At 41.3% G+C, this 72089-nt stretch overlaps 1 pseudogene; it reads right to left on the minus strand.

The window, feature by feature from the left end:
- Nucleotides 1–37998: 37998 nt before the first annotated feature.
- Nucleotides 37999–38934, minus strand: LOC134337401 (sin3 histone deacetylase corepressor complex component SDS3-like; annotated as a pseudogene).
- Nucleotides 38935–72089: the final 33155 nt, after the last annotated feature.

Genomic DNA, 72089 nt, shown 5'->3' on the forward strand with positions numbered 1-72089 from the left:
GTCAAAGCACAAAGACCTGACTCCAGCCAGCATAGCTCTCCAGATTATTAAGGCACGCAAGCCTCCAAACAGGGCTGTGGTCCTCTTGGAGGAATTAACTCTGAAATAATGTGAAAACATACTTGGAACTGCAGATTTTGCCAGCTTTCTGGTTTGTGTCAATAGATTCACTGACCAGAGATCAAGACCAGAATTCTACAACTTTTGATAGATAAACTTGTCACCAGTTGTGTGACATTATTGGAAATAAGCTGCATAAGGTAAGATTGAAAACTTTGAATATTTTATTTAATTCTATTTGTTGATGAATGAACCATGGTATTTTGTAGTGGAATAAATGGACTTTGTGTGCTCTGCCTCAACTGTCACTGAATATATTTATGACAGAATCTGTTGGATTGGGCTGCAGAATTGTTAGTTTTCTTAGTTAGCTTACTAATGCTTCTTTGTATTTTTATATAATCACCTATATTCGTACGTGATTGTTCAGTGAGTTTTTCAGTGGTTACAGTTGCCTCTGTATTTTTCTGGAAACTTCTTGGTTTCAGTGGTGGGTGTCACATTAGTTGAATCTGGCTATTTGATTGGTTAATGGAATTTACTGTTAACTGCACTCATCTACAAGGAGACCATGCCACCTTTGTTCCTCTCACTTCTTCTGTCTCTTCATTCTCTCCCCCCATCTTCTTAGCTCTTGTAACAGTTAATAAAACATCATAAGCAACAAGTTTTGTGCCTCTTTCCTAACTTCTGAAAAACCTTTCAATCACAAAAGTATCAGAACCCAACAGATATATATGGATTTTTAGTGTATGGTACAGACACTCATACTGCACAGTTTAACCTCAAATTCAGTCAATCTGAGCCAATGGTGATGAAAGAAAAGTTTTTTTTAAACACAACACATAATGGAGTGGAGGGGGGAGAAGACATAGAAACATAGAAAATAGGTGCAGGGGTAGGCCATTCGGCCCTTTGAGCCTGCACCGCCATTCAGTATGATCATGGCTGATCATCCAACTCAGAACCCTGTACCTGCCTTCTCTCCATACCCCCTGATCCCTTTAGCCACAAGGGTCATATCTAACTCCCTCTTAAATATAGCCATTGAACTGGCCTCAACTGTTTCCTGTGGCAGAGAATTCCACAGATTCACCACTCTCTGTGTGAAGAAGTTTTTCCTCATCTCGGTCCTAAAAGGCTTCCCCTCTATCCTCAAACTGTGACCCCTCGTTCTGGACTTCCCCAACATCGGGAACAATCTTCCTGCATCTAGCCTGTCCAATCCCTTTAGAATTTTATGTGTTTTAATAAGATCCCCCCCTCAATCTTCTAAATTCCAGCGAGTATAAGCCTAGTCGATCCAGTCTTTCATCATATGAAAGTCCTGCCATCCCAGGAATCAATCTGGTGAACCTTCTTTGTACTCCCTCCATGGCAAGAATGTCTTTCCTCAGATTAGGGGACCAAAACTACACACAATACTCCAGGTGTGGTCTCACCAAGGCCTTGCACAACTGCAGTAGTATCTCCCTGCCCCTGTACTTGAATCCTCTTGCTATGAATGCCAGAATACCATTCGCCTTTTTCACCGCCTGCTGTACCTGCATGCCCACTTTCAATGACTGGTGTACAATGACACCCAGGTCTCGTTGCACCTCCCCTTTTCCTAATCATGGAGATAATGATGTTTTCAAGAGCTTCTTGTGACAATTCAAGGTGACAGGAGCCATGGATTTGGGAAGTCCTATAGAAGAATCTTCAGAAAAGTACTGCAATGCACCTTGTGAATAGAACACACTGCGGCCACGCTATGCACATTGTGGAAAGGAATGGTTACGGAGATGGGTGAGTTGCCATCAAGCAGCTCCTTTAGACAGTATGGTGTCAGTTTTCTGCTGAATCACCATTTTCCCTAATTCCATCCAAAAATGTATCTGGTATGATATGGCGTGGGTGCCAATATAGGGGGCCATGTTGTCCTGAATACACTCAAGCATTCAATGTAAGTTGGTGCATTTAAGAACAAGTGGACAGCATTTCACCAGCCCTTGAGGTTGTGTGTGGATGGTGGATAGCCAATGAAGAGTCAGAGGTACTACACCGAGCTTTTGATTTGTTCATGGTCCAATCACCTTCTGGTAATTTCAATCAGTACCTGAACTGCCTCCATAAAGGCAGTACCCCTCATCACATGCTTGAGTGTTTAGCAGACATGACCAAAGCATTTGATGACACTAAACAAGCTCTTTTGAATGCAACCCTAATGGCACCCCAGTTCCCCAATACCCTTTTTAGCTAGAGAGTAGTGGATCTAGGGAATTCTTTACCACAGGCAGCTGTGGAGGCTAAATCTTTATATATGTTTAAGACAGAGGCTGATAGACTCTTGATTGGTCAGAGCATAACGGGATATGGGGGGAAGGCAGGAGGTTGGGGCTGAGAGGAAATATTGGATCAACCATGATGAAATGGTGGAACATACTCAATGGGCCAAATGGCCTAATTCTGCTCCTATATCTTATGGTCTTATGGTCACTAGCCATCACTATTGTTGCCTCAGACTATACTGTGCACGAACAGTTGGTTGGAGTCCTGTGGCAACCAGTCACCTTCTTCAACTAGCAGCTCCACACCCACAACCCCTGAAAGGAAGTACCGTACATTTGACCTCAGGTTCTCAGTCTCTATCTGACCATCTGCCATTTTAGTTTTCCACTGTAAAGTCAGCATTTCACAGGTTCGTTGACCACAAACCCCTTGCACATATGAAGGCCAAAGCATTAGACCCTTTGGTCTGCACAGCAGCAACAACAGATTTCAGAATTCATGACCAACATACAGCACACTGAAGGGAAAAATAATGCTGTGGCTGATTGCCTCTCTTGTCTCGCCATTGATGTCATACACATCAGGGCTGACCATGCAGGCACGGCAGCTGACCAAGCTACTAACCCAGAGATCCAGGCTTACAGGACAGCAGTCATGGGCGTTTGGGTGGCATCAAGTTTGGGGGCACAGAAGGTTCTGCCCTGTGCAATGTCTCAACCAGTTGCCCTCACACCAGAGTGCCTGAAAACTGGAGGTGTACTGTTTTTAACTTCATTCACGGCCTCTTGCATCTAGGCGGGAAGGCTTCATAGAAACTGGTGTTTAAAGTTTGTGTAGCATGGCTTTAGGAAGGACATGCGAGACTGAAGTGCAGCCTGTGTTGTGTGTCAGCGGGCATAAATAACCACCAAGTTTGGGCACCATTAGCACCTTTCAAAATCCCTGAGCTATGGTTTGACCTCATCAATAAGGACGTGGAAGCAATATACTGGGTAACACATGCCACATGTTGTTCATAATAGAAACTGTTCTACATAATTTACAAACACCATCATTAAGTTGTTGTCTTCACTTTAAGAGGTGGTATCTGACATAGTGACATCAGTGTATGGCAACTGCTTTTAGTTTGTTCGTAATGGAAGTAAAGGACTGTGCATAAAATGACTCTCATATGTTTTATTCTCAAAATCCTACAACAGAAAGACATTGAGTTTTTTCTCCCCTTCCTGCTGGCAGAAAATACAAAAGCCTGAAAACACGTACCAGCAGGCTCTGTGACAGTTTTTATGCCATAGTTATAATGGTTGAATGGCTCCCCAGTATGATAAAGTGGACTCCTAACCTCACGATCTACCTTGTCGTGATCTTGTACCTGCACTGCACTTTCTCTGTTACTGTAACACTTTATTTTCATTATTTTATTGTTTCACCTTGTTCTACCCCGATGCACTGTTGTAAGGAATTGATTTGCATGGAGAGTATACGGAACAAGTTTTTCACCGTACCTTCATACATGTGACAACAATAAACCAATTTACCAATTTTAAACATTTGTATGTCACAGTTCCAAATACTGTAACAAGCTTTACATTTTTGTACCAAAAACGGCAAGCTCTCACAGTTAGCACTTTTACAATGGGACTCTTAGAGTCACTAAGTCATGTTCTGCTTAACACTCACACAGGCCAACCTGAGACAAAAGCAAAACTCACGAAATTCTGAATGGAAATAACTTTGAAGTTATTAATCACAGAAGTTCAGCCTCCATAGATGAAAAACAAAACTTCCTTCCTCTAACCCCACCATATCAATGGGCCAAAATGTATAACTTTGGTTGGTAGTTCCACAGAGAATGACCTGTAAGTTCCTGTCACAGGTGAGCTAAATTCAGATAAGCATAGTGAAGCACAGATATCAGAGACAGACCGCAATCAGTTGCCAATACATCCCACCTCTACCTCTGCTGATGGACTTACATACAAGAACATACTGATTTACGGGGTCAGATGCACTTTCCATCCAGCCTTTCGGTTTCCATGGATATGATAAACATTCAAGAAGCAGATACAGGACTCTGAAGGCACACACTCACCGCTTCAGGAACAGCGTCTTCTCCTCTGCCATCAGATTTCTGAAAGGACATTGAACATATGAACACTACCTCACTTGTTTTACACTACTTATATATACACACACTTCTTAGATTATGAGAACACTCAGTCCTCTTTTATTGTCATTTAGAAATGCATACATGCATTAAGAAATATGATACAATGTTTCTCCGGAGTGCCATCACAGAAAACAGGACAAACCAAAGACTAACACTGACAGAACCACATAATTATAACATATAGTTACAGCAGTGCAAAGCAATACCATAATTTGATGAAGAACAAACCATGGGTACGGTAAAAAAAAGTCTCAAAGTTCCTGAGTCGATCGACTCCCTTCCCCCATAGCAGGCGGCAAAAGGGAGAAACTCCCTGCCATAAACCTCCAGGCACCGTCAACTTGCCGATGCCTTGGAAGCAGCTGACCACAGCCAACACTGAGTCCATTCGTCCGAAAACTTCGGGCCTCCGACCAGCCCCTCCAATGCAGCCTCCCGAGCGCCATCCTCTGCCGAGCACCTTCGACCTAGCCCCGGCCGCTGAAACAAGCAAAGCCGAGGATTAGGGCCTTCTGCTCTAGAGATTCTTATTGCAACTTTTAATGTTTTCATTATTATATATTGCAATGTACTGCTAAGGCAAAACTACAGGACATGCCAGTGATACTAAACCTGATTCGGCTTCATTAATTTAAATTAGTATTGCAACTCTGGTTATAAAAGTAAGCACAGATGATGATTTTGTTTATTCCCCTTTGCTTTACATTTCTGTCATGACTTTAATTAATTTCAATTAGTTTAATAGACTTCAGAGTAATTTCATTATTGTTAATTAGTTGGGGCACCATAGGAGCAGCACAGCAGCCAGCATAATTCTTCACGGCAAACTTTTCAAGAAGGGAGAGAGGCAGAAGAAAGGAAATTAGTCTGACCTCAGTGGTTGGGAAGATGTTGGAGTCGATTGTTAAGGATGTGGTTTCGGGGTATTTGGAGGCATGTGATAAAATAGGCCATAGTCAGCATGATTTCCTCATGGGAAAATCTTGCCTGACAAATCTGTTGGATTTCTTTGAAGAATTAACAAGCAGGATAGACAAAGGAGAACCAATTAATATTATGTATCTGGATTTTCAGAAGACCGTTAACAAGTTATGAGCCCATGGTATTACAGGAAAGATACTACCAAGATAAAGCCACGGCTGATTAGCAGGAGGCAAAGAGTGGGAATAAAGGGAACTTGTTCTGGTTGGCTGCCAGTGATTACTGGTGTTCCACAGGGGTATGTATTGTGACTGCTTCCTTTTGCATTATATGTCAATGACTTGGATGATGGAATTGATGACTTTGTTGCAAAGTTTGCAGATGATATGAAGATAGATGGAGGGGTAGGTAGTTTTGAGGAAGTAGAGAGGCTACAGAGGACTTAGACAGAGTAGGAGATGGCAAACGAATGGCAGATGGAATACAGTGTTGGCAAGTGTATGATCATGCACTTTGATAGAAGAAATAAAGAGATAGATTACTTCCTAAGTGAAGAGAAAATCAAAACTATGAAGCATAGGGATTTAGGAGTCTTAGTGCAGGATCCCCTAAAGGTCAATTTACAGGTTGTGTCTGTGGTAAGGAAGGCAAATGCGATGTTAGCATTAATTTAAAGAGGACTCGAATATAAAAGAAGGATGTAATGTTGGGGCTTTAAAAAACACTGGTAACTCCTCACTTCGTGAGCTATTTTGGACCCCTTATCTTAGGCAGATTATGCTGAAACTGGAGAGGGTTCAAAGGAAGTTCACGAAAATGATTCCAGGATTGAACATCGTGTCATATGAAGAGTATTTGATGGCTCTGGGCCTGTATTCAATAGCATTCAAAAGAATGAGGTGAGAAAATTGAAAGCTTTCAAATGGTAAAAGGCCTTGATAGAATAGATGTGGAGAGGACGATTCCTATGGTGGGAGAGTCCAGAGGACACAGCCCCAGAATAGAGGGGTGCCCTTTTAGAATGGAGATGAGAAGGAATTTCTTTAGCCAAAGAGTGGTGAATCTGTGGGATTTGTCGCCACAAGCAGATGTGGAGGCCAAGTCTTTATGTATGTTTAAGGGAGATGTTGATTGATTCTTGATTGGTCAGGGCATAAGGGGATATGGATAGAAGGCAGGAGACTGGGGCTGAGAGAAAAATTGGATCAGCCATGATGAAATAGTGGAGCAGACTCGATAGGACAAATGGCCTAATTCTGTCCTTATATCTTATGGTCTTCACAGCGCCAATGATCATGGTGACATATACATACTTTGATAATAAATTTACATTGAACGTTGAAATAAAGTTAATTTAATCTAACCTAAGTTTTTTTTTAAATGACTTAAATTTAATTGACTAGTTCCGAAAAACAACTTTAAAAGCAGTTAAGATGGTGTTTGATATCAGTGAGTTGTCGAAGGGGTGAGTTGATTTGGGATGTCTCAGTGCCATTCACTGAGGCTGGATTTCTGTGTCTGATGTACTCAAGACAAATTCCCTCACCTGAGGTTTGGTCTCCACTTATGCCCTGATCACCCTCATGGCAGTTAAGGACTACCACAGATCTGCAAACGGTTAGGTCAGCCAATGGAAAGGCACAGACACTCTGCTCAGAAAATTGAGTTGGTGGAGAATCAAAACTTGACAGTTAGAAACTCATCTCTCTTCATTTGTACAACCATCCCCTGAAAGACATTTTACTTCAGTGTGGAAACAGTATTCCAGATTAATTCAATGTAAAACAATGATCTGGGGAGAAATACCATATATCAACTGGACATGTGAATTTGCAATAAAATTTTCAATTAAAATCCTGTAATTGGAAAACCTGGGCGTGATTTTCATTCGAATTTTACTGAATATTTCACCTGAGGGAAAGAATTTGAAAAATGTCACTACATTTATTAGTATCATTATTTTCTTTGACCACATTAAAGTTGATCCACCTCTTTCTTGATTTTAACTCCTTGATAGAGTGGACGTGGAGAGGATGTTTTTTAAAGTGCGTGAGACTAGCTAGCCCCAGAGGGGACAGCCTCAGAATAGAAGGAAGTCATTTTAAACAGAGATGAGGAAGAGTTTCTATATCCAGAGGGTGGTGAATCTGTGGAACTCATTGTTACAGATGGCTCTGGAGGCCAAGTCATTGGGTATTTTTGAAGTGGAGGTTGATAGATTCTTGATTTAGTCAGGCATCAAAGGTTAAGAGCGAGAAGGCAGGAAAATGGGGTTAAGAGGAGAAGGGTTGACAGCCATGATGGAATGGCTGAGCAGACTTGATGGGCCGAGTGGCCTAATTCTGCTCCTATATCTTATGGTCATTGGTTACACATGCAAAGATTATGCTGCTGAAAAGAGTCAGCTGTCAGTATTTTGTAAAAGTAAATGCATTTCTGTTCCAGTGTTGATAAGAAAACTGATAGCTAATGGGAACATGAACTTCACTGTAAGTCACTGATAACAGCATTGTCATTATGAGGAAAAAACAGCCTTTATGGATCACACCTCCCACTGAATTTGTTAACATCTAAACCACTGGTCATCACATTTAATGAAACATCTATGTAAACTAACAAGACTTACCTGGAAAAACGTTTTTCTTTGAACTCATTTCAGTTTTAATCTATAAATATAAAGTATTGCAGAAATGTGAAACAAAGTGAAAGCAAAACTGCAGGAAATCCACTTGTCAGATGAGAACACTAGCTCTAAACTTGTGGAACACAGTTTGCAGTGGATATATGCAAAGTCTGGAATGGAGGTTCATGCACTCAAATTGCAAATAGATGTATATCACGAAAAATGTTAAAGCTGTAACCTATGCCCACTGAAAGTCCCATTAAAATGCAAAATTCAAATAAAACGTAAATTGGTCCATTATTCTCAAATGTACTAAGGTGCAGTGAAAAACTTGCAGACCGTTCATACAGATCAATTCAACACATTGAGGTAGTAGTGGGTAAAACAATAACAGAATGCAGAATAAAGTATTGGTTCTGGAGACTAGTACTGGATATTGCACACTGGCTTTCACGTCTTGGTTATGTCATCCTAGGTAATTGGTTTATTATTGTCACATGTACTAACATACCGTGAAAAGCTTTGTTTAAAAGATATCCAGGCAGGTCATTTTAAAAAATGTATTGGTTTATTGATTAATTGAGATAGAGTATGAAGTAGGCTCTTCTAGCCCTTCAAGTCACGCTGTCCAGCAATGCACCTATTTAACCCTAGCCTAATCATGGGACAATTTATAATGATGAATTAACCTACTAACGGTGCACCTTTGGAATGCGGGAGGAAACTGGAACACCCAGAACAAATCCATGCATTCTGCTGGGAGGACGTACAGACTCTTTACAGATGACGTCAGAACTCCAATGCCCCAATCTGTGATCGCATTGAGCTAACCACTATGCTAACATGGTGCCGCAGGGTTACCATTAGGGTTACTGTTACAGGGGAAGGTAGACAAAGAAAGAGATAGATTGAGAGATCAAGGGTTCTTTTGCCGAAATTATTTTGAACACTGGTGCTCCACAAGATTGTGTTTTCAGCCCCCTACTCTACTCCCTGTACACTCATGATTTAGTAGCCAGATTTTGCTCGAACTCCTTCGGAGCGCCTTGGAACGGCGAACTCGTGCAGCATAGCTTGAAGGATATGATTAAATAGGTCCATTTCAGCCTGAAATAGCGCAGGATCACAACTGCTTCCAAGGTCTGTAACAAAGATGTCTTAATGCAATTGAATAATCCATCGCTGCTTAAAACCAACGGAAACAATGCCGATTGTGGCTGTAATTCTTGTTAGGTTCCTAGTAAGAAACATGATTGAATAATCTGTCACTGCTTAAAACCAATGGAAACAATGCCAGTTGTGGCCGTAATTATGACTGCATGTCAGGAATACAGGTGCATTTTTTTAAAAATGGGGCTTTAGACTCCCAATACTGATCTACTAGTTGGCAAACGTACAACCTCTAGTAAATAAAATTGAGGATCTGAGAGCTAGAGTGTTGTATCAGAGGGACATTAGAAACGTGTGTGTCATTCATTTCACAGAGTCCTGGTTGACCTCTTCTGTACCGGACGCAACAATTCAGATTGATGGGTTCACTGTACACTGTCAGGGTAAATCTGTCCAGTCTCTCAAAAGCAGAGGTGGAGGTGTGTGCCTCATGGTCAACTCCACTTGGTGCACAAATGTATCAGCATTGTCCCAATTCTGCTCATTGTTGGTAGAATCTCAGATGGAAATGAAAGGGCATACAGGAGCGAGATATAGCAGTTAGTTGAGTGGTGTCACAGCAACAACCTTCCACTCAATGTCAACTGAGTGCAAAAGAGCTGATCGTGGACTTCAGGAAGGGTAAAACAAGGGAACACAAACCAATCCTCATTGAGGGATCAAAGGGGAAGAGAGCAGGCAATTCCAAGTTCCTGTGTGTCAAGATCTCTGCGGATCTAACCTAGTCCCAACATATCGTTGCAGCTATAAAGAAGGCAAGACAGCAGCTATATTTCATTAGGAGTTTGAAGAGATTTGGTTTGTCAACTAAAACACCTGAACACATCTAGATATACCGTGAAGAACATTCTGACAGGCTGCATCACTCTCTGGTGTGGGAGGGGGCAGGGGGTGCTACTGCACAGGACTGAAAGAAGCTACAGAAAGTAATAAAATTAGTCAGCTCCATCTTGGGTACTAGCCTCAATAGCATCAAAGACACCTTCAAGCAGCGGTGCCTCAGAAAATCAACATCCATTATAAAGGACCCCCATCACCCAGGGCATGCCCTTTTCTCATTGTTACTATCAGGTAGGAGGTACAGAAGCCTAAAGGCACACACTCAGTGATTCAGGAACAGCTCTTTCCCCTCTGGCATACAATTCCTAAATGGAATTGAACCCATGAACACTACCTCACTTTTAAAAAAATATATTACTTCTGTTTTGCCTATTTTTAATCTATTCAATATGCACATATATACTTGGTGTAAATAGGCATCCGTTAGTCTCATGAGACCATGATTTGCGCCTTGGAAGGTTTCCAGGGTGCAGGCCTGGGCAAGGTTGTATGGAATACCGGCAGTTGCCCATGCTGCAAATCTCCCCTCTCCACGCCACCAATGTTGTCCAAAGGAAGGACACTAGGCTTGCACCGGTGTTGTCACAGAGCAATGTGTGGTTAAGTGCCTTGCTCAAAAACACAACACACTGCCTCAGCTGAGGCTCGAACTAGTGACTTTCAGATCACTAGACCAACACCTTAACCAGTTGGCCACGCACCAATTACTTAGTGTAATTTTCTTTATTATCATGTAGTGCATTGTACTGCTGCTAAGTTAACAAATTTCAAAACACAAGTCAGTGATTTCAGAACTCCATCTGCAAGTTTGCAGATGACTCCACTGTAATGGACCGCTTTTCAACAATTGGGTTACAGGAAGGAGATAGAGAGCTTTGCGATATGGTATCATGTCAGCAACTTTTCCCTCAATGATAGCAAAGCAAAAGGGCTGGTCATTGACTTCAGGAAATGGGTGTAGTGTACGTGCTACTGTTTACATCAATGGTATTGAGGTTGAGGACTTCCAAGTTACTAGGTGTGAACATCACCAATAGCCTGCTCTGATCTAAACACGTTGATATCATGACCAAGAAAGCTCACCAACAGTTGTACTTCCTCATGAGGCTAAAGAAATTTGGCATATCCTTATCGGCTCTTACCAATCTTTATTGATGCATCAAAGAAAGCATTCTGTTTGGGTGCATAATGGCTTGGTCTGGCAACTAGTCTGTATGTGACCACAAGAAACGACAGAGTTATGGACACTGCTCAGCACATCACAGCAACCAGCCTCCCCTCTATGGACTCTGTCTATACTTCTCTCTGCCTCAGTAAAGCAGCCAGTGTAACCAAAGACCCCAACCACCCTGGATATTTTCTCCTCTCCCCTCTTCCATCAGGCAGAAGATGCAAAAGTCTGAAAGCAAGTACCACCAGTCTCAAGGACAGCTTCCACCTCACTGTTATCAGGCAGCTCTTAAACTGACCTCTTGTACGACAAGATGACCTTTTGGTCTCACAATCTACCGCATCATGATCTTGCACTTTATCATTTTCCTGCACTGCACTTTTTTGGTAGCTTTTACGCTTTATTGTGCATTGCTATTTTACCTTAGTCTACCTCAATGCACTGTGTAAGGATTTGATCTGCAAAGGTATATGAACAATATACAAGACAAGCTTTTCACTGTATCTGGTACATATGACAATAATAAACAAATAGCAGTACCAAACTTTACTATATAGGAAGTCCTTTCAAGAGTCTGATAAGAGTGCAGTCTGTCCTTGAGCCTAGTGGTACGTGTTTCCAAGCTTTTGTATCATCTGCCCAATTGAAAGGGAAGGATGGGAAATGACCAGGGTGAGAGGATCTTTGATTATGTTAGCTGCTTTCCAAAGACAGAGAGAAGTGTATCACCATATTAAATGGAATAGATTCAGAATTCTTATAACAATTATGAGCTGTCAACAGTAGCAACAGAAATATAACTTACTACAATCTGTACCCTAATGATTTGATATATTCCCATTTAACTAAACATCTAATCCCAATTCATTGAAGGAGATAGAAGAAAATAGTATGAATTGCGCCAGACCTAACTGAAAATCAGATACCACTCTGGAGAATTATCAACATGGATCTGTATGCATGTGAAATAGCTGGAGCTACACCTGTATGAACCACCACCCTTCTCCGTGCCTTCCATGCACCCATTGTTCTATGTAAAAAACCTGTCTCTGACATCCCCCCATACAGCTTAAATTATGTGGTCTTGTATTAACTATTTCTGCTCTGGGGAAAAAAAGAGACTGACCGTCTACTTTATACATCTCATCATCTTGTACTCCTCTGTCAAGTCACCTCTCATCCTCCTTCACTGCAAAGTGAAAAGCCCTAGGTCACTGAACTTTTTCTTATAAGACTGCTTTCTAATCCAGGGAGCACCCTGATCAACATCCTCTGCACCTTTTCTAAAATTCCCACATCATCCTATGATGAGATGACCAGAACTAAGCACAATACTGCAAGACCTGGTCTAACCAGAGCTTTATAGAGCTGCAACATTATCTCACAGTTCTTGACCTCAATCCTCTAAGTAATGAAGGCCAGCAAAATGTACACATTCTAACAACCCTATCAACTTGTGGGCAACTTTGAGGGATCTATAGACAGGATCTCAAGATCCCTCTGTTCCTCCACACTGCCAAGAATCCTGCTATTAACTCTGTATTCTGTCTTCAGTTTTGATCTTCCAAAGTGAACTACTTGATGCTTTGCCAGGTTGAACTACACCTGTCACTTCTCGGCCCAGTGCTGCATCCAATCAATGTCCTGTTGTAATCAACAACAACCTTCTGCACCAGGGGTTTCCAACCATTTTTATGTCATGGACTCTTACCATGGACCCCAGGTTGGGAACCCCTGTTGTACATAACACAAAACATCACATCATCTGCAATGACATGAAGTGTTTTACATCAGAGGAGCTGGAGTCACCATTGCTGCGTTACCTTCAGGAAATGGTTAAAGCATTAAAGAAAACCAAAGACGCAGATCATATTGACAAGAATATACAGTAAAAGCAAGGATGTAATGTTGACACTTTATAAAGCACTGATGAAGCCTCACTTGGAGTATTGCAAGCAGGTTTGGGCCCCTTTTCTTAGAAACGATTTGCTGACACTAGAAAGGGTTCAAAGGAAGTGCACAAAAATGATTTCAGGGATTGAACAGTTTGTCGTATGAAGAGCGTTTGTTGGCTCTCACTAGAATTCAGAAGAATGAGGGTGACCTAATTGAAAGCTATCAAATGATGAAAAGCCTTGATAGAGCGGATGTGGAGAGGATGTTTCCTATGGTGGGAGTGTCTAAAACCAGAGGACAGAGCCTCAGAATAGAGGGGCATCCTTTGAGAGGAGGCATTTCATTAGCCAGAAAGTGGTGAATCTGGAATCCTTTGCCATAAGCAGCTGTGGAGGCCAAGTCTTTATGCCAGTGGTCCCTAATCACCGAGCCACGGACCGGTACCGGGCCGCAAAGCATGTGCTATCAGGCCGCGAGGAAATGATATGATTTGGCGATATGAAACCATATGAGTCAGCTGCACCTTTCCTCATTCCCTGTCACACCAACTGTTGAACTTGACCGCATGCGAGGTCATCAATCGGTACAACCTACAACTACTCGATGAGTAAAAAACAAATATCGCTTGAGAGTTTCTTTGGAAGAGGTGTTAGGGGACATAAAAGGCCTAACGATGATGATAACACAGAGACAGCTGAGGCTGAGACTGCAAAAATAAAGAACATTTCCTTCAACAGAAAATACGACGAGTTGTACATAAAATATGGCTTTATTGCGACCGATGACTCGCACACTCTGTGTGTGATATGTGGAGACAAGCTGTCTAATGAGGCAATGAAGCCCTCAAAACTGCTTTGGCACCTTGAGCCTAAGCACCCTGCACTTAAAGACAAACCCGTTGAGTTTTTTGAGCGGAAAAAAACGTGACCAAGCGGGATAGAAGCAAGTGCTGAGAGCCACCACTTCCACAAATGCTGCTCTGATAGCGTCGTACTTAATGGCTAGCCATATTGTTAAGGCTAAGAAGCCTTTCACTGGTGGTGAAGAATTGATTCTGCCTGCTGCCAAGGACATGTGCCATGAACTGTTGGGAGAAGCTGCAGCTAACAAGATGGCACAGGTTTCTCTTTCAGCTACCACAGTTTCAAGGAGAATCAATGACATAGTGGAGGACATCGAAGCACAGAGGTTACTCCTAAATGCCAGTCTACACACTGTGTCACACACAGGGAAATGCTGGCTAGCTGAAAAATGTCACCTGATCTTAACAGTGTATTGAATGTGTTGTTGAAGTTATCAATCACATCAAAGCAAAAACCCCTAACTCACATCTGTTTAAGCAGCTTTGCGAGGAAATGGATGCAGAGCACAAACGCCTTCTCTTACACACTGAAGTCAGGTGGCTATCAAGGGGGAGAGCCCTGGCCAGGGTTTTTGAGATAAGAGAGCAGCTACAGAGATTTCTTTCAGGAAAAAAGTCACCACTGGCAGCAAACTTCAGTGACGAGGAGTGGATAGCAAAACTCACTTATCTGTGTGACATCTTCAACCTGCTCAATGAACTCAACTTGTCACTTCAGGGGAGAATGACAACTGTCTTCAAGTTGGCAGATAAAGTGTCTGCTTTCAAAGCCAAACTGGAACTGTGGGGTTGGCAAGTGGACAGGGGCATATTTGTCATGTTCCCAACATTAGCTGGAATTTTGGGAGAGACTGAGGCTGCGCCGTCCTTCTCACAGCTGATGCGCAATCACCTATCTTCGCTGTCGACAGAATTCGAGCGTTACTGCCCAACCGCAAATGACCCAAAACGTGCAAAGGAATGGGTCCGTGACTCAGTTGTGAATGTCCCCGGTCATCCATGTCAGCGCAGAAAGAAGATCAACTCCTCGAGCTTGGAAATGACGGTGGGCTGAAAAGTATGTTTGACATAACATCTCTGACGGCATTCTGGATCAAAGTCAAGGCTGAATATCCTGAGATAGCCATGAAAATACTGAAAATGTTGCTTCCATTTCCAACATCATATCTCTGCAAAGCGGGGTTTTCTGCAATGAAAGCTAAATTGCGGAATAGACTGGACATAAGGAACCCCCTTCGAGTATTGCTGTCTCCCATCACCCTTCAATGGGACCATCTTGTTACAGGGAAACAAGCCCAGGGCTCCCACTGATTCAGCGATATTGGTGTGTTGCAATTATTTTATATGTTCATACGAGGAAAATATGCGCTATGTGTTAAAATGTGATGATGCTATTGACTTATAATTGACTTATCACTATATTCATGTGAGGAAAATATGCACTGTCTGTTTAATATTAAATTCGATAGATAAACCCTTTTAGAAATGAAATTGACTTATAGTTGACGTATCACCTATATTCTGGTCGTGATTAACAACCCTACCTCCCCCCACCACCCCCGTCGGCTGGTCCACAACAATATTGACAATATTAAACTGGTCCGCAGTGAAAAAAGGTTGGGGACCTGTGCTTTATGTATATTTAAGGCAGAGGTTAATAGATTCTTGATTGGTCAAGATATGAAGGTATATGGGGAGAAGGCAGGAGACTGGGGCTGAGAGGAAAAATGGATCAGCCATGATGAAATGACGGAACAGACTCGATGGGCCAAATGGCCTAATTCTGCTCCTATATCTTATGGTCTTAACTATACCTGCAGTGTTCAGCTTAGATAGATCTAGTGGTATGCTGGTTAGATCATCAGATCACCTCTTACAATGCTTCAGCTGATCACCTCCTTTGCTACCTCTAACCAACTTTTAAACCGTTTTGCACTTTACCTCCCAGAAGGTCAATACTGAGTCATCTGACTGTGTTAATCAGACTCTGCAGATGAAAAACACCAAATAAAGTTTACTTTAATCACTTTCAATTTGTCATAATGTTATTCTTCCAACAAAAAACACTGTTGCTAAGCCCTACGCAATCAGAATCAGACTCAGGTTTATTATCACTGGCAGATGTTATAAAACTTGTTGTTTTACAACAGTAATACATTACAATATATAATAATAAAAAGCTATAAAGGACAATAAGAAATATATATATAAATAAATTAAGTAGTGCAAAAAGAGCAAAAAAAGTCGTGGTAATGTTCATGGGTTCATTGTCCATTCAGAAATCTGACAGTGGGGGGTAAGAAGTTGTTCCTGAAATGTAGAGTGTGTATTTTCAGGCTTCTGTACCTCCTCCTTTTGTGGTAGCAATGCAAAGACAGTATGAGTAATGATGGTCGTTAATGACAGTGCCACCTTTTGAAGGTGTCCTCGATGCTGGAAGGCTAGTCCCCCTGAGGGAGCTGGCTGAGTTTACAACTTTCTGCAGCTTTTTCTGATTCTGTGCAGTGGCCCCTCCATATAGACAGTGATGCAACCAGTTAGAATGCCCATCACAGTCCATCTGTAGAAATGTGCAAGAATCTTTAGTGACATGCCAATTCTCCTCAGACACCGAATGAAATATAGTCAATGTCATGCTTTCTTTGTAATTGCATCAATATAAATGACTTAGAACTCAAAATTATTTACTATTTTCACATAAAATTAAACACATGAGGTGCTAAAAATAAAATGCATTTGCTATTTAAGTCTCCAAGCATCAAGTACCCAGATGATGAATTGATACACTCCCTGTGAAACTGCAATGTAATTACAATGTGGACCTTATGCATAAAACATGTCACAACAACAGGCATGCCCTGAACCTATACTACTTAAAGGCATATTGAACTCCATCTGCTACTCTCAGTGCTCCACCCAACTCTGCATTCTGTTTTTCAACCCACTGTAACTGCAAAACATTTTACTCTATCCACAGCACCTCTAATCTTCGGGTCATCGGTAAACTTAGTAACCCATCCCTTCACTTCCTCATCCAAATCACAAAGAGCAGGGGTCTCAGAACAGATCCCTGTGTAACACTGCTATCTACTGACCTCCAAGCAAAATATACCCCATCTACTACCACCATCTACCCTTGGTAGGCAGGCTAATTGTAAATCATGCAGCCAAGATTCCATGGTTCCCATGCCTCCTGACTTTCTGAATGAGTCCACTATGGGGAACCTTGTCAATGTCTTACTAGAACCTATATGTACTACATCTACTGCTCTACATTCATCAACTTCCTTTGTCACCTCTTTGTGACTCATAATGTTGACTCTTCAGTTAGTATCTGGCAAGGAAGCTTGAGATCTCTTGGAGGTCACATCAAATCTTCTTTATTCACTGGCATTAGCACTAGCCATTTCCAGTTTAGCAGGCAACGTGAAGATAACATAGTCCTAGAATTTCAACTAGGTAACAAATGAGTGGTTCTATAGTTGCATCTTGAAGCATCAATGGTATTATCTTCTTCATTTACCAATGTCTTCCTCTGCAACTGAAGCCAAAGCCTGCAATAGTTCTGGTGGAATCCAGTAGCAATGCCTCTGGAAATGCTCCCCAGAGAGCTCCCATAGATGGTTGACCATTGTATCCAACAATGACAAGCGACCTGTGCAGGAGAGTTTTTAAAGTGGAAAGGTCATTACACTGGGACAGTTCCACTCCTTTGACCTCATAAGTCTGATATGAATAATTGTCATAAACTGAGGTCTTCCTTGGTTGTAGTGGATGACCATGATATGTTCTGTGCATTGTCATGGCCTTCACTCTCTACAAAACATTGCAGAACTACCTTCCCGGCTGTTGAATCTCACCATTGATCTCATCTGCCCAGTCTGCCGGAGCTGACTTCACATGCTAGAACAGGCACGTCTCTATCTCACCAGGGTATAAGGCCGCTGGCTGCCCTCTCCTGGTTTAGCCCATCTGGCAAAGCAGTGTACCAGGGTGTGGGTGCTGTCGCATGCAAACAGCTGCTTGGAGCCACAGGTGAGAGCAGTGTCCAGTGGGGATAAAAGGTGAGTGAGCTGCCCTGGAAAGAACATAAGCCCCTTCATAAGACATGCTACCTCTCCCTGGACACTGCATACAGTCTATAGTAGTATAACTCATTCAGAATAGGATGGTGTAATCAAGGCAAACATTTTGAATCTCCTGAACATTCACCACTATAACGCATTGACTGATCTGCTCCCTCCGCAGGCTGGAGGGTTACAGATCAGTGGCTAAACCCTGTGGAAACTTCCTTCCCGTTAGATAGGAAAGATAAACTGTTCCACATTTACAACGAGCAATATTTGTCCGATTGTATTTGACCAAGTGCAGGATAGATTCTGAGAGATGCAGTGTCAGTTGATGGTATGATAGCATTAGCGGTTAGTGTAACACTTTACAATGCTAGCAATCCAGGTTCAATTCCCATTGCTGCCCACAAAGAGTTTGTACGTTACCCCTGTGCCCATAAGATATATATAGGAGCAGAATTAGGTCATTTGGCCCATCAAATCTGCTCTGCCATTTCATCATGGCTGATCCAAATTTTCTCTCAGCCCATTTCCTGCCTTCTCCCCATATCCCTTCATGCACTGAACAATCAAGAATCTATCAACCCTTGCCTTAAATATACAAAAAGACTTGGCCTCCGCAGCTGCCTGTGGCAAGCCCTCTGGCTAAAGAAATTCCTTCTCATCTCCATTCTAAAAGGACACCCTTCTATTCTGAGGCTGTGTCTTCCGGTCTTAATCTCTCCCACCACAGAAAATATTCTCTCCACATCCACCCTATCAAGGTCTTTCACCATTTCATAGTTTTCCAATGAGGTCACCTCTCATTCTTCTGAATTCTAGGGAATAGAGGCTCAGAGCCATCAAACGCTCTTCATATGGCAAGCCATTCAATCCTGGAATCATTTTTGTAAACCTCCTTAGAACCCTCTCTAGTTTCAGCACATCCTTTCTAACATAAGAGGCCCACAACTGTTCACAATATTCCAAGTGGTGCCTTACCAGTGCTTTATAAAGTCTGGAATAATTTACATATTACTATTTAATTATTTATGGTTTTATTACTACTTAATTATTTATGGTGCAACTGTAACGAAAACCAATTTCCGTCAGGATCAATAAAGTATGACTATGACTATGACATTACATCCTTGCTTTTATATGGTAGTCCTCTTAAAAGGAATGCTAACATCACATTTGTTTTCCTCACCACAGACTCAACCTGCAAATTAACCTTTAGGGAATCCTGCACAAGGACTCCCAAGAATCTTTGCACCTCAGTTGTTAAGTATTTTCACTCCATGTAGAAAATAGTCAGCCCTTTAATTTCTTCTACCAATGTGCATGACCGTACATTTCCTGACACTGTATTCCATCTGCAACTTCTTTGTCCATTCTCCTAATCAGTCTTAATCCACCTGCAACCTTTCTACTTCCTCAAAACTACCTGCCCCTGCACTATCTTCATAGTGTCTGCAAAATGAGGGAGGGAGGAAAAGATGGCGACACGACGCAGCACGCGCGGCCATTCTAAATGAATATCAATATGTGTAAATAGGGGTGCCATGCATCAATCCGGATTTGATGGGGACTGCCGTGAAAGCGCAGAGGCACATCTGGATTAACTTCTGAAATGCCTGCTTCGCTGCCGCTGCTACTGTGCAATCCAGAATCTCTGGAGACGAAGGCCCCAAATCCTCGACTTTGCGTATCACCTGTTGCCAGGGCCGGGGTCGAAACGCTCAGCAGAGATGGTGCTTGGTGCTCAGTGTCAAATAGATGGTCGGAGGCTCGGAGTTTTTCGGACAGACTCGGAGTCGGACTGTGGTCGGATGCTTCCGGGATGCTGCATCGGCAAGTTGGCGGCGCTGGAGGTTTACTGTCTGCGTGAGATGATGGGACTTTCGAGAGACTCTGAGATTTTTAAAGTGCCATGGTCTGTTCTTATCAAATTACGGTATTGCTTTGCACTGTTGTAACTATATGTTATAATTATGTGGTTTTTGTTAGTTCTTAAGTTGGTTTGTCATGTGTTTTCATGATAGCATTCTGGAAAAACATTTTTATCATTTCTTAATGCATGCATTACTAAATGACAATAAAAGGGGACTACGTGTCCTCATAATCATAATCATAACTTTGCAACAAGGCCATTAATTCCATCGGTCCACGTAAAAAGAATTGGTCCCAATGCAGACCACTGTGGAACACCACTAGTCTCCAGCAGCCCACCAGAACAGGCTGTCTTTATTCCCAGTCTTTGTCTCCTACCAATTAGCCACTGCTTCATCAATGCTAGAATCTTTTCTGTAATACCACGGGCTTTTAGCTTGTTAAGCAACCTCATATCTGGCACCTTGTCATAAGTCTTCTGAAATGCATGTACACAACATCAACCAATTCTCCTTTGTCTATCCTGTTTGTTATTTCTTCAAATAATTCCAACAGATATGTCAGGCAAGATATTCTCTTGAGGAAAACACACTGATTACAGCCTATCTTATCATGTACCTCCAAGTACCCTGAGATCTCATCCTTAATAATCGACTCCAAAATCTTCCTAACCACTGAGGTCAGGCTAACTGGCCTATAGTTTCTTTTCTTCTGTCTCTCTCCTTTCTTGAAGAGTGGAGTGACATTTGCAACTTTCTAGTCTTCTGGAACAATTCCAGAATCTAGCGATTGGTAAAGATCATGGCTAACACCTCCATGATCTCTTCAGACACTGCTTTCAGTACACCATCTGCTCTTGTCTACCTTCAGACCTTTCAGTTTCCTGGGTACCTTCTCTCTAGTTATGGTAACTTCAAACACTTCATAACGACCGACACCTTGGACTTCTACCATGCTACTATTGTCTTCCACAGTGAAGACTGATGTAAAATACTTAATCAGTTCATCCACCACCTCCTTGTTCCCCATTATTACATCACCAGCATTGTTTCCCAGCAGTCCAATATCCAAACTCATTTCTCTTTTACACTTTATGTATCTAAAGAAAATTTTGGTATCCTCTTTAATATTATTGGCTAGCTTACTTTCGTCTTCCATCTTTATCTTCTTAATTACTTTTTTTAGTTGCCTTCTGTTGGTTCTTAAAAGCTTATTAATCCTTCAACTTCCCATTAATCTTTGTTCTATTATATGTATTCCCTTTGGCTTTTATGTTGACTTTGCCTTCTCTTGTTAGCTACAGTGTGTCCTCTTGTCTTTAGAACATTTCTTCCTCTTTGGGATGTATAAATCCTGTGCCTTCTGATTTGCTTCCAGAAATTCCAGCCATTGCTGCTCTGTCATCATCCCTGCCAGTGTTCTTTTCCAATGTATTATGGCCAGCTCCTCTGTAATTCCCGTTACTTCACTATAACACTGACACATCTGACTTTAGCTTCTCCTTCTCAAATCTGTGTGAATTCAATCACATTAAGATCACATTCCCCTAAGGGTCCTTTACCTTAAGCTCTCTAATCAATTCTGGTTCATTGCACAACACCCAATCAAGATTAGCTGGTTCCCTAGTGGGCTCAGCCACAAGCTGCTCTAAAAAAACTATCTTGTAGGCACACTAGGAATTCCTCCTCCTGGAATCCAGCACCAATCTGATTTTCCCATCTACCTGCATATTGAAATTCCCCATGATTCTTGTAACATTGCCCTTTTTGCATGCATTTTCTATTTTCTGCTGTAATATGTAGACCACATCCTTATGACTGTTTGGGGTCTGTATACAACTTCCTTAGCTCTATCCACAATGATTCAACACTGTCCTACCCTAAGTCAGCTCTTTCTAATGATTTGATTTAATTTTTTTACTAAGAGAGCAAACTGCCCATACTGCTTCCTGCCAATGTGTATCCTTGGATATAAGCTCCCAGCTATAATCTTCTTTCAGCCATAATTCAGTGATGCCTACAACATCATACAGGCCAATCTGCAACAATGCTCCAAGTTTATTTACCTTACTTCATGTAGTGAGTGCATTCAAATATAACACCTTCAGTCATGTTTTCACCCTTTCAATTCTGTCTACCTTTTACATTGCAACTCATTCTGTTGACTGCAATTTCACCCGACCAACAGCCTCTCCTCACTACATATTGCTCCTGTTTGTAAACGGGCTACCTCATCTTCAGTACTATCATCCAACTTTCATACGATACCTTGCATGGAAATGTACTAAGCTGAGGACACGAGACGTACAATGCTGAAACTTTTGATATCTAACTTTGTTTGAGGTCTTACCAACATCTGCCTCCACAACCCTTTCACTACTGTTCTGCCACTCTGGTTCCCATCCCTTGTAACTCTAGCTTAAACCCCACCGTGCAGCATCAACAAACCTTCCTGCTAGGATATTAGGCCCCTCCAGTTCAGGTGCAAACCATCTCGTCTGCACAGACTGCATCTTCCGTGACAGAGAGGCCAATGATCTGAAAATCTCAGCAGACCAGGCAGCATCTACAGAAAAAAAGTACAGTCGATGTTTCAGGGCAAAGCCCTTCGGCAGACTGAAGAAAAAAAGCTGAGGAGTAGATTTAAAAGTAGGGGGAGGGGAGAGAGAAACACCAGGTGATAGGTGAAACCTGAAGGGGGAGGGATGAAATAAAGAGCCGGGAAGTTCGTTGGTGAAAGAAACAGAAGGTCATGGAAGAAAGGAAGGGGGGAGGAGCACCAGAGGGACTCACTTGTGAGTCTGTTGGGGTCATATATTGTGTACGGTGCTCTTGGTGTGGCCTCCCGTATATCAGTAAGACCTGACGTAGACTGGGAGACCGCTTTGACGAGCACCTACCCTCTGTCCACCAGAAAAAGTGGGACCTCCCCGTGGCCACCCAATTTAATTCCACTTCCCATTCCCATTTTAATATGTATCCATGGCCTCCTCCGCTATCGTGATGAGGCCACACTTAGGTTGGAGGAACAACGCCTCAGAATATTCTGTTTGGGTAGTCTCCAACCTGATGGCATGAACTTCCGGTAATGCCACCCCACTCTCCTCTTCACCATTTCCCATCCCCTTTTCCCTCTCTCACCTTATCTCCTCGCCCAACCAACGCCTCCCTCTGGTGCTCCTCCCCCCTTTTCTTTCTTCCATGGCCTTCTGTCTCTTTCACCAATCAACTTCCCAGCTCTTAACTTCATCCCTCCCCTTTCAGGTTTCATCTATCACCTTGTGTTTCTCTCTCCCCTCCTCAGCGTTTTTTCTCCAGTCCTGCTGAAGGGTTTCGACCCAAAATGTCGACTGTACATTTTTTATATAGATGTTGCCGGGCCTGCTGAGTTCCTCCATCATTTTATGTGTGTTGCTTGGATTTCCAGATTTTCTCTTGCTTGTGATCCAAAAATCTTATACCAACTCCTTAGCCATGTATTAAACTGTATAATCTTCCTAGTTCTGGCCTCACTAGCACATAGCACAGGTAGCAATCCTGAGATCACAACTCTGGAACTCCTGCCCTTTAACTTAGCACCTAACTCCCTATGCAGAACTTTTCACTCATCCTACCGATGTCATTGGTACCTACATGGACCACAATTTCTAGCTGTTCACTCTCCCACTTAAGAATGCTGAGGACTGGATCTGAGATATCCCGGGTCCTGGCACCCAGGAGGCATCGTACTGTCTGGGAATCTCGTTCTTGCCACAAAACCTCCTGTCCATTCCCCTAACTAACAAATCCCCTATCACCTCTGCATGCCTCTTCTTCCCACTTCCTTTTCTGAGTTGCAGAACCAGACTCTGTACAAGACCTGACTACTGTGAGTTTCCTGTTTGGTCAATCCTCCCAAGTAGTATCCGAAATGGGGGGATGGCCACAGGGGTACTCTGCACTGGCTCCTTAACCTTTTCCTCCTTTATGACTATCACCCAGTCTCATGTGTCCTGCACCTTCAGTGTAACTATCTATCTATCACCCTCAGCCTCTCAAATGATCCAGATTTCATCCAGTTCCAGCTCCAACTCCTGAACACGGATTGTTAGAAGCTGCAGCTGGATGCACTTCTTGCAGTTGTAGTCGTCAGGGACTTTGGGGGTCTCCCTGCCATGGAGGTTTCCTCTACATGATCCAGTTTCCTTCCAAACTCATACAGGTTAGGGTTAGTAAGTTGTGGCTATACTATGTTGGTGTTAGAAGCATGGCGACACATGCGAGCTTCCCCCAGCACACCCTAGGACTATGTCGGGCGTTGACGCAAAGGACACATTTCACAATATGTTTCAATGCTTCAACGTACGTGTGACAAATAAAGCCAATCTAATCTCATCCTTTCCTGCACAGGGTTTGGTGAAGGTTCTCTGCTTCCTCAGTACTCACTTGTTCCTTGTATGGGTTCCAGCCAAAGAAATAGCTGTAGTATGACTTCCTTTACCAAAAAGCTTATGGTGTGGGTTCTTCTACAATTTCATGGCCAGTCAATTTCAATATCCAAATATCTGTCCAAAATAGTCAACACTGGTCACTACCAATAAAAACAAAGCTAATTCTGCACAACAGTTCTGGCCTTACCTTGTTAATGACAAGCACGTTGGTCCTTCCAGCATGGAATAAAGGAATTTGTCATTTTTATACGTGAGGAAAACCTCCACAACACAAACAAACATGAGATCAAAAACTCTTGTTGTTGCAAATATTAATTAATCAAATTCAAAGTCAAATTTATTGAAGTACGTTTGTATATATACAGTACTGTATGTTACCATATACTACCTCGAGATGGATTTTTTGCAGACATTTACAGGTAAGTGAAGAAACACAATAGAATTTATGAAGACTCTAAATAAACAAAGACTGACAAACAACTAATATGCAAAAAAAGGCAAATTCTATAAATAAAAAAATACTGAGAACATGAGCTGGAGAGTTCTTGAAAATGAATCAGTAGGTTGTAAAATCATTTCAGACCTGAGGTGATTAAAGCTATCCACTATGATTCAGGAGCCTGTTGGTTGAAAGATAATAATTGTCCCTGAACCTAAGGTTTCTGTACCTCCAGCCTGATGGTAGCAGTGAGAAGAAAGCACACAGTTACTCTAAAAGCAGCACCCAAACCTGTGACCCTCCCCTCAAATAAGGCCAGGCAGTAGGCACTGTGGTTCTCCTCTACCTGCCAGATTGTTATGATGTGTTCGTTGCTAACACAAATGACGCATTTCACTGCATGTTTCGGTGTACAGGTGATAAATGAATCTGCATCTGAATCTGAACCATCTTGACTTGAAAATGGATCTGTGCTCTGACACCAATGCTGGGTTTAAATCCTGGGGCCCCCTACCAAACAGCAGTGCAGAATTACTTTCACATTCAAAGTAAGTGCATTTATTATCTAAGTACGTGTACCATATACAACCTTCTGATTCACATGATCCTCTGATAGACTGCAGCAGTTCAAGAAAATGGTTCAACAACAGCTTCATAAGAGAAATCTGGGATGACCTATACATAAACTCACTGTCAAGGACTCCATCTCATGTTCTCGTTATTTATTGCTATTTACTTATATTTGCACTTGCACAGTTTGCTGTTTTCTGAATGCTGGTTGAACACCCTAGTTGAGCAGTCTTACTGCTTTCATTTTAGAGGATCTGTTCTGGGTCCTGCATGTAAGTGCCATTATAAAGAAAGTATGGCAATACCTCTACAGGGGGAAATCTGCAGATGCTGGAATTTCAAGCAACACACACAAAAAATGCTGGTGAATGCAGCAGGCCGGGCAGCATCTATAGGAAGAGGTACAGTCGACGTTTTGGGCCAAAACCCTTCGTCAGGACTAACTGAAAGAAGAGATAGTAAGGGATTTGAAAGTGGGAGGGGGGAGGGGGAGGATCCGAAATGATAGGAGAAGACAGGAGGGGGAGGGATGGAGCTAAGAGCTGGAAAGTTGATTGGCAAAAGGGATACAAAGCTGGAGAAGGGAGAGGATCATAGGACGGGAGAAAGAAAGGGGGAGGGGAGCCCAGAGGATGGGCAAGGAGTTATAGTGAGAGGGACAGAGGGAGAAAAAAGAGAAAAAATAATAAATAAATAAATGGATGAATGAATGAATGAATAAAGGATGGGGTACGAAGGGGGAGGTGGGGCATTAACAGAAGTTAGAGAAGTCAATGTTCATGCCATCAGGTTGGAGGCTACCCAGATGGAAAATAAGGTGTTGTTCCTCCAACCTGAGTGTGGCTTCATCTTGACAGTAGAGGAGGCCGTGGATAGACGTATCAGAATAGGAATGGGACATGGAGTTAAAATGTGTGGCCACTGGGAGATCCTGCTTTCTCTGGCAGACAGAGCACAGGTGTTCAGCAAAACGGTCTCCCAGTCTGCGTCGGATCTCGCCAATATATAGAAGGCCGCATCAGGAGCACCGGACGCAGTATATCACCCCAGCCGACTCACAGGTGAAGTGTCGCCTCACCTAGAAGGATTGTCTGGGGCCCTGAATGGTGGTGAGGGAGGAAGTGTAAGGGCATGTGTAGCACTTGTTCCGCTTACAAGGATAAGTGCCGGGAGGGAGATCAGTGGGAAGGGATGGGGGGTATGAATGGACAAGGGAGTCGCCTAGGGAGCGTTCCCTGCAGGAAGCAGAAAGTGGGGGGGATGGAAAGATGTTCTTAGTGGTGGGATCCCGTTGGAGGTGGCAGAAGTTACGGAGAATTATATGTTGGATCCAGAGGCTGGTGGGGTGGTAGGTGAGGACAAGGGGAACCCTATTCCTAGTGGAATGGTGGGAGGACGGGGTGATATACTGCGACACTTCACCTGTGAGTCAACTGGGGTGATATACTGCGTCTGGTGCTCCCGATGTGACCTTCTATAAATTGGCGAGCCCCGACACAGGCTGGGAGACCGTTTCGCTGAACACCTACGCTCTGTCCGCCAGAAAAAGCAGAATCTCCCAGTGGCTACGCATTTTAATTCCACGTCCCATTCCCATTCTGATATGTTTATCTATGGCCTCCTCTACTGTCAAGATGAAGCCACACTCAGGTGGGAGGAACAACACCTTATATTCCGCCTGGGTAGCCTCCAACCTGATGGCATGAACATTGACTTCTCTAACTTCCATTAATGCCCCACCTCCCTGTCGTACCCCAGCCCTTACTTATTTATTTATTCTCTCTCTCTCTCTCTTTTTAATCCCTCCGTCCCTCTCACTATAACTCCTTGCCCATCCTCTGGGCTCCCCTCCCCCTTTCTTTCTCCCTAGGCCTCCCGTCCCATGATCCTCTCCCTTCTCCAGTCTTGTATCCCTTTTGCCAATCAACTTTCCAGCTCTTAGCTCCATCCGTCCTCCTCCTGTCTTCTCCTATCATTTTGGATCTCCCCCTCCCCTCCCACTTTCAAATCTCTTACTACCTCTTCTTTCAGTTAGTCCTGATGAAGGGTCTCGACCCGAAATGTCGACTGTACCTCCTCCCATAGATGCTGCCTGGCCTGCTGCGTTCACCAGCATTTTTTGTGTGTGTTGATGGCAATACCTCTACTTTCTTAGAAGTTAGTGAAGATTCAGCTGACATCTAAAACTTTGACAAACATCTATAGATGTGTGGTTGAGAGTATAGTCACTGAAAGCATCACAGTTTTGTATGGAAATACCAATGCCCCTGAACGGAAATTCCTACAAAGATTACTGGAGTAGCCCATTCCATCTCGGGTAAAGTCCTCCCCACCAACAAAGAGTAGCGTCCATCATTCCCTCATTAGGGACCCTTACCACCCAGGTCATGCTCTCTTCTTGCTGCTGCCATCAGGAATAAGGTACAGAAGCCTCACTCAACTCACTTGCCCCAACACTGAACTGTTCCCACAACCTATGGACTCACTTTCAAGGACTCTTCATCTCATGTTCTCGATATTTATTGCTTTTTTTTTTAAATTTTGTATTTGCACAGTTTGTTGTCTTTTACAGATTGATTGCTTGTTCATCCTGTTGAGTAGAGATTTTCATTGATTCTATTATTATTCTTGGATTTACCAAGTTTGCCCACAAGAAAATAATTCTTAAGAGTTGTATACATACTTCGATAATAAATTTACTTTGAACTTTGAAATCATTCAAGTTCTTTAAAGTCGTAAATCAACCTTAACAGAAGAAACTCTGAAGTTATCAGCCTCTAGTCATGTTTCATTTTTAAATATTACAGTACAAAGATTACAACACAACCACGTGTAGAGAGATGGTGATGCTTTCAAGGTGATACTTCTCAGTTTCTGATGATTGCATTACGTTAACTTGAACAGCATTAAGCTTGTTGTGCGATGTCTCCGTTCTTCAGTGGCAACTCGTAAGGTTTCAATAATAAAAATTTAATGGATAGGTTGCAGCCATGTGAATTTCTTTGTATGTTTGAATGCATTAACTCTGAGCTGTAAGAAACATTTGAGGAAAAATGTTCATGAAATATTTTTTGGACTCACCCCAAAACTCAACTGTCTCTACAACCTATGGACTCTCTTTCAAGGACTCTTCATCTCATGTTGTCGATATTTATCGCTTGTTTGTTTATTTATTTATTATTATTTTGTTTGATTTTTTAGTTTCTTTGTATTTACTGTAAATACCTACAAGAAAATTAATCTAAGAGTTGTATATGATGACACATATGTATTTTGATATAAATTTAGCTTGAAGCTAAACCTGTCGTTTTAGTTCTCAAAAACTATTTTCATTTTTTTCAATTTTGAATAAAGAAATTAACAAAGCATGTTCATTTTTCCGTAGCCCTTTGGGGAGGTTTCTCTATGACCAAAGACTAATGGAATTTTCCATTATTTGCAGATGGAAAAAATGAAAAGAAACTTATCAGTAAATGTATTGCAACTTAACTGATGTTTCTATGAACCAAACAACAATGGAAAATCATATCAAACTCACACAACTGTCTTGAAATCTTCTAAAATTGGTTTTAAAATGATTGCAGTGGAAGGAAGAATTTTTTCTTTATCAATATGTTTTTAATTTATCTGTATACACATTAAAAAAGAAAGAAGATGCACTAATTAGACAAACTTTGAAAGTAAGAGCATCAAATATAAACATAAAAAACTGTGTCAGGGTTGCCAGCTCAGGTGCATACACTTCATTAAGCTTTATTACACATAAGAGGTAAAAGTTTAATCACACAAGCAAACACACTCTAAAATGCACTGGGTACTGCACTTCTGACTTGCCACCTTCCTCTCACCATGATCACACTTGCACAAGCACCAGCTAGAAATCCTATTGGCTCAAGAGACAATATTGAATTACTGTCTGAAACTCGCATTCACAAGCTCTGATCTAGATAATTCCAATGGAGATGTTTAGAGGCAAAGATTCAAAGTGCATTGATTCTCAAAGTATGTATGCAGGATGCAACCCTGAGATTCATCTTTCCACAGTCAGCCACAAAACAAAGAAACACCATGGAATCCATTCAAGAAAACATCACCTAACACCCAATGTGTGAAAAAAGAGCAAATTGTGCAAACAGCAAAATGAGCAAAATACACAGAATATAAAACATTAAACCACATTGAAACAGTCTAAAAATGTTCAGTTTCATCTCAGTTCAGGGCAACTTAGCGCTGTCTTTTGTTGCCTGCAGGCCACAGAGCCAGTCCACCCCAGTCAAAATTGCACAAAGTAGCAATTAAAAAGGAGTAACCAGAACCAAGAAACACATCATAACTTGAACTGTAGAGTCCATTCCACAAACCCATCAATCAAACATTGACCAAGACCCATGACTCTGGCACCATCCTCTGGGAACAGCGAGCAAGACTAAGAGAGAAAGACCATTCACACGCAGGAATCTTCTTCTGGCAGCAGCAAGTGAGAGGGAAGGAGAGATTGGTCAAACACGGGCAGAGGGTGCTGAACACCCACTTGACTTCCGCTCTTGCCCTCGTTGATTTCAATTTTGCTTGACACTTTATTTGGTGAGATCAGCGACAAACAGAGTCTATCATGATTTCCAGGTTTCTTCGCCTTCAGGCTGCACAAAACCTTACCAAAATCTCAGATCACTCAATTGACCCAAAAATACACCATCAAAATGTAAATCATAAGTTCTAATCTTAGTAGAATAATTATACTTGAAAGAAGAATTAAAATAAGTAGTTTCATGAACTGTCTGAAGGACTTTGCTTTGTTTGCTGGCTCCATCTTCTTCAGAGATAAATCTTCAGGAAATAAATGAGATAAATCAGTACAAGAATCTATAGACAGTTGGAAGGTCATAAACCAATTCTGACACAGAGATTCAGAATCAGAATCAGGTTTATTATCACTGACATATTATGGTTTAATTTGTTGTTTTTGTGGCAGCAGTGTAAGACAAAAATTACTATGTTACAATAAAAAATAAAGTAATTAAATACTGCAAGTGGAATAGCGAAATAGTGCTTATAAGTTCATAGATCATTCATAAATCTAATGGCAGAGAGGAAGAAGCTGTTTGCATCTTCAGGCTCCTGTAGCTCCACCCTGATGGTAGTAATGAGAAGAGGGAACGACCTGGATAGTAGGGGTCTTTAATGATGGATACTGTGTCTTCTTCAGGCGCAGCGTTTTGAAGATGTCCTCATGATGTGGTTAGCTGAGTGTACAACCCTCTGCAGTCTCTTTCAGTCCTATGCAGTAGAGCCTCCATACCAGGCATTGATGGTCATAATGCACTCCACATTACATCTGTAGAAACTTGCTAGTCTTTAGTGACATGTCAAATTTCCTTACACTCCCAATGAAGTATAGCATCATGATTGCATCAATATGTTGGGCTTAGGATAGATCCATTGAGATGTTGATGCCCAAGAACTTGAAGTTGCTCACCCTTTCCATTGCTGAACCCTCAGTGAGGACTGGTGTGTGTTCCCACAACAAATGAGAACTTTAAAGGTTCAGGTTGCAGGCAAAGTGCTTGCGACTCTTCAGCAATTGTAAAACGTAGAATGGAGCATTAGAACAATACAGCAGGGCTACAGGCTCTTCAGCCGTAATGTCTGCACCGAGTATAATGTAAGTTAAAAGCAGGATTTCCCAGTGGCCAACCATTTCAATTATAATCCCCATTCTCTTTCCAACATGTAGGTCCGTGGCCTCTTCTGGCACGAAGAGGTCACTCTCACGTTGGAAGAGCAATACCTTATATTCTGTCTAGGTAGCCTCCAACATGATGGTATGAACATCCATTTCTCCAACTTTCTGTAACTGTTTCCACCTCCCCTTTCCCTCTTCTTTATTTCCTCTCTCTGCACCCCCTCCCCCTTACCTCTTCTCCTCACCTGTCTATCACTTCCCCTGGTGCACATCTTCCTTCCCTTTCTCCCAATGCCCACACTCCTCTCCTATCAGACCCCTTCTTCTCCAGCCCTTTACCTTTTCGACCTATCAGTTCCCAACTTCTTGCCTCACCTCCCTCCCCACCCACCTCTACCACCTTCTAGCTTGCACTCCTTCCCCTCCCCCCACCTTCATATTCTGGTATCTTCCCCTTTCCTTTCCAATTCTGATGAAGGGTTTTGGCCCAAAATGTTGGCTACTTATTTCCTTCTATACATACTGTGTGACCTGCAAGTTCCTCCACTGTTTTGTGTGTGTTGCTTGAATTAAACTAATCCTCTTGTGTGTACATAATTCACACCCCTCTATCTCTTGCATATTCATGTATTAACAGCATCTTTCAAGCCATCAAGCCATTATCACCACTAACCTCCAAAAGCAGAAATGACAGAGGTGTAACTTGGCTGGTGGTATACAGCTAATTCTGGAGTCTTCGGTGCCCCGGCCTTTTACTAAAATTTGTACAATATTAAAACAGATAACCAAAAATTTGCAAGCCATACTGGTTGGTTTTTTGATTTGATATGTTACAATTCCAAGTAATTTCGAAAGTTATGAATCACGGATGAAGTCTACAGAAATGCTAATCACATTGTGTTACGCAAAGCTTGGGAATGCAGTACTAATCAGTGTGTCTTATATCACTGTTACATTAAAATCCTAAATTTTCTACTTCATAAAAGATCTGCAATGTAAAATTTACAGCTTCTAAATATGCAAATTATCTTTAGCTCAATTGCGTAATTGGTATCTTTCAGCCACACATATGCAAACTTTGCGGCAAAAATCTATTCAAGAAAGTTAATTTGTACAAATGTTTATCTATTCTTTTAAGCCCACAGAAATTTCGAACCCCTTTTGAGATGACATTTATAATGAATCATTATAAACCTCAAGACAAGGGGGTGTTGATGGGGGAGGGGATGGAGTGAACCACAGATATCTAGGTTGTTTGTCTATATTAACTGTATGACATGTTTACAGGCAGAATAAAATGTACTTCCCCAATAATTTCCCCACGAACAGCAAACCCAGGATCCACTATTCTACATGCTTCCCTACCCATTTTGTCTATTCTACAGTATGGTGTTTCACAATGATATTGTCAATTCAAAAGTTTGATTGATGGTGACAAAATAATGAATGCATAATATAGAACTCAAAATTTTTTGGATTTTTTGAATCACTTCTTAATTAGCGTTCATTAAAATTGAATGTAAAATATATAACAGTACAGCACAGAAAAAGGCCTTTCAACCTATGTGTGCACCAATTTATGATGCCAAGCTAATTTAATCCCATCTGCCTGCATGAGGATCATTTCCCTCTATTCCCTGTATATTCATACGTCTAACAGATTGTTCAAGTTCAAGTTTAATTGACATTCAATCATATACACATGAATACAGCCAAAAGAAACGGTGTTTCCTGAGGGCCAAGGTGCAAAACACAGAACCAACAGTCACATACAGCACATATATTTATGATAGCAGAAAAACATACAGTTAGAAACATAGAAAACCTACAGCACAATACAGGCCCTTCAGCCCACAAAGCTGTGCTGAACATGTTCCTACCTTAGAATAAGTAAAGTAAAGGTATCCGTTAGTCTTGCAAGACCATGGATCCGCGCCTGGAAAGTCTTCACTCTCCAGGGCGCAGGCCTGGGCAAGGTTGTATGGAAGACCAGCAGTTGCCCATGCTGCAAGTCTCCCCTCTCCACGACACTGATGTTGTCCAAGGGAAGGGCATTAGGACCATACAGCTTGGCACCAGTGTCGTCGCAGAGCAATGTGTGATTAAGTGCCTTGCTCAAGGACACAACACGTTGCTCGGCTGGTGCTCGAACTCACGACCTTCAGGTCGCTAGTCCAATGCCTTAACCACTTGGCCACGTACCCACACCTAGAACTACCAGGCTTTACCCCGAGCCCTCTATTTTTCTAAGCTCCATTTAGCCATCCAGGAGTCTCTAAAAAGACCCTATTGTTTCCACCTTCACCACCGCCACTGGCAGTCAATTCCATGCACTCACCACTCTCTGCATAAAAAACTTACCCCTGACATCTCCTCTGTACCTACTTCCAAGCACCTTAAAACTGTGCCCTCTCATGCTAGCCATTCCAGCCCTGAGGAAAAGCCTCTGATCATCCACACATAGAAACATAGAAACATAGAAAATAGGTGCAGTAGTCCATTCGGCCCTTCGAGCCTGCACCGCCAATCAGTATGATTATGGCTGATCATCCAACTCAGAACCCTGTACCAGCCTTCCCCCCATACCCCCTGATCCTTTTAGCTACAAGGGCCATATCTAACTCCCTCTTAAATATAGCCAATGAACTGGCCCCAACTGTTTTCCTGTGGCAGAGAATTCCACAGATTCACCACTGTCTGTGTGAAGAAGTTTTTCCTAATCTCAGTCCTAAAAGGCTTCCCCTTTATGAAGTTATCCACTTTGGTGGCAAAAACAGGAAAACAGATTATTATCTGAATGGTGGCCGATTAGGAAAAGGGGAGGTGCAGCAAGACCTGGGTGTCATTACACACCAGTCATTGAAAGTGAGCATACAGGTACAGCAGGCGGTGAAAAAGGCGAATGGTATGCTGGCATTTATAGCAAGAGGATTCGCGTACAGGAGCAGGGAGGTACTACTGCAGTTGTACAAGGCCTTGGTGAGACCACACCTGGAGTATTGTGTGCAGTTTTGGTCCCCTAATCTGAGGAAGGACATCCTTGTCATAGAGGGAGTACAAAGAAGGTTCACCAGATTGATTCCTGGGATGGCAGGACTTTCATATGATGAAAGACTGGATGAACTAGGCTTATACTCCTTGGAAATTAGAAGATTGAGGGGGGATCTGATTGAAACGTATAAAATCCTAAAGGGATTGGACAGGCTAGATGCAGGAAGATTGTTCCCGATGTTGGGGAAGTCCAGAACGAGGGGTCACAGTTTGAGGATAAAGGGGAAGCCTTTTAGGACCGAGATTAGGAAAAACATCTTCACACAGAGAGTGGTGAATCTGTGGAATTCTCTGCCACAGGAAACAGTTGAGGCCAGTTCATTGGCTATATTTAAGAGGGAGTTAGATATGGCCCTTGTGGCTAAAGGGATCAGAGGGTATGGAGGGAAGGCTGGTGCAGGGTTCTGAGTTGGATGATCAGCCATGATCATACTGAATGGCGGTGCAGGCTCGAAGGGCCGAATGGCGTACTCCTGCGCCTATTTTCTATGTTTCTATGTTATCCTCAAACTGTGACCCCTCGTTCTGGACTTCCCCAACATCGGGAACAATCTTCCTGCATCTAGCCTGTCCAATCCCTTTAGGATTTTATATGTTTCAATAAGATTCCCCCCTCAATCTTCTAAATTCCACGAGTATAAGCCTAGTCGATCCAGTCTTTCATCATATGAAAGTCCTGTCATCCCAGGAATCAATTTGGTGAACCTTCTTTGTACTCCCTCTATGGCAAGGATGTCTTTCCTCAGATTAGGGGACCAAAACTGCACACAATACTCCAGGTGTGGTCTCACCAAGGCCTTGTACAACTGCAGTAGTACCTCCCTGCTCCTGTACTCGAATCCTCTTGCTTTGAATGCCAGCATACCATTCGCCTTTTTCACCGCCTGCTGTACCTGCATGCCCACTTTCAATGACTGGTGTATAATGACACCCAGGTCTCGTTGCACCTCCCCTTTTCCTAATCGGCCACCATTCAGATAATAATCTGTTTTCCTGTTTTTGCCACCAAAGTGGATAACCTCACATTTGTCCACATTAAATTGCATCTGCCATGAATTTGCCCACTCACCTAACCTATCCAAGTCACCCTGCATCCTCTTAGCATCCTCCTCACAGCTAACACTGCCGCCCAGCTTCGTGTCATCCGCAAACTTGGAGATGCTGCATTTAATTCCCTCATCTAAGTCATTAATATATATTGTAAACAACTGGGGTCCCAGCACTGAGCCTTGCGGTACCCCACTAGTCACTGCCTGCCATTCTGAAAAGGTCCCGTTTATTCCCACTCTTTGCTTCCTGTCTGCCAACCAATTCTCTATCCACATCAATACCTTACCCCCAATACCGTGTGCTTTAAGTTTGCACACTAATCTCCTGTGTGAGACCTTGTCAAAATCCTTTTGAAAATCCAAATATACCACATCCACTGGTACTCCCCTATCCACTCTACCAGTTACATCCTCAAAAAATTCTATGCCTCTCACACAATCAATGCCTCTCATTATCTTGTACATCTCTATCAGGTCACCTCTCATTCTCCATCGCTTCAACGAGAAAAGGCCGAGTTCACTCAACCTATTCTCATAAGGCATGCTCCCTAATCCAGGCATTTGTTGTCTGAATTGGGGAGCATGTCTTATACAGTTACATAAAATAATTAATATAAAAAATAATCTAGCCTCAGTCCCTGAGTGGCATGGCCTGTAGATTGATGGTGCATGGATGTTATCCTGGAGCCACATTTCTGCCAGAACAAGACCGTAGTTCCTCAATTTGCACAAGCACAACACAAATGAATGCAATCCAGCTTGTCGTGCTTTGTATCTGCTTTAAGTCATTCCCTAGCAGCATATTCCAGGCATCTGCCACCCTCTGTATATATAAAAACATGTATACCTTAACCTTCTATAAAATTTCCCCTTTCAATTTAAATCTATGTCCTCTATATTCCGTCCTGATGATGCCTTCAATAATGTTATATCAGTCACTTCTCAACCTCCAATGCTCCAGCAATAACAGTCAAAGTCTCTCCTTGCTGCTATACTCTCCAATCTAGACAACATTCTGGTAAATTCCTTCTACCCCCTCTCCAAAACCTCCATATCCCTCCTGCAATGCAACCACCAGAACCACACACAATTCTCCAAATACAGCACAGGTGTAACGTAACTTGCCAACTTTTGTATTCAATACCCTGACCCATGAAGGCAAGTGTTCTTTCCATACTATCCACTTTTGTAGCCACTTTAGGGAGCTTGGTGTTACAGCCATAGACCTCCTGACATTTACTGTATACTTTTCTCATGCATTTAAATCCCGAAGTTGCAACCCTCATTATTATTTATTTTCTTTTTATTTAGAGATACGGCACAGAGAGACTCCTCCAGCCCTTTGAGCCGTGCCGCCCAGCAACACACCAACTTAACCCCAGCCTTATAGTAGGACAATTTACAGTGACCAATTAACCTACTAACCAGTACACTTTCGGACTGTGGAAGGAAACCTGAGCATCTGGAGGAAACCCACATGAATATGGGAAGGAACATCCAAAGTTGCTCACAGAGGACACCAGAATTGAACTCCGACACCCCGAGCTGTAACAGCATCACACTAACCACTACACTACCACGTCTGAATTAAACTCCAACTGTTATTTTTCTGCCGAAATTTCCAACCAATCTGTATCCTGCTGAATCCTTTGACAACTTTCCTCACTATCTATAACTCCACTAATTTTTGTGCCTTCTGTAAATCTATTAATCAGACCCCTATACAGTACAGTGCAAAAGTCTTGGATACATCTATATAGCTAGAGTGCCAAGAGTGCACTGTCCTGTGTATGTCAATCTGGAGTGGAAAGTGAATTTGTAAATTTGGTGGGAGCAAGGGATTTTAGGAATGGCAATAGTGGGAGGAGCACCATGGGAGGAGTGTGGGACAGATGGTAGAGAAGGAGTGCCAGGGGTCGGGGTGGCACAGATGCAGATACACCCAACCCAGAAACACCAGGCAAGGTCATTTGATTCCAAACAAATGGCTTATTAATCATTTCAAGATGTCTCTCTGGTGCTTTCTGTTCCCTCCCCTCTCCACACCCCTTTTCCCAATCATGATTCCCCTCTCCCTGCTCTCTTCCCAATCTCAGCCCACAATAAGAGACCCATATCTGAATCCGGTTTATCATCACTCACATGCCATGAAATTTGTTTTTTTTTGTGGCAGCAGGACTGTGCAATACATAAAATTACTACAGTACTGTGCAAAAGTCTTAGGCACCCTATACTGTATATATTCCTAAGACTTTTGCAGAGTATTGTATTTTTATTCAAACCATTAATACATATTGTGTATGTGGCCTGGTTATACAACAATGCTATTAATAAATACGCTGGAGACGGGAGCTAAGTTTCCATGGTTCTTTACTGGTAGAGTCCAAACTTAATACACACATACAGATCAATACGCGCCTAATAGCGCATGCTCAATACGCGCTGAATAGCACATTCAACAACGTGTTACTACAACATAAAGTAGTCCCTTATTATACCGTAGGCTATACGGTACACTCCTCCCCTTTTATTTTAATAGTGTATCAACTTTTTTTTTACTGGGGCACTATGCTAAACAAATATGTTTACCCTTAACATACAAACGCCTACCATTTGTTTACTTAGTAACTTAATAATATCAAGTTATAACAAGCTTTTTTTTTACTTTTAGTCTGAGACCCATTTATAATTCAAGACTCTGGGGAAGGGGGGGGGTCTTCTCTGCCTCTCTGGGTAATATCTGTCAATAAACTTGTTTGTTTTAATGCAGATTTCCATATAAAAGTCATGAAAAGTTGACCTGTGAGCACAGGGAGTTAAGAAGATGTGCGCCTCCAACTTGCTAAGAGTTCTAGGCAGCAGATCGCCTCTGTATAATGAAGACTCCTCTGTGCAGCTGTCCTAGATATGTACACATCTTTGTGCTATCACTTATCTTCCTTACCCATATCTCATTTGTTCCAGCTGAGCTAATTACACTGCCAGTCTTCATATTCTCCTTAGATTCCAAATAGATAGCCTGATCTTTATGATACCATCTCTTATCGTAATATAACTTTCCATCTTCTATTTGTGCTTCATATCTTTGTGCTGGTGATTCAGCAGGAGTGCTGGGAAGAAGCTCAGGAGAAGACGGAGATGCTGGTCTTCTCAGAGATTTAAGTTTATTGAGAGTTCACAGATCTTCCATTATCTGTTCATCTGTTAACAAGTAATTTAGCTGCGCAGGTGCAGGTTTTCATCTTTTGGCTGTAATTGGAACAGGATCATTAGGTCTCCTCCTTAGTTTCCTAGTCATTATTGGCTTTACCTCCATAGAATCTCCTGTGAGTTCCATTGTTAGCCTCTCATTCTCAATCACCTTTTTCTTTTCTACTAACTCAATCTTTTTATCTTCAAATTCCTTCACTACTGCTTTCTTCTCTTTAATATAATTCCTTTCCACTTGTTCTGTCTCCAGTTGCAGAAAAAGCACTGCATTTCATATTCTTTCCTTGTTTTATTGATCTAGTTTCTTCATCCTTTTTTGATACTCCTGCAAAGTGCCTTCCTGTAACTGCTGTAGTTGTCTCTTGAGAGATGTCAATTTCTCCTGGTGCATCTGCTCTTTTACTTCCAAGTAGTATTCATCATCCTGCTTATTGGCAATATCTGTCTCCCTTGCATCCTCTGTATCTTCATTCGAGTCGCGGCCACAGATACTGTGGTCGTCCTCATCGTCGACGCTGTCTAGCTCCTCCTCATCGTTGTAATAGTCCACAATGGGTGAGAATAGAGCTGCGGACATCTTCCCCGCTGAGCTGCCCACCTTTGTTGACACATCTAGTGCCTTGATGGTGTGTCAATTCAACTGGATTTTCCTAAGCCATTCACGTCCCAGTAATGGTGGTCCTCCATTTTTCAGTACATAGAGGTTCAGCTGTTGTGTTTTGTCTCCGTAGATCACTGTCACTTTAATTTTGCCTTTGGGACGCATTTTCTGTCCTGTGCAAGTCTTCAGCAGTAGTTTAGTTCGTTTCAGAGGTATGTGAGAAAACAGTTGTTTGTAGTTGTGTACAGAGATCACTGTTAAAGTAGAGCCTGTGTCCAACTCTGTTTTCAGTCTCATGCCCACCACTTGTGGAGTGATCCTTATTATTCTTCGATCATCTGACTTTTTCATGCTGTGAAGTTGCAGACAAGACAATTCACTTTCGTCTGAGTCGTTTTCATCAAAACTGCTTTCTTCCATTTTGTGTACATTGTTGTATTTTCCTTTCTGGGGTTTCTTGTTTCTCTGTATTTTGTCCTTTTCTGCTGTTGACTAGCTTTGCATGCTCTGCCAGTATGGCCCAGTTTGCCATAGTTTCTGCATTCTTTGTCTTTAAACCAACAGTCATCAGGTTCATGTGACATGCTCCCATAACGGTAACATTGTTTACTAGCTTTGCATACTCTGCCAATGTGGCCCTGTTTGCCACAGTTCCTGCATTCTTTGTCTTTAAACCAACAGTCATCAGGGTCATGTGATGTGTTCCACGTAAGTGGCGGGAGGAGAAGATGGCGGTGCGACGCAGCTCACAGCCGCCACTCCAGTGGTGATATCTGTCATCTGTCAAGTAGGGTGCCGTGCACAATCCTGCTTTGATGGAGACAGATGTGAGAACACAGAGAAACATCTGGTGAAACTTCTGAAATGCCTGCTTCGCTGCGGCTGCGAATGTGTGATCCAGAATCTGTGGAGGGGAAGGCCCTGAATCCTTGGCTTTGCTTGTTGCTCGGCGGCCGGGGCGGGGTCAAAGCGCTCAGCAGGGGATGGTGCTCGGTGCTCGGTGTCGGAGAGCTGGTCGGAGGCTCAAAGTTTTCGGAAGGACTCAGAGTCTGCTGTGGTTGGTTGCTTCCAATGGTGCTGCATTAGCAAGTTTGCAGTGCTTGGGGGTTCACCGCAGGGAACGTTTCTCCCTTCTACCGTCTGCGTGAGATAAAGGGGCTATCAGGACTTGAGACTTTTTTTTACCGTGCCCATGGTCTGCTCTTTACCAAATTACGGTATTGCTTTGCACTGTTGTAACTATATGTTACAATTATGTGGTTTTGTCAGTTTTAGTCTTGACTTGTCTTGTGTTTCTGTGATATCATTCTGGAGGAACATTGTATCAATTTTTAATGCATGCATTTCTAAATGACAATAAACAAGGACTGAGTTCCTCATAATCTAATCTAATGTTCCCACAACGGTAACATTTCTTTCCTTCACGTCTGTTCAGTGACATTCTATTGTAGCATATTCCAGAGATTTTTGTTGTATCTCTGAAGCACCCCGTGCTGCTATTCCATTGATATTGCAATGTTCAGTGCCTTCTCTAATGTAAGGTCTTTTTCACCCAGGAGCTTCTTCTGTGTGGTTTCACAGTGCATGCCACACACTAACCTGTCCCTCAACGCGTCCGATAGACCAGCTCCAAAGTGACAATGTTCTGATAATTTGCGCAATTCAGCACAATATTAAGAAATGCTTTCATTTTTGCTCTGAATCCGTTCATGAAATTTAAATCTTTCAGCAATGACCAATGATTTGGGGTTTAAATGCTGTTGTAGAGTGTCTACTATTTGCTTGAATGTTTTGTCAGCTGGCTTTTCAGGGGTTAACAAACTCCATAGCAGCCCATATGTTCTTGCTCCCATAATACTGAGTTAGAAGCTGGCTTTCTTTTCATCATTAACACCATTAGCCTCACAATATAACTCCACCCTCTCAACGTAAGTTGCCCAGTCTTCAATGCCGCTATCAAATGCTGTAATAGTTCCAATCATCACCATCTTTGTTATGTTAATTTAGCCCCATTTCCCCCTTGTTTTCCTTTTGACTCACATGTCCTGTTTGCTAGCGCCACGAGTGCACTCCGTCTAGATGCGTGTGTCGCTCCTTTTTATCTCCCTTCTGCGGCAGGCAGACCCTCAGCCCCTGGGGGTCAGCGCCGGCTGTGGTCTCACCTGGACATGTGTTTGGCTCCGACGGTGTCTCTTGGTCTCCCGATGTTCCCGACCCCGGCTATGCTCCCGCTTCCTTTCGGACTCGCAGCCTCGCTCTGCCTCCTTCTCCCGCTCCTTGGCTCGTTCCTTGCGCTCTTCCTCTGAGTGTTGTTATCAATTTCAACACGGCATCCTGATACGATTAACCTCGTTGCCAATTTGTTGCATATGTGGCCTGGTTACACAGCAAAGCTATTAATAAAAACGCTGGAGAAGGGAGCTAAGTTTCCATGGTTCTTTGCTGGTAGAGTCCGAACTTAACACACATGTACAGATCAATACGCGTCTAATAGCGCATTCAACGACGTGTTACTACAACATAAAGTAGTCCCTTATTATACTGTAGGCTATACGGTACAATATACATTATGAACAAAAGTCCCAGCACTAATCCTTGTGGAACACCAATGATCATAAACTACAGTCAGAATAACACTCTCTACCACAAATTTTTATCTTCTACAACTTAGCCAAGTTTGAATCAAACCTACCTTCTCACCATGGAACCCATGGATCTTCTGGATCATTGCACAATGACGAACCTTGAGAAATACTTTGCTGAAGTCCTTGGAGACAACATCTTCTGCACTGCCCTCATCAGTCATTTCTGTTACCACCTCAAAAACTTTAGTGAGATGTGACCTCCCTGCACAAAGTTATTCCCTTATAATTCCATGCTTTTCAAAATGCAAGTAAGCTCTGTCCCTAGGAATCTTCTCCAATAATTCCCCTACCACTGACGTGAGTATCACCAGTCAATAATTTGCTGGGTTATCCCAACTGCCCTTCTTATACGAAGGAATAATATTAGCTGTTCCCAGTTTTCTGGGACATTGCTTGTACTAAAGAGCATAAAGAATCTCTGCAAACACCCAAGAACCTCCCACCTTGTTTCCTCAATTCTCTGTAATAGATTCCATCAGGTCCTGGGGACTTAATAAAAAAAATATTGAGATCACTCCTGTTTAGATTACTATAAGGGAATAAATAAATCAAAGTTAATCAAAGCAAAATGAACACATTTAAAACCAAACTGACTTAGTGTGATTTATTTGTCACTTTTCCATCAGCATACTTTTCTGACAAAAAAAATCTTCAAAAGAATGAAGATATAAATAGACATAGTATCAAAATATATACATTAACAAAATAAAAGCAGATAATTATAAATGCCATGGCTAAAAATTATTGTAGTAAATCATGACGTAACTGCACCATGGATCGTTCCAAACATGCCTACAAAAGGAGAAAGGTTGGCTGGGGCTAGCAACTCCATCCCATAAAAACCCAAAGCTACAGAAACACCAACATAATTTCAGAAGACCTCATCCCTGGGAGATGGGAGGATACATCAAGAAGATGGGTTACACCTCAAATAACATGAAAGACTGGCCCAGGACAGAGGACTCTGGTGAGTTGCTGTTGATGGCCTCTGTCCCCTTAGGGGTGTTGGGCTTAAGAAGAAGAAGAAATCCTGACATCCAGTTTAATAAGGGTACTGATTCCAGGCAGGCAATTTCGATACATAGCTGAGGCATGATACACTCCACACTTACACTGACTACAGGCACTACCAATAACATCAAACAAACATCAATCGGTCCTGGACAAGACACGCTCCAGTGTTGCTGTCATTTCCGTACGAAAGTCACGTAAGGTGGGGCGTGGTGGTGTGGTAGGGAATGTGCATTATGGGAATTAACCATCAGTGCCCAATGACCACACATAAGATAGTGGAGGAACTCAGCAGGTCAGTCAGCATCTGTGGAGAGGAATAATAGTCAATGTTTCAGGCCAAGACCCTTCATCAGGTCTGGAAAGGAGAAGAAGCCAGAATAAGAAGGTGGGGGGGTAGAGATTAAGCATGAGCTGAAGGTGATAGGTGAAGCCAGCTGGTTGGGAGAGGGGGGATGAAGTAAGAAGCTGGGAAGTGATTAGAGGAAAAGGTAAAGGACTGAAGAAGGAAGAATCTGATAGGAGAGGAAGGGGTACAATGGGAGAAAAGGAAAGAAGAGGGACTCTAGGGGAAGGTGATAGGCAGGTTAGGAGAAGAGAAGAGGTAAGCGGGGGGAGTAGAGTGAGGAATTCAAGAATAATCAAGGAGAAGGGGGATAAAATTACTGGTAGGAGGAACTGATGTTCATGCCATCAGGTTGGATGCTATCCAGTCAGAATATGAATCAAAGATTCTTTTCTGTATGAAGCCATTAAACTGTAATAGCTGAAAGTTAAAGAACAAAATCAATCTCTACACAAAGATTCAATGACTGGAACACTAATCTAAAACCCAAAGCTAATCTTTGTCCTGAAATCACTTGTGCTTCTTTGTTACTTTTGAATGAAAATTTGCACAAAAGACTAAAGGAAGCAAAAGTTGGAGGAACACACAAAAGTTCTCATTGAGGGGGCAGCAGTAGAAAGGGTGAGCATTTTCAAGTTTCTGGGCACAATCGTCCCAGTAGATCTATCCTAGGCACATCATATTGATGTAATCATATCAAGGGCACCCCAGGGGCTATATTTCATTTACGCAGATTTAGTATGTCACTAAAGATATGCTCTCTTCTTGTTACAATCTTCAGGGAGGAAATGCAGGAGCCTAAAGACCCATACTCAACATTTTAGGAACAGTTTCTTATCCTCCACCGTCAGATTTTTGAATGGTCCATGAATACTACGTCACTTTTCCTCTTTTCAACTATCTATTTTTTGTTATAACTTAATAGAATTTGTTATGCCTCTACTGTACTGCTGCCACAAAATGACATTTCATGACTAATGTCAGTGACGATAAAGCTGATTCTGATTCTAAGATTCATACATTTCAGATTTACTTCGTGGTGGGGAATTTAGCAGATGACAAGATTCATGCCCATCGTCTTCGAAGACTACTTGAGATACGGTAAAAGTATGATTTTATTTCTTACTCAGTATACTATTCAGTGAGCAGGCAGAGGGGTTTTTACTTGCTTGCTTGCCATAACAAGGAAAGGATATTTTCTGTCAAAAGTTCGCAAGAGATTTCAGAAGTTTCACAGCTTTCCAACCAGCACAAATTTTGAATAGTCTCCAGTCTGCAATCCAATGGTGAACAGTCTTGAAAAAACAAAGAAAGCACACCAACAATGCCATTTTCAAGTTTGCTGATGACACCACCGTCAATGGCTGAATCAAAAGTGGTGATGAATCAGCATTTAGGCGGGAGATTGAAAATCCCACTGCGTGGTGCCAGAACAACAACCTCTCACACAATGTCAGCAAGACCAAGGACATGATTATTGACTTCAGGAGCAGGAACCCGGAGGTCCATGAGTCAGTCCTCATCGGGGTATCAGAGGTGGAGAGGGTCAGCAACTTTAGATTCCTTGGTGTTATTATTTCAGAAGACCTGACCTGGCCCAGCATGTATGGGCAATTACGAAGATAGCATGGCAGTGCCTCTACTTCCTTAGGAGTCTGATTAGATTCGGCATGATATCTAAAACTTTGACAAACTCTTCTATAGATATGTGGTAAGAGAATATTGATTGGTAACATCACAGCTTGATATGGAAACATCAATGCCCTTGAACGGAAAATCCTACCAAAATTAGTGCATATGGCCCAGTCCATCATGGGTAAAGCACTTTCCAACTTTGAGCAAATCTACACTAAGCATTGTTGCAGGATAGCAGCATCCATCATCAAAGAACCCCACTATCCAGGACTTGTTCTGTTCTCACTGCTGCCATGTATGTATACACTAGCCTCAGGACTCAACCACCATGCTCAGGAACAATTATTATCCCTTAATCATCAGGCTCTTGAACCAAAGCCGTTAACTTCACTTGCTCCATCACTGAAATGTTCCCACAAACTACGGACTCATTTTCAAGCTCTCTTCGCCTAATGTTCTCAATATTTTTTGGGTTTTTTTGTTTATTATTATATTTGTAGTTTGTTAACTTTTGCACATTGGTTGAACACTACACTTAAGATGGTGCTGACTTCCATTGATTCTATTATGGCTATTATTCTATTATGGATTTATTGAGTATTGCCACAAGAAAATGAATCTTAAAATTGTACATGGTGATGTGGTGTCCCTTTGAAACATATTTTTTATGATCACAAGATCCAGCTAGGTATTAAGAACTTAAAAAGTACCGCAAGTCTATTCCATCAGTGAAGCTGAAGGAGCTGGACTTGGTGCAGATCGTGCTGCTGCTTGTGTCAGAGAGGCTCTGGCGGAGTTGGTTTGCGAGGGAGGCATGCAATCTAGTAGTGAGTAACCATCTTAATTGCTTTTCTTATGATTGCAAGACCCTTTTGGACATTGTTAATACTACAAGTCGATTCACTGATTTATTGGCGGGGACCAAGGGCGGACGGCGGGGAAGCTACATGGCCTCAGTCATATCAAGTGCCAGGCCTCAAGCTGCTGTCACCTGTTTACAGCCACCAGGAGAAGCATCAAAACCTTTGTGCTCCGCCGGGAGCAATGTTACACAGCATTCAGACTGGAGTTGGTGCTGCCCCTCCCCCAGTATTCACTCAGCAGAAGACAATCAGTTTTGTGATTGACTGCAGATTTCTGTGGCATTCACGGACTCAGGGACTGGACTATTTTTTTGCTGGGGCTGTATTTTACTGATCTCTTACATGTGCTTACTACCTTGTATGTGGTATGTGTGCTTTGCGCTGTGTGTGACAGTTGGTACTGTATTTTGCACCTTGGCCCAGTAAAGTCTTGTTTAGCAAGATTCATGGGTTTTAATGTATAGTCAAATGACAATCAAACATGAATTTAATATATGTACTTTAATAATAAATTGACTTTGAACATTGAAAACATTGTGAGTTATGAGTCCCTTCCACAGCTAGACCAATTCCTGGCAGATTACAAAACACATTTGCTTCAATTCCCATAAGTATTTAATTAAAAACTCAAGCATCAATAACAAAATTCTTAAATGAAGCTGAATTAAAGCAGCACTTATCAACATCTAAGTAACAGGATTTCTACATGTACATCATCAAAAGATCAGTAGATTTCAAATCTTGGGCAATTCTATCTCAGGGAGTGCTGAATGATCAGGACTGGAATCCCAAACACTTGGAATCCCAAACATTTAGAATCCATATTAATGACTTGAATGAAGAAATTTAGTATATCCAAAAAAAGAAAGATATATGGGTTAGCAGATGTGTTAGAAGGATGCAAAGAATCTGCAAAGGGATAGACTGTAGATAGGTGCAATAAAATTAGAAGATGAGAGTTAAACATCAGTCCTACTGAAGGGTCTCGGCCTAAAACATCGATTGTTTACCCTTTTCCATTGATGCTGTCTGATCCGCTGAGTTCCTCAGCATTTTGTGTGTGCTGCTGGGATTTCCAGCATCTGCAAATTTTCTCTTGTTTATAATGTGAGGAAGATAATAAGGATTTTCACTTTGGAAGAAAGAAATAAAAAGCAAATCTTTTAAGCGGAGCAACTTCACAAAATGCTATTTCAGAGCAACTTTGGAGGGATCCTAGTGCATGAAATACACTGGACTGGCATGCAGGTACAGCAAGTAATTAAAATGGCTCTTGGAATGTTGGTCTTTGATAAAAAGGAATGATGTATAAAAGGAAGGAAGCTTGGAGATGTGCTGAGATCACACCTAGTGTATTGTGTAATCACAAACGAGAAAATATGCAGATGCTGGAAATCCATGCAGTGCACACAAATTGCTGGAGGAACTCAGTTGGCCAGGCAAGATCTATGGAAGAGTAAACAATCGACATTTCGGGCTGAGACACTTCATCAGGACTCAATGAAGGGTCTCGTTCTGAAACGGCGTTTACTCTTTTCCACAGATGTTGCATGGCCGGCCGAGTTCCCCCAGCATTTTGTGTGTGTTGCTTGAAAGTATTGTGTATACGGGTTTCCATATTTAAGGGCATATATGCATTGAAGGCAATGCAAACAATGTTCATTGTTTCCTGGGATGAAAGAATTGACCAATGAAGATCGGAGCCTGTGTACTTACTGAAGTTTAGAATAATGAAAGGCTCTTATTGGAACCTACTAAATTCTGCAAAGAGATTGAAAGGATGGATGCTGAAGAGATGTTTTCCTGACAGAACATATCTAGAAGGGAACATCCGTGTAAATTGGAGATGAGGAAGAACATCTTCCCCCAGTGACCAGGTAATATTTTACTTTGGAGCTATTGAGGCAGTCACTGGATATATGCTAGGTGGAGGCTGACAGGCAACCAAGCCAAATGGAGTGTTGAAATGTGTGGAGAGGGAGTAGGAAGATGGTGTGGAGGCCAGTTAAGGTCAGCCATGACCTTAATGAATCTTAGAAGAAATATTAAGGTCCAATTGCCCCACTCCTGCTTCTGATTCTTATATTCTCATGTATTTACCTTGTATTATTGTTGTAAAGCTCATGCCACTTTATTTACAGAATTTTTCTTCAAATATTACCAGAAAAAAATCAGAATCAGGTTTAATATCACTGGCATATGTCATGAAATTTGTTGTTTTACAGCAGCAGTACATTGTAATGCATAACAATAAAACCTATAAACTACCTCTGGAAACCCCCTTGGTGCTCCAAAGCTGGTGTAAACATGGAAGAGTTGCATTGCAGATGGTCTTGCAAAACAGCACACCAGGGGATCTGTCTGCCAGATTTAACATGGACCATGACTGCATTGGCCAATTTCATCTATGACACCCCTCTTTTCCTTAGCCTCTTTTTAAAAATTTAGTTAGAGTTTCCTTTAACAACAGTGACTCTGCACCAGACTACCCTGTGCTCCAAGGACTGCACTGTGCTCCAAAATCCATTTGAAATTTACTCCCCAACTTTGCAGTACTTGCAGACGAGTTAAGTTTCCTTAAATTGTTTCTTCAAAATGTTTTCATCTTCTTTCACATAACACACATTAATTGTTTATGCCCCATTTTCACCAGTACTTTTTTGCCTCTTGCCTTACTCACCAGGTTACTACATCACAATCAGAATCAGGATAACTGTCACTGACAGATGTTGTGAAATTTGTTGTTATGCAGTAGCAATACAGCGCAATACATAATAAAAAAAGCTATAAATTACTATAAAAATCTATATAAAAATTAAATTAAGTGAACAGTGCAAAAAGAGAGCAAATCTAAAAAATCCATTGACTAAAATATTCTACAAAGGTGATACACCAAATGTTTACATATAAGCAACACACACAAAAAATGCTGGTGAATGCAGCAGGCCAGGCAGCATCTATAGGAAAAGGAACAGTCGACGTTTCAGGCCGAGACCCTTCGTCAGGACTCTGTTTACATACAAGCTCATTTTAAAAGTCAAATGTGGCATTTCTGAACAAAACAAACTATAACCTGCAATGACAAAAAGAAAATATTCATCATCAAATATCCCCACATCCAAGCCATGTCATCTTCTTGCAGTTACCATGGGCAGGAGGTACAGGAGCTTGAAGTCCCACACCACCAGGTTCAGGAACAGCTACTACCCTTCACTTTTTAGTTCTTGAACCAACCAGCAAATCCTAATCACTGCAGTTTAGCAACACAACGACCACATTGCAGTAATTTTTTTTTGTTCTAATTGTGTTTGCATGTTAAGATTTTCGCAATTTATCTTGAATGTATTTCTAGAGGATGCTGCTCATCTGATGCTCTGTACCTGTGATGCTGTTGCAAGTAATTTTTTCATTGCACTTGTGCATACATGTATTTATGCATGTAACAATTTTGTACATTGGTTGTCGGTCTTATTTTGTGTGTAGTTTTTCACTGAATCTCTTGTATTTCTCTGTTCTACTCTGAATGTCTGCAAGAGAATGAATCTCAACATAGTAAATGGTGATACATACGTACTTCTACAATAAATTTACCTTGAACCTTTGAATAAACTGCACTTGTACAGATGACAACAAACTCAACTTCAACTTTGACTAACTATTACCAATAAGGAAATCTGAGATAATAGAAAAAATTAGAAATACTCAGCATATTAGACACCATCTGTAGTGACAAAAAACAAAGCTATCCTTTCAGATAGGACCTTCTGTCGGAGTGAAAAACAGCAGGGGAAAACTATATTTAAGATTCTAAATACATTTTGTACACGGTTGCACATTTACAATAATCGAACAATTTCATGATCATTTTCACTGATAATAGTGTGTTTTCACAAAGCAAAAGCCAAGTTCATATCCTTAATCTATCACAGTGAGACTTGGGCACCAGCTACAGCTGTTTAATATCAAAAATATATGTGCCAGCATATATCATTTCTCTAATTATTCCTTCAATATCAAGTTTGGGTAGCTTGGGAAGGTTTGATTTGGAAGCTTGGGTAAGTTTCTAAGAACATAGCAGTAATTAAAACAGAAATATTTTCACATCTTGACATAATTTATGTCTTAAAAAGAGAACAGGGAAACCATGGAGGGATAGTGAAAGGAACAGTTAGCCAACACCATGAAGCCGACAGCTTTGAAGAATTGAGATCTGTGTCATACATTATGTCTGGACCGTGTCAAATCTAGAAATGTTCAGAGCATGGCTTCTTCCTCTTGATACAAAATCATTAGCTCACACAAGATATTTTGTCTTGATTCAGCACCAAGTGAAGCAGATTTTATCTCATATGGTTTCTTGGAAGGGAAATAACACTTCAAGTGGGCATCATACTTTAAGCTACAGGCAAAACTTTGTACTCGCTGAGGACAAAGTACTGGAAAACTCTGCAACAGCTTGAATGGGAATTATATAAGTAAATTCAGATTCTACCCTAAACAAGAGCACAGAATTCCTAATTTCCCTAGAAGTCTTTACACGCTGATCTCCCTATGTTTATCAAGTGTTATTACTTTTTCCTCAGGTGCAAATACTGAACTTCAGCAGGCCCGAAACGTCGACTGTACTTTTTTCCATGTTGCTGCCTGGCCTACTGAGTTTTTCCAACATTTTGTGTGTGTTGCTGTCGGTAAGAAACATGTATGTTCTTCCTGTGACAGTGTGGTGCTTCCGTTTCCTCCCACATCCCAAAAGTCTATGACTTAGTAGGTTACTCGGTCACATGGCTGTAATTGGGCAGCACAAACTCATTGGGCCAGAAAGGCCTGTAACCATGCTGAATCTCTAAACATATAAAAATAAATTAAAGATAGCATATCAGCAATTGCCATGATTACTAATTCAAATCCCTTTTAATGTAGGTGATCAATAAAAATAGACATATTGCCCATTAATACAAATTCTAAAGAAATAGACACAAATAAGTCACTTGGTCTTCACACCTGCTGTACCTTTTAACATGATCATAGTTCATCATAAACCTCACTAAAAATCTGTTGATCTATACTTTGATGACCAACTTTCTACAGCCCTCCTGGGTAATGTCATACCTCATACAAAGGAAGATAGTCTTGATTGTCATCATTCCCAAGACAATTTACTCAGTCAATATTTTTAGCTGCTTCAACAATTCGCTATGTCAGCAAGACCAAGGAGCAGATTATTGACTTCAGGAGGAGGAAACCAGAGGTCCGTGACCCAGTCTTCATTCGGGTACCAGAGGTGGAGAGGGTCAGCAACTTTAAATTTCTCAGTGTTATCATTTCAGAGGACCTGTCCTGGGCCTGACACATGAGTAAAAGTATAAAGAAAGCACAGCAGCACTTCTACTTCTGTATGAGTTTGTGAACATTTGGCATGACATCTAAATCTCTGACAAACCTCTATAGATGTGTAGTGGAGAGAATATTGACTGGTTGCATCACAGCCTGCTGTGGAAACACCAAAGCCCTTAAATGGAAAATCCTACAAAAAGTAATGGATCATTAAGTCCACAGATGAAGTCTTCCCTACCATTGAGCACATCTACACAGAGCACTGTTGCAGGAAAGCAACATCCATCATCAAGGATCTCCGGCAACCCAGTTCGCGTTGTCTTCTCACTGCTGCTATCAGAAAGGCAGCACAGGAACCTCAGGACCCACACCACCAGGTTCAGGAACAGTTATTGCCCCTCACCCATCAGGCTCTTGAACCAATGGGGATACCTTCACTTGCTCCATCACTGAGCTGTCCACACAACCCATGGATTCACGTTCAAGGACTCTTCACCTCATGGTCTTGGTATTTTTTTTTTTGTTTTCACACAGTATGTTGTCTTTTGCTTATTGTTTGTCCGTTATGATGAGTGCAGTCTTTCACTGATTCTATCATTGTTCTTGGATTTACTGAGTATGTCCCCAAGAAACCAAGCCTCAGGGTTGTAAATGATGAAGTACATGTACTTCAATAATAAATTTACTTTGAACAATTCCTCCATCATTCATGATGTCAGAATTTCAGTCATTCTGAAAGTCACCATTGACCAGAATGGTTTCCTCTAAACCAGAGGTCACTGTTCCAAAATAAGAGGTTGCCCATTTAGCACACGACTCTCAAATAGTCTTGATGTTTGGAATTCTATCCCTCAAAGCGGTTGGATGCAAAGTCATTAAATACTTTTAAGGCAGAATGAATCAGGATATTAAGCTTGAAGGTGAAAGGTTATTGAATAAGAAAGTGGAACAGGGATTACTATCATATCAGTAGCAATATTATTTCCTTAAGGTTGTCATACTCAGGGGAGGGAGTATGGATAAGCTCCCACTATCTTTTAAATGCTCCCAATGGTGTGTGTCTAAAATAGCCTCTGACAATCAAGTCCAGCTCCTAGCTTTTACATGTGGATTAGCTACTAACCCCAGCAGAACTGTTTCTTCTGACAGGATAAGGGGCAAGGACAGGTTTCTTGCACCTTAAAACCAAACCAGTTACTTCAGGTATATGGCACTCATGAGTTGTGATTGGCAGCTCACCCACGAGAAGAAAAACGCTGACCTCAAACCTCCTCTGCCTTGGGGCTATACCCACTCATGCGGAAGGCTTCAGGAGTAAACCAAGAGTTAAAATCCAGAGCTGGAGACCCTGAGATTATGCTGAGTTCAATGCTGACTGCAATGCCGTTGGTGCCAAACTGTATTGGTCTTTACCATTCCTTTGGATTCGTCAAGCTGCATGGAGAGAGGGACCCACCTGCATGGGCAACAGCGGACTCTTGATATCATTTTGCCCTGGCTTGCGTATTATGTAGAAAACTAGGATGCAACATACATAGTCAACCCAGACCCAACAGGGGGGCCTCCAACTGATACAAGTGAATGGCACAGCAGATTCAATGAACCAAATACTGTTGTAGTTCAGATTCTTATGTCTGCAGGTCAACCTTTCACTGCCCCACCCACTCCATAAATACAATGGGAAGGAAAATACTTCAGAGATTCTACTCTGCATCAAGACATCTGCTTCTTGACACCCAAAAGTCAATCTACATCTCCAAGACAAGTACTGTATCAGGAGTTATGATGGAATACTCTGCAACTACCTAGATGAGTGGAGTGTATGGGGTGTCTAGGGAGGGGAAGCACCTCTGTTGAAGAGTCTTGTCGAGTCTGGGGCAGTCCATTCATCTTTGGGCCCCACTGAGACACTAAGCACTTACCTGTGGCTCCAAGTAGCCGTTTGCATGTGATAGCAGCCTCACCTGGGTACATGGCTTCAACAGGCAGGCTAAATCAGGTAAAGGTAGCTGGCAGGAGGGTATGCTACTTGTTACTGAACGTTGTGTGCCCTGGCTGGGCAGAAATTTCAATGTTAGCTGGAAAGTCCAATTTGGCAATGCAAACATCAGCCCAGCTTTGTAGAAGCACATTATGCCATGTCAGCTCTGCATATTTCTGAAGTGCTTAAATGTTATATGCACTACTGTTCTATCCCAAGCACGAGCATCGAAGCTTCCCAGCTTCAAGGGCATCTTCTAAAGGCAATGCCTCAAAAAGGTGGCATTCATCATTAAGGACATGTCCTCTTACCTAGAAGGTGCAGGAGCCTGAAGAGAGACACTCAACACTTTAAGAAGAGCATCTTATCCTCTGCCATCAGATTTCTGAATGGACAATGAACCCATGAAACTACCCGAGTATGTTTTCTCTTTTTTGCTCGTTTTGCACTAACTTACTTATCCTTTTAAATATATTTCTTATTGTAATTTATAGCTTTATTATTAGGTACTGCAATGCACTACTGCCACAAGAAAAACAAATTTCATGACATATGCCAGTGATAATAAACCTCGGAATCAGAATCAGGTTCAGAATCAGAATCCTGATTCGTATTCTAAAGATACAAGATAATGAGTCACATTTAAAAAAGGATTCGGCCCCAAAAATTTCCAACTATATCTTTAAAAAGAAACAACTTGGAATCGATGGACTCTCCAAGATGTTCCGAGGAGTGAAATCTAGTATGGTCTACTGTTGCTGTAGCCCATCCATTTCAAGGTTCCATGTATTCTGTGTTCAGAGGCGCTCTTCTGCACACCACCTTGTAGTGCATGGTATTTAAATTACTGTCACCTTCCTATCAGCTTGAACTAGTCTGGCCATTCTCTTCTAACCTCTCCCAATAACAAAACATTTTTGACCACAGAACTGCCGATCATTTGATTTTATTTGTTTTGCGTACAATTCTCTGTAAACTCTACAGACTGTTGAGTGTGAAAATTCCAGGAGATTAGTAGTCTGAGATATTCCATCTGGCACCAACTATCATTCCAGGGTCAAAGTCACTTAGATCACATTTCTTCACCATTCTGATATTTGGACTGAACAACTGAACTGCTTGACCATGTCAGCATGCTTTTATGTATTGAGTTGCTGCCACATGATTGGATGATTAGACATTTCCATTAACAAGCAGGTGTAGAGGTGTAAAAAAAAACTTGAGTTAATGTATTGCACCTCTCTGTGGATTTCACTTGAGTAGGTACACTGGCTGGGATTTCAAAAAGGCTCAAGCTCCGAGTGGCCACTGGGTGCATAATGGTTAACTACATAAATTATTTGCGTTATTGGTCATTCACAGTTGAAAAATGATGATTAAAATAAGTCACAATCAATCATGTTCAATATGCGAACTTTAAATTTTTTGCAGCCATATACCAAACCTGCAGCTGTTTTAAAAATTCAGCTCTGCATCATTCTAACTCAATAGTGCTAACAAAACTGACCCAAACAAGACACAAACATGGAATGCACAATTCATTAAGTTTTAATAAGGACTGTACTAAACAGAAAAACAATAAATGCCAGGCCAACAGGGCTGCTAACTAACCTGCATAACTACTTTGATTAACCGTGCAAAAACGATTTTGGACTCAGAGAGTCTCCACGAGGAAGTAAGATGATTATGCATGACATTCCTACAGAATGGCTACAAGGTGAAGTAAATCAATTGAGCCCTTAAAAGGGCCGACAGAAAAACTAGGAAACCTAACAATCAAGAGGAACCCATTGCTACCGCCTGTCTTCCCTATATTTCTTCGATTTGACTAAGACTAAGACTATAAGACACAGGGGCAGAATTAGGCTAGATCCCACTCAACCCCATACACCTGTGTTCTCACCATGTTCTTTGATGCCCTGACTGAACAGGAAATGATCAACTTCCACCTTAAGTATACCCATGGACTTGGCCTCCACCACAGTCTATGGCAGAGCATTCCACAGATTCACTACTCTGGCTAAAAAAAAATTCCTCCTTAGCTCTGTTTTAAAAGGTCACCCCTCAATTTTGAGGCTGTGCCTCCATTTTGTTTCTGCAAGAATCACTAGCATCTTGAAGAAACAAAACATTAATACCATCCACATACTCATAAGGAAGTTCAAATCACAGCTTATGCAGTTCAAAGATGACCTGGGACTCAGGATAGCTAGCGTTTACAGGATTCCTTGTGAAGGTGGAAAAGCATACATTGGCCAGACAGGGTACACAGTGAAAACCCGCATGAAGGAGCACAGGAGGTGTATTCTTTTGGGTTACCCAAAGAAATCGGCAGTAGCAAGACATTGCATTCACGATGGCCGTAGGATTAACTTTGACGGCACAAAATTACTGTGTCATGCCAATGGCTTTTGGAGCCACCTGGTGAAGGAAGCCATTGAAATAAAACTAGAGGAAAATAATTTTAACCAAGACAGAAATCTTGCTCCAAGTAAGAACTGGAATTCGATTGTAAACAAGGTGGGACAGCAGAAACCTGATTGGATGAGACTAACAAAACAGGAGGGACAGATGATGGGGATATAAATACCACCAGACTAGACAAGCCCAGGCATCATCCCTGATGAAAATGGCAGAGTTTGTCACTGAAATGTTAGTTAAAATTGATACCTGTACCTGGCTGGAAACTCGATAAGAGTTTATTCCTGAAATGTTCACTTTGTATCTCTCTGTATAGAAAACTGACCTAGTGAATATGTCTAGCATTTTCTATCTGTTTTCTAAATTTGTTTTACTTCTGAAATTAATACTCACCATCAAGGACATACATAGAGAAAGGTGCCAGAAAAGGGCCTGTAACGTCATGAAGGATCCCATCCATCCTGCTCATGGACTGTTTGTCCCATTTCATTAGGGAGGAGGCTACATAGCATCCAAGCCAGGACCACCAGACTCAAAAACAGTTACTTTCCCCAAGCAATACAGCTGATTAAACTTCCACCCACTAACCCATTCCACAATCCCAACCACCACTACTTTATTGCTTCAGTCACCTTTTGCACAAGCACTCCTGTGCCCAGCATCAATTTATGGACATATAATCAAAGTATATAAGCTATCTTATGTATTTGTATTTGTTGTGTTTTTTATTATTATGTTCTTTTTCTTACTGTGCTTATTTTGAGCTGCATCAGATCCAGAGTAACAATTATTTTGTTCTCTTCTACGCTTGTGTACAGGAAATGACATTAAACAATCTTGAATATTTCAGTTTCAGAATGTATATTCCCTTTAAATTTATGTTTTCATTCATCCCCTTCTATTCACATCTCCTTCAGAGAAGTTTTGTACAATTAACAAGACTTCAACAACCTCTCTCAAATAGAACCATCACTACTTGGTTGTTCAGTTCCTCCTGGCAGCCATTCTACTGGACATTCTCTCCACCCTTACCACTCACCTGCAAGAGAACTCGTGCTGATTCAGAGACAGGAAATCTGGAGCAACACAAACAAAATGCACGGAGAGCATTCTAACGGGTTGCATCACCATCCGGTACGGAGAGACTACTGCACAGGATCGGAAAATTCTGCAGAAAGTTGCAAACTCAGTCAGTTCCATCATGGGCTCCAGCTTCCCCAGCACTGAAGGATATCTTCAAAAGGCAATGCCTCAAAAAGGTGGCATTATTAAAGACCCCTATCACACAAGTAATGCCCACTGCTCATTGCTACCATCAAGGTAGAGATACAGGAGCCTGAAGATACACACTCAATGTTTCAGAAACAGTTTCTTCCCCTCCTCCATCAGATTTCTGGATAGACAATAAATCCATGAAACACTCAAAAGGAGGCTCATGAATGAATGTAAAATTCACAGGTCAAATTAACAAATCTCTTCCAGTTGAGAAACCATTTTAAGCCAAGTTTACAAATCAAAATATAACAGACTGTTCTATAAATCAAGCTTACATATCCTGCTACATATTTTTATATAGCAATTGTTAAAATGCCATATCTAATAACAAATACTTAAACTGAGAGAATGCAGAACAAAATATTCATCTTCCTGTGACTGTGAGGCCTCCATTGGTTGGGGTTGACCATGGACGTTGTGTTCTAGCTGCCGGTGCATGCACAAGTCAGTGTGCAAGCCAAGGCAGTATGATATGGAGAGCAAGCTGTTGCGCATGCAGCAGGCTACCCCTCTCCATGCATCTGATGAATCCAAAGGAATGGCAGAGACCAATACAGTTCGGCACCAGCGGTGTCACAGGAGTTGCCAGTCAGTGCTGAACTTAGTGTAGGACTGACTTAGAGACTCCAGCTCTAGATTTTCCCTCTGAGTTTACTCTTGAAGCCTTACCCATGAGGGGGTATAGCCTCAAGGTAGTGGACTTTTGAGATTTATTTTATTTATCTTACTTAGCAATACAGCACAGAGTAGGCCCTTAGAGTTGTGTTGTCCCAGAAACCCCCAACAAATCAAATTAATCCTATCTTAATCACAGTACAATTTATAATGTTCAATTAGCCTACCTGGTGCGTCTTTAGACTGTGGATGGAAACCAGAGCACCAGGGAACACCCATGCATTCTATGGGGAGGATGTACATATTCCTTACAAACGGCTATGGAATTGAACTCAAACGCCCCGAGCTATCCACTACTCTACCATGGCAGCTTTTCTCCTGGCCGAGACCAACCTGCCCGAAGTGACTAGTTTTAAGGCGCCAGTGAACCTGCCTTTGCCCATTCTCCTGTCAGTGGAAACTGTTCCGCTGTGCTTAGCATCTAAGGCACACATGAAGGCCAGTAGGTGGACTTGGTTATCAGCGACCATTTAAGATGCATGCCATTGGGAGCATTTAATAGAAAGTGGAAGCTTATCCCCACTACCCAACTAATTAAGATGATTGAGTATCATTCGTCTAGATTCTGTGACATAAACATTTGATAGAAAATTATCTTGATACAGTCTGCACTGATGTTGTTCAAGATATAATCTCTAAAAATGTAAAACTCTGAAGATCAATAGGGCTCAGGATTTTAGTGGACAGAGTGGCAGATTTTCTGTACCGTTATATTTATTAATAGTTATGCAGTATAATGATTTTTTCCAGTAGTACAAGAGATTCTGCAGATGCTGGAAATCCTGATCAACAGACACAAAATGCTGGAGGAACTCAAGTCAGGCAGCATCGATGGAAATGAATAAACAGTTGATGCTTCAGGCCAAGATCCGTCAGGGCTGGAAATGAAGGGGGATGATGCCAGAATAAGAAGTTGAGGGAAGAGGAAAGAGGACAAGTTAGAAGGTGATAGGTGAAGCCAGGTAGGTGAGAAAAGTAAAGGGCTGGAGAGGAAGGAAGGAAGGAATCATTCCCAGTGAGATAACGGCATGCCTGTCCTAGCTTGCAAATTCAGCTCTGGTGGACTGAGTAGATGATATCAAGTGAGATCCAATGGCCAGGAAGGTGGTTCTGCAATACTTCATGGAGAGCGAAGGGCATGATGAGGCACAGAAGGAGTCAAGGTCATCCACTGCAACCAAGGAAGACCCCACATGTCGACTACTCATACCACTGAAACCAGATTTCAGAGGACAAGAGTGGAACTGCCCCAATGCAACAGCTTTTTCACTTTCAAAATTCTCCTGCACAGGTTTCCTGTCATCATCAGATACGATGGACAACCACCAATATTAACCTGTATAGTTTAGTGCCCTTGATTAAGAAACAACAGAACTTGTGCCTCATATTCCTGAGACAAATCTAATTAATAATAAAGTTATATATTCACAACAAACTGAACTTCCAAAATCAGATAGGGAACTGCAAAATTTTAGATGCATAATAATGAATATTGATTCAGAAGCACTTTGTTTAAAGGAAGGTATATACATAATTACTTATGCAATCCAATTTAAAGCGTTTTTATAACTTTAGAAATTAACTCACAACAAAGGGTACTTTTTGATTTTTTATTATAGGAGACCTCCTGTTGATTGGAGTTGACTATGGATGTTGTGTCCAAGCTGCTGATGTGATACATAAGCCAGGGTAGTACAATATGGAGAACAAACTGTTGCCCATGCAGCAGGCTCTCCTGCTTTACACAGCCATTGAATCCAAAGGAAAGACAGAGATCGATACAGTTTGGCACCAGTGACATTGCAGGAATTGCCAGTCAGTGTTGAATTCAACACAGGACTGCCTTAGGGACTGCAGCTTCAGATCTTTCCTTATGGTTTACTCCCGAAGCCTTCCCCATGAGTGGATATAACCACAAGGCAGCGAAAGATTGAGATCTGAGGTTTTCTTCTCCTAGAAGAGCTGCCAACCATGGCTGACAAGCCCTATCTGCCTGAGGCAACTGCATTAGTAACCCACCTTTGTCCCTTCCGTCAGTATAAATGGTTCTGCCAGGCTTAGTAGCTAAGCCACATGTGAAGGCTAGGAGCTGGACTTGATTGTCAGAGGCTATTTGAGATGCACAGCATTGGAAGCATTAAGTAGTGGGAGTTATCCTCCCTACCCCTCCACATCTATGATAACCTTACTGAAGTCCACAATCATCTCTTTGGTTTTACCGACGCTGAGTGCACGGTTGTTGCTGTGACGCCACTCAACAAGCTGATACAACTGGAAAGTAAAATCAACATTTCTAAGTGAAAATTCTACTAGCAAGTTTCAACATACAGATCTTTCAAATGTACAGTGGATTCTGGTTAATTAAGACACATCAGGACCAGAACATCTTGGCCCAATTAAGCAGCAAATAAACGAAGGGAAACATAACTATTTTCTCGATTAACTTTTGTTCTCAGAGAGTTATCCCAAATAAGCAGCTGCCCTGATTAACCAATGGCCCAATTAACCAGAATCCACTCTATTTTAGATTCAAAATGCTTCTAAATCATGAGACAAACTTATTCATTCTTATTACTTATATTTTAACAATTAAAGAGATTTGGCCAATTACAGGCGGTACTTCATGGCATAGACTAACCAAATCAATTGATCACATTCTCAGCAAAAGACAATCCCGTGGAACAGGGGTTCCCAACCTGTGGTCCACGGCCCCCTCGGTTAATGGTAGGTTCCATGGCACTAAAAAGGGTTGGGGAACCCCTACTCTGGAGGAATTCAGCAGGTCAAGCAACATCCGTGGGAGGAAAGGAATTGTCCAGGTTAAGGGATGAAATCCCAAACTTCAAATATCAACAATTCCATTCCTTCCATAGATGTTGCTTCACTCACCAAGTTCCTCTAGCAGTTTGCTTGTTGTGCCAACTTCCAGTGTTTGAAGTCTCGTGAGGGTCAGTGACAAACTCAGTGGCCACTTTATTAGATACACCTATACACCTGCTTGTTAATGCAAACATATATTCAGCCTATCATGTGACAGCAATTCAATGCATAAAAGCAAACAGACATGGCTAATAGATTCAGTTTTTGTTCATACCAAACATTAGAATGGGAAAGAAATGTGATTTATGTGACTTTGACAGCGGAATGATTGTTGGTGCCAGATGAGGTAAAGAAACTGCTGATCTCCTGAGATCTTCACACACAGTCCTGAGAGTTTACAGAGAATGGTGCAAAAAAAAAAGTGCATCAAGTGAGCATCAATTGTTAACGAGAGAGATTAGAGGAGAATGCTCAGAATGGTTCAAGCTGACAGGAAGGCAACAGCAACTCAAATAACCACACGTCACAACAGTGGTGTTCAGTAGAACATCTCTGAATGCAAAACATAGTGAACCTTGAAGTGGATGGGCCACAGCAGAACACCACACCGAGTTCCACTAATGTAGCTAACGAAGTGGCCACCAAATGTATAAGTGTTGCCATGGGAAAGCAGCATCGAAAGATCCTCACCACCAAGGCCATACTCTTTTCTCGTTGCTGACGTCAGGTAGAAGGTACAGGTGCTTCAGGACTCGCATCATCAGTTCAAGAACAATTACTACCTGTCAACCAACAGACTCTAGAAAAAAAAGGGATAACTATACTCATTTAAGGACCCCTACCTTTTTATTTCATGCTCGAAATTTATTGATATTTATTATCTGCATTTGCACAGTTTGTCTGCAGCTTATGGTTCCTGATGTTTACAGTTACTGTTTTATAGATTCGCTAAGTATGCCCACAGAAAAAGAATCTCAAGTTTGTACGTGGTGACATATATGTACTTTGATAATAAATTTAACTCTGAACTTTTGATTCTCATTTTGTGGTAACTATATTCACCACCTAGCTGCAATCTTAAACAAAAGTTGCAGACACTTGTCTGGAATTATAACTGCAACTTCACATTACATAGAGATAACTACGTGGTAAATCATTCAGAATACCAGAAAAAAAATAATACACCCCATTAAAATCCAGCTTTGTCTTTAAAGAGTAAAAACAGAACAATCTCTCAGTGGGATTTGCCTCAATACAGTCAGATAATACAAGATGTACTTCCATAAATCTTCAGGTCTAGCTCACAAAAACTGTATTCCCTTTCCTTACCATAGATCCAAGCAATGATTCTGCTGGCAAGAAAACCAGGTAATATCAATGTCCATTTTAAGTAAAATTCAAATTATACCAGGGACAGAGTGTGGTTAAAATAAACTATTATAGAACGTGATAACAATTGGTTCCTACACAGTATATCTATAAAAGGCCATCACTATATTTCAATAAATGTTCATAATTTATGATTAAATCACCCTTGAAGTTGTAACAATTCTCATATAAATGTACATTTGCAATTAAATAAAGTTGATATTCCATTGAAGGATTGCTCTGTTTTCCACTTTTTAAAGACCAAACCAGAGTGAATGAGGTGTATTATGTGGATGTATTGGCCCTTACATTAGAGAATTTATACATTGCTGTGTCTCAATTATTTTTCTAATAATGTGATTGATTTATCAATTAGTTCAACCAATAGAGTTTGCAATATATTAACTTGTGAAATATTAACTTTATAAGGTTAACTTTATTTACAATTAAATAAAGTTGCATATGACATGTACTTCAATGTAAACCAACGGTTTTTGTCTGTCTGAATTAAACAGGTAAAGTGATTGTCCTTTGTTAAACCAAAACAATTCCTATTAAAAATGTACATTATAAGAGGGTTATCAAATCTAATCCACCCAAAGTCTAAAATTCTCCAAAATGTTAAATCATTACGAAATACCACATTTGAATTGTTAATGTAATCATTGAAATAACAGGCTCTTGAAGAAAAATGGTTTCACTTTGAAGATACAAGCTGATAAAACCAAACTGTTTGTTTCAACATGTGTAAATCTAGTCAAAATGGGGATAAAGAATGAAATAGAAACAGGAAGTCTACAGCACATAACAGGTTCTTCGGCTCACAATGTTGTGCCAACCATGTAACTTATTCTAGAAGCTGCCTAGAATTTCCCTACTGCATAGTCCTCTATTTTTTGAAGCTCCTTGTACCTATCTAAGAGTCCCTTAAAAGACCCTATTGTATCTGCCACTACCATCTTTGCTGGCGGTGCATTCCACACACTCACCACACTGTATGGAAAAACTTAGCTCTGACATCCCCTTTGTAGCTGCTTTCAAGCACCTTAAAGCTCTGCCCCCTCGTGTTAGCCACTTCAGCCCTGGGAAAAAGCCTCTGGCTATCCACACGATCAATGCCTCTCTCAGTCACCTTTCATCCTCCGTAACTCCAAGGTTTTATATAGTTGTAACATTACCTCATGGCTCTTGAACTCAATCCCACGGTTGATGAAGGCCAACACACCATATACCTTCTTAACAACACTGTCAACCTGCTCAACAGCTTTGAGTGTCCTATCGGCATGGACCCCAAGATCTCACTGATCCTTCTCACTGCAAGGAGTCTTACCATTAATATATGTTAGAAATGTTAGGAAGTAATACATTTTAAGAGCCTGATTTTTGTTTTCTTTAATTTTTTTCCATATGCTTTTATTCATATTCACTTCAAAGATTTTCTGATATAGGAGTAGGATTAGGCCATTCAGCCCATCGAGTCTGCTCTACCATGCTAGTATGGTTTATTTATTTTCCCTCTCAACCTCATTCTCCTGCCTTCTCCCCATAACCTTTGATACCCTGACTAAATATACCCAATGACTTGGCCTCCACATCCATCTATGACAATGAATTGCACAGATTCACAACCCTCTGACTAAAGAAACTCTTCCTCAACTCTGTTCTAAATAGAGAGACAATTAAAGGCAAATTGAATAGGAATAAGGAACCTTGGTTCTCAAAGGATATTGCACTCTGATAAAGAAGAAGAGGGAGTTGTATGAAATGTATAGGAAACAGGGGGTAAGTCAGGTGCTTGAGGAGTATAAGAAGTGCAAGAAAATACTTAAGAAAGAAATCAGGAGGGCAAAAAGAAGACATGAGGTTGCTTTGGCAGTCAAAGTGAAGGATAATCCAAAGAGCTTTTACAAGTATATTAAGAGCAAAAGGATTGTAAGGGATAAAATTGGTCCTCTTGAAGATCAGAGTGGTCGGCTTTGTGCGGAACCAAAGGAAATGGGGGAGATCTTAAATAGGTTTTTTGCGTCTGTATTTACTAAGGAAGCTGGCATGAAATCTATGGAAACAACAGGAATTCTGCAGATGCTGGAAATTCAAGCAACACACATCAAAGTTGCTGGTGAACGCAGCAGGCCAGGCAGCATCTGTAGGAAGAGGTGCAGTCGACGTTTCAGGCCAAGACCCTTCGTCAGGACTCATGACTCATGAAATCTATGGAATTGAGGGAATCAAGTAGTGAGACCATGGAAACTGTACAGATTGAAAAGGAGTAGGTGCTTGCTGTCTTGAGGAAAATTAAAGTGGATAAATCCCCGGGACCTGACAGAGTGTTCCCTCGGACCTTGAAGGAGACTAGTGTTGAAATTGCGGGGGCCCTGGCAGAAATATTTAAAATGTCGCTGTCTGCGGGTGAAGTGCCGGAGGATTGGAGAGTAGCTCATGTTGTTCCGTTGTTTAAAAAAGGATCGAAAAGTAATCCAGGAAATTATAGGCCGGTGAGTTTAACGTCAGTAGTAGGTAAGTTATTGGAGGGAGTACTAAGAGACAGAATCTACAAGCATTTCGATAGACAGGGGCTTATTAGGGAGAGTCAGCATGGCTTTGTGCATGGTAGGTCATGTTTGACCAATCTGTTGGAGTTTTTCGAGGAGGTTACCAGGAACGTGGATGAAGGGAAGGCAGTGGATATTGTCTACATGGACTTCAGTAAGGCCTTTGACAAGGTCCCGCATGGGAGGTTAGTTAGGAAAATTCAGCCGCTAGGTATACATGGAGAGGTGGTAAATTGGATTAGACATTGGCTCGATGGAAGAAGCCAGAGAGTGGTGGTAGAGAATTGCTTCTCTGAGTGGAGACCTGTGACTAGTGGTGTGCCACAGGGATCAGTGCTGGGTCCATTGTTATTTGTCATCTATATCAATGATCTGGATGATAATGTGGTAAATTGGATCAGCAAGTTTGCTGATGACACAAAGATTGGAGGTGTAGTAGACAGTGAGGAAGGTTTTCCTGCAGAGGGACTTGGACCAGCTGGAAAAATGGGCTGAAAAATGGCAGATGGAGTTTAATACAGACAAGTGTGAGGTATTGCACGTTGGAAGGACAAACCAACGTAGAACATACAGGGTTAATGGTAAGGCACTGAGGAGTGCAGTGGAACAGAGGGATCTGGGAATACAGATACAAAATTCCCTAAAAGTGGCGTCACAGGTAGATAGGGTCGTAAAGAGAGATTTTGGTACATTGGCCTTTATTAATCGAAGTATTGAGTATAAGAGCTGGAATATTATGATGAGGTTGCATAAGGCATTGGTGAGGCCGAATCAGGAGTATTGTGTTCAGTTTTGGTCACCAAATTACAGGAAGGATATAAATAAGGTTGAAAGAGTGCAGAGAAGGTTTACAAGGATGTTGCCGGGACTTGAGAAACTCAGTTACAGAGAAAGGTTGAATAGGTTAGGACTTTATTCCCTGGAGCTTAGAAGAATGAGGGGAGATTTAATAGAGGTATATAAAATTATGATGGGTATAGATAGAGTGAATGCAAGCAGGTTTTTTCCACTGAGGCAAGGGGAGAAAAAAACCAGAGGACATGGGTTAAGGGTGAGGGGGGAAAAGTTTAAAGAGAACATTGGGGTGGGGCTTTTTCACACAGAGAGTGGTGGGAGTATGGAATGAGCTGCCAGACGAGGTGGTAAATGCGGGTTCTTTTTAACATTTAAGAATAAATTGGACAGATACAAGGATGGGAGGTGTATGGAGGGATATGGTCCGTGTGCAGGTCAGTGGGACTAGGCAGAAAATGGTTCGGCACAGCCAAGAAGAGCCAAAGGGCCAGTTTCTGTGCTGTAGTTTCTATGGTTCTATGGTTCTAATTCTCTGTTCTAAAGATAAACAAAACCGAAGTTTAACTTGCCCTCTATACAATCCTGCCATTCGCAGCACAGCACCCTTTAATCCAGCATTGAACAATCAACCTAAATAATGTACCAACGTAATGGGATTCTGAGAATCTGAGACAAGATTATAAGCATTGAACACAACCCTGCACTTAGGGCAAGGGATTAATCCACTTACTGCTGTGAAAGTTACTTCAAGTTAAGACACAAGGGTACAAAGGGATGATGGGAGACGCAGAGGTAACAGAAATAGAAATTGTTGCTGGAAATTTCCACTGTGCATGTAAACTATGTCATCATGTTGAAAGCTGTTAGGAATTTTTCCAGCATGCAAGAGTTGGAAAAACTTACTTATAACCTCCAAGTTTTTTTTTACTAAAATAAGGATGATAAAATCATTGAAAGCTATTGTCATTTGTGATAAAATGTTTTCATTGCATATAAAAATTTAAAAGCATTTATCATGCATTAGTCTATTTAGTGCCAACATAATATTTCAAGTTTTAAAAGAATCCAAGCATACTGACAATCTACCTCTACATTCCCAAAAAACAATTATCAGAACTAACATCTCCATCTCACTGACAATTAACACCAGCGCACCTCAGCCATGTGTGCTTAGCCCACTGCTCTAGTCTCTCTACATGCATAACTGTGTGGCTAGACAAAGTTCAAATGGAGTCTATAAATTTGCTGACAACACAACTATTGTTGGCAGAATTTCAGATGGTGACAAGAGGCCTTTTAAGAGTGAGATATATCAGCTAGTTAAGTGGGGTCACAGCAACAACCTTGCACTCAAGGTCAGTAAGACCACGAAACTGACTATAGACTTCAGAAAGGGTAAGACAAGGGAATAGACACCAGTCCTCATACAGGGATCAGAAATGGAAAAAATGAGCAATTTCAAGTTCCTGGATATCATCTAACGTTGAACAACATATCAATACAGCTACAAAGAAAGCATGATAGCAGCTACATATTATTAGGAGTTTGATGAGATTTCGTATGTCAACAAGACAATCGCAAATTTCTGCAGATGTACCGTGAAGAGCATTCTAACTGGCTGCATCATCGTCTAGGGTATTGCGGGGTGGGGGGCGCGGGGGAAGAGGTGCTACTGCACAGGATCAAAATGAGCTGCAGAGTTGTAAACTTGGTCAGCTCCATCATGGGCACTAGCCTCCATGACATCTTCAAAGAGCAATGCATCCATCATCAAGCACTGTCATCACCCAGGTCATGTACTCTTTTCACTGCTACCATTCAATGTGTTACAGGAACAGATTCTTCCCCTCTGCCATCAATTTCTGAAAGGAACTCATGAACACTACCTCACTACTTTTTTTTATTTATATTATGCACTACTTATTTAACTATTTAATATCTATATATACATTACATACTTACTTACTGTAATTCAGTTTTTTTCTATTATGTATTGTATCATACTGCTGCCACAAAAATAACAAATATCACGACATATGCCTGTGATATTAAACCCAATTCTGATTTGTTTTGCACACTGATATGCTAGAAGACAGCTTAAAGATTAGATGCCCATTATCCACCTGATTTCATACAAACAGCAAAGTCCTCAATAGTCTTGGAACCTAATCGCTTTACTAAATAATATTCAGAGATCAGAAATTGTATTTAGTTCCATTTCATTAAAAAGTGATGACCTGATGCTATCAGTTTTCTAACAGCTGCACTCAATGTTGCTTGGAACACTAATCATCCGATTTCTATATTCTGCTTATTAGGAATTTCATATTATTAGTGAAAAATAACATCTGTACAATACTGGTTTATTGTTGTATAATTATTATAGTATAACAGTCACTGCATTTTCTGGATAGTCTACAGTGAACTAAATATATTTCAGCTAATTTCAATTATATTAATAACTTGGCTATTCAATTTCCTCTTCAATGGATACCATGTATTTTTTAAGCTTTTTTAATGTAATATCTAAAATTTCAGAGAACATAACTCCCACTTCAATTTTAGCAAGCTATTAACTGTTGTCAGGTGGCAGGGTGGAGATACATCTCTGTCAAAGGAGATGCAAGGCATTCCTTCCCTTGACTAGCCTGCAGGTCACCCTCGGGCAATGTGCAGCACCTGCTTAGACCTCCCTCCACCCTGATCAGAGTCACATGAAGCCATGAGACCAGGTGCTGAATGGGCACATGATCAGCTGATGCAAATCGCAAGACCTAGTTATGTAACCACTGGCACTAGGCAGACAATGTCTAATGAATATTGATTATAGCTCAGTCATCCATCTTTCAGACACTGCCCAGAAGGCAGCAATGGCAAACCATTGCTGAAGAAAGATTTGCCAAGAACAATTAAAGTCCTGGAAAGACTATAATCCCCCACATCATACAATGCAGTACATAATGAATAAACAGTTATAGGAAGTAAAATAAGTTAGTAACCCTAGGGTGGATAGATAATAGATAGTTTTCTGTACACTAAATATTTCCCAAGGCAGTAAAGTTAAGCTTATAGCAAGATAGACACAGTTGAGTATCCAGTTTTGCAGAAATCAATGAACTGAAAAACTCGGGTTTTTCATTCTGAGTTTAGTGGGATTGTATTATTTATAAATAACTCATCCTTGGATTATTAGCGCAGACCACTAATCCCCCGGTTACATAACATAACTACTATGACTCCATTCTCTGTTATATAATCAAAACACCGTAACATGCCTCACATCAAGTTTTTATTACCAACATACTTCTTGCATTTTTCCATTTTTTTACACTGTTATCAAAAGTAGTTATTCAAAACAAGATGCTCTTTTCCAGAATACAGTCACACTTATAAAAGGACTTAAAATATTGAGTTTTAAAAATCTTCAAGCAATTATGCAAATACAATAATTATTATTAATAGATTAAACTGCAAAATTCCAGTTACATCTTTTCCATGTTCAAGTAAATTTATTCAGTATCCTAAACAGGATAGAACTTCACTTCCTAAATGGCAGGAAGCAATGATCCCAAGCCTTTCGGGACCATACAATATACATAGATCAAAAAAATGTCATGGAAAGATAAAACATAGTCAAACAAGCTATTAGAGGGTCAACCTTGTATCTAGAATGCCTGATGCAAGTGAATAGAAGCTGTCCTTTAAAGCTGTAATTAAACCAGGAATATTGAGAATAGTCCCCAGCATCACAGCTTAAGGTGAGTTTACTGCCTAAAGGAATGCAACATATATTTATTGAAGATATCGGACTCCAGATTTCATTATAAGGAACAGTTACACTAATTAAGGCCATATTTCCTGGAATTTACTGCGCCAAGGTGAGATTAACAGATAATTCAAGAAAAATCATCAAAAATTAGGTGAAGAGGAGAACATGTGAGCACAGGTATATAAAACTGGGTAATGTAAGCTAGCAAAGGCAGGGTTTTGAATCTTTATGTTAGGAGTCACCAATCTGTGCAAAGAGTGGTCAACAGTTGCACATTCCACCACAACTGAGAATCCCTGTTCGGTCAATTGGTATTTTATGTACAAATTGAATAAAATTTTGTCTCCCCAAAATATTTCAGGAATATGAAGAAAGAAGAGTGTAAAACTTTGACCTCCCCAGTTCTGATTGTATGTCAGTTAAGGTTGCAATAGGGTAAATGGAATGGACAGAATGGACAAAGCGACTTCCTTCTATGTTGTACCATCATGGAGGTGGTACAGGAGCCTGAAGACACACACTCAAGGTTTAGCTTGTTCCCTTCTGCCAGATTTCTGAATGCTCCATAAACACTACCTTGCAATTCCTCGTCTGCACTATGTATTTACTTTTTAACAGTTTTTTTTATGTTTTGCACTATGTTACTGCTACAAAACAAATTTTACAACATATCAGTGACAATAAACCTAATTATGAAGTAAACAGCAAGCCCTGTTCTATCAAATATCTTACTGAAATTTAGAGGCACAGCTTAGCTACACCACACTACTTTACCTTTGAGAAAGAGAAAATTTAAATATTGCTAAACAAAAGAACTGTGGTAAAGGACACCTTCCTCAGAGCCTGGGAACCAGTTGTAAGGAGGAAATAACTTAATTTCATCACAATTTGTTATGTTGATATCCAAAATAATTTTGGTTACATTATTAACAGGCAAGTATATATTAAAAGCTGAGACAGATAAATATTTAAAGGTAAAAGCAATTACAGTTTTGGAGAAGTGGTTCAGGAGAGGAGTTGAGGTCAGGGTGTATCAGTCACAGTCACATGAATGGCAGAACAGGCTTCAGGGTCCAGCCTGCTCTTAGTTCCTTGTGTGCTTGTGTGTTGTACCAAGGGAAAAATTCTCTAACATATCATTTCCTTCACTGCACAACAAACTTGTACAAGACATAGGAGCAAAGTTAGGCCATTCAGCCCATTGAGTCTGTTCCTCCCATATTGTAACTACTTGATTCCTAGATCTATAACCAAGTATGAACTCGGTCAATCGCTATGTAAGGTGGCATATCATTGGCCTAAATGTCCTTTGTCTATGAGGCAAGTTAGTCAACTGGTACGTTGGCACAAGAGATTCTGAGATGCTGAAAATCCAGAGCATCACACACAAAATGCTGGAGGAACTCAGCAGGCCAGGCAGCATCTATGGAAAAGAACACATGGACTGCTGAGTTCTTCCAGAATTTTATGTGCGTTGCTCAGATTTCCAGCATCTGCAGATTTTCTCTTGTTTGTGAATGTTTTGGGCTGAGACCCATCATCAGGACTGGAAAGGAAGGGGGCAGAAGCCAGACATTTGTATTCATTGTTATCCAAATAAAAAAACAGATTCGAAGCTCAGCAGTTATGACAATATAATAAAGATGGAAACAGAATGTTAATTCTTCTAACTGCTACTAATTAAACCAATTAACTAACTTGAAAGAGTCATGTCCAGTTTTGATGCCCCTTAGATTCTAATTCTGTTATTTACTATATATGGCCATGAATGCAGATAACAGGAATAACAGGAGGTTCACATCAAATGTACCTCAGCTTGAACTAGTACCCTGAGAACTGATTTAGAGTCATAGAAATACAGTACAGGAAAAGGCCCTTTGGCCCAGCTGGTTCATGCCAACCAAGATGATCAAAGATTCTACGGATTCTTCAAGCCAAACAGATTTCCATCAATCTGACAATTATGCTTCTCCCAAAGGAGATACTCTGAAAGTCATTAAGAGGGATATCACTCATTAAATGAATAGTAGCATTTGGAATATATAAATTAATTTAAAATATGGTATAAATTGCCACAGTTCGAAAAGAGAGATCTAATTGTCTGTTACTAAAACGGGTAATTTATTGGTAAGAACTAAGTTACCATTATTAAAGCACCACATTAATCTCTAATTTCCACTTTATTGTTAATAATTTTTATGAAAATGTAAGAAATCCTACAATATATTTGTATTTAATTCCAAAAAATGTATTTTAAACATTACTATCACAGTAATCAGATAAAAACATCCCACGGCATGAAGTAGTAATTTTAGTGACTTTTTTAATAATTATATAAAAGCCATATCTTGGGAGATAATGCTTTCTAATAACTTACTACTCCCAAAAGTTATCTTTGATTCACTCTATACCGATTGTATTATCAAGCATTTAAGAATTGAAGCTTGGTGTACAACTTAATACACTATCCCCTCAATATAAAAAAAATTAAAATAAGAATGAATGAGCAATGAACAACAATTCAAGGTCACAATTAATAAAAACTTCAATTAAACGGAATGACAAATGGGCAATAAAGGAACAGGTTTAAATGCGACTTTGCAATCACATATACCACCACACAAACTCACATCAATGTCTTTGATCTCTGTCAATGAAATGCTCCTGGTATTTTTAAGTGGAGATTGTTCCTTCCATGGCACTTCGAGATCAAACTCTGGACCGTCTTTTTCTTCTTTTGCAAGAATTGGCTTTGCCTTAATTCGCAGTTTGTGTGGAAGAGCAGAACAGTTTGTCTTCACTGTTGTTGAGCATTCAAAGCTGCAGTCCTTGAAAGGAGAAACATGATGCATCTTAGGAACCTCTTGTTCATCTTCTACATCATCTTCTATCTCTCTCTTGCTTTTAACGTTCACTTCTACTGCATTGGTGAACACGCTTGAAGGTTTGAAGCAGGGATATGTTTCGTTAAGTGAGCAGGGGTATCTCGAAAATAATTGATTCAATGGCAGACTGTGCGTGGTGGGCTCTTCAGCAGAAGTTTCTGAAGGATATTGCGTATGTACTCCCACCAATGCAGGGCTAGTATAGGTTTTGTGAAATAGACTGTCCTGTGTATGTTGAGGTGTGGTGTGAACAGAGTCAAGGGAAAACCTCCCTGAGGGGTATCTTGTGTTGCAGAAGCCATCCCTGGCATAGGGAGCGTCTACTTCCAAGAAGCGAGGATCCATCTCGATGGACCTCTGCCTGGCCAGGTACTTCTGCATGTAGGTGTGCAGGAGTTGCGACTCCTGGCTGTAGGCTGAGGAGCTGATGAGACCGTAACGGACCTTAAGAGAGAGCAGCTCGGCGCGGAGGCAGGCGTTCTCCTCGCTCAGCGCCAACATCTTGTTCTCCAACACCAGGTCGTTGAGACGCCGCTTCTCCCGGGAGCGCTTGGCCGCCTCGTTGTTCTTTCGTCGCTTCTCCCAGTACGACGCGTCCTTCTTCTCCTCAGGCATGAACTCCCTCTGCCTCCGCGAACTCAGCCGGCCCCTAAAACTGCCGCGCTTCAGCCCCGGCGGCTCCAAGTCTACCATCAGGTCGAAGGCTGACAGCATCGCCCTCGGGCTCGCACTCTCGTCGGGCGGGAAAGCGAGTAC

The sequence above is a fragment of the Mobula hypostoma genome, chromosome 24 (assembly GCF_963921235.1).
Source record: "Mobula hypostoma chromosome 24, sMobHyp1.1, whole genome shotgun sequence".
Taxonomy (NCBI): domain Eukaryota; kingdom Metazoa; phylum Chordata; class Chondrichthyes; order Myliobatiformes; family Myliobatidae; genus Mobula; species Mobula hypostoma.